Consider the following 72,089-nt stretch of genomic DNA (forward strand, 5'->3'; position numbering starts at 1 on the left):
GTGTATTGCTGCCTATGCTAAGACTGTTGGCTGGCTGGTACAGTCAGAGTCAAACCCATAAATACATGAAAACTATCAGATCTAAAGAAGATGTGTTTGCTTCTATCAAAACCCAAAGACACTGTTTGCATTTGCTGTATTTTTTGCTAATTGTATGTCTAGGACCCTTTCTTCAAGTGTAACTCACATGAACATTTGGCTTGAAAGTACTAAATGTTATGTCCAGTACTCTATGTTAAATTTGATCTCAAATGTCCAGCAGAAACCTTAAGCCCACATCAACTATGAAGACTGCTTTAGGAGACTTAGGAACAGTAATAAATTTAACAACCTACTGGCTTTGGGAAGGGAAAAACCAATTGCAGGCTGTAAGATGCCCATAAACTCTATCAGAGCTAAAGAAATAACTACTGGTCAACGGAGAATTCAACTTAAACCTTGTGGGATTTGAAACTGGGTCTCCCATATGGGAGAATCAGTGCTCTAATCACTAGACTACAGAGGATGAGTTGAAGCTGGGCCAGCAAAACCTGGTCCTGTGTATTGTTGCCTATGCCAAGACTGTTGGCTGGCTGGTACAGTCAGAGTCAAACCCACAAATACATGAAAACTATCAGATCTAAAGAAGATTTGTTTGCTTCTATCAAAACCCAAAGACACTGTTTGCATTTGCTGTATTTTTTGCTAATTGTATGTCTAGGACCCTTTCTTCAAGTGTAACTCACATGAACATTTGGCTTGAAAGTACTAAATGTTATGTCCAGTACTCTATGTTAAATTTGATCTCAAATGTCCAGCAGAAACCTTAAGCCCACATCAACTATGAAGACTGATTTAGGAGACTTAGGAACAGTAATAAAATGAACAACCTACTGGCTTTGGGAAGGGAAAAACGAATTGCAGGCTGTAAGATGCCTATAAACTCTATCAGAGCTAAAGAAGTGACTACTGGTCAATGGAGTATACCCCTTAAACCTTGTGGGATTCGAACCTGGGTCTCCCATATGGGAGAATCAGTGCTCTAACCACTAGACTACAGAGGATGAGTTGAAGCTGGGCCAGCAAAACCTGGTCCTGTGTATTGCTGCCTATGCTAAGACTGTTGGCTGGCTGGTACAGTCAGAGTCAAACCCACAAATACATGAAAACTATCAGATCTAAAGAAGATTTGTTTGCTTCTATCAAAACCCAAAGACACTGTTTGCATTTGCTGTATTTTTTGCTAATTGTATGTCTTGGTCTCTTTCTTAAATTGAAAATTACATGGATACATTTTGCTTGAAAGCACTAAATGCTATGTCCAGTACTCTATGTTAAATTTGATCTCAAATGTCCAACAGAAACCTTAAGCCCACATCAACTATGAAGACTGCTTTAGGAGACTTAGGTACAGTAATAAAATGAACAACCTACTGGCTTTGGGAAGGGAAAATAGAATTGCAGGCTATAAGATGCCCACAAACTCTATCAGAGCTAAAGCAGTGACTACTGGTCAATGGATAATACCCCTTAAACCTTGTGGAATTTGAACCTGGGTCTCCCATATGGGAGAATCAGTGCTCCAACCACTAGACTACAGAGGATGAGTTGAAGCTGGGCCAGCAAAACCTGGTCCTGTGTATTGCTGCCTATGCTAAGACTGTTGGCTGGCTGGTACAGTCAGAGTCAAACCCATAAATACATGAAAACTATCAGATCTAAAGAAGATTTGTTTGCTTCTATCAAAACCCAAAGACACTGTTGGCATCTGATGTATTTTTTGCTAATTGTATGTCTTGGTCTCTTTCTTAAATTGAAACTTACATGGATATATTTTGCTTAAAAGCACGAAATGCTATGTCCAGTACTCTATGTTAAATTTGATCTCAAATGTCCAGCAGAAACCTTAAGCCCACATCAACTATGAAGACTGATTTAGGAGACTTAAGAACAGTAATAAAATGAACAACCCACTGGCTTTGGGAAGGGAAAAACGAATTGCAGGCTGTAAGATGCCTATAAACTCTATCAGAGCTAAAGCAGTGACTACTGGTCAATGGATAATACCCCTTAAACCTTGTGGGATTTGAACCTGGGTCTCCCATATGGGAGAATCAATGCTCTAACCACTAGACTACAGAGGATGAGTTGAAGCTGGGTCAGCAAAACCTGGTCCTGTGTATTGTTGCCTATGACTGTTGGCTGGCTGGTACAGTCAGAGTCAAACCCACAAATACATGAAAACTATCAGATCTAAAGAAGATTTGTTTGCTTCTATCAAAACCCAAAGACACTGTTTGCATTTGCTGTATTTTTTGCTAATTGTATGTCTAGGACCATTTCTTCAAGTGTAACTCACATGAACATTTGGCTTGAAAGTACTAAATGTTATGTCCAGTACTCTATGTTAAATTTGATCTCAAATGTCCAGCAGAAACCTTAAGCCCACATCAACTATGAAGACTGCTTTAGGAGACTTAGGAACAGTAATAAATTTAACAACCTACTGGCTTTGGGAAGGGAAAAACGAATTGCAGGCTGTAAGATGCCAATAAACTCTATCAGAGCTAAAGAATTGACTACTGGTCAATGGAGAATACCCCTTAAACCTTGTGGGATTCGAACCTGGGTCTCCCATATGGGAGAATCAGTGCTCTAACCACTAGACTACAGAGGATGAGTTGAAGCTGGGCCAGCAAAACCTGGTCCTGTGTATTGCTGCCTATGCTAAGACTGTTGGCTGGCTGGTACAGTCAGAGTCAAACCCATAAATACATGAAAACTATCAGATCTAAAGAAGATTTGTTTGCTTCTATCAAAACCCAAAGACACTGTTGGCATCTGATGTATTTTTTGCTAATTGTATGTCTTGGTCTCTTTCTTAAATTGAAACTTACATGGATATATTTTGCCTGAAAGCACTAAATGCTATGTCCAGTACTCTATGTTAAATTTGATCTCAAATGTCCAGCAGAAACCTTAAGGCCACATCAACTATGAAGACTGCTTTAGGAGACTTAGGAACAGTAATAAAATGAACAACCTACTGGCTTTGGGAAGGGAAAATAGAATTGCAGGCTATAAGATGCCCACAAACTCTATTAGAGCTAAAGAAGTGACTACTGGTCAACAGAGATTTCCACTTAAACCTTGTGGAATTTGAACCTGGGTCTCCCATATGGGAGAATCAGTGCTCCAACCAATAGGCTACAGAGGATGAGTTGAAGCTGGGCCAGCAAAACCTGGTCCTGTGTATTGCTGCCTATGCTAAGACTGTTGGCTGGCTGGTACAGTCAGAGTCAAACCCACAAATACATGAAAACTATCAGATCTAAAGAAGATTTGTTTGCTTCTTTCAAAACCCAAAGACACTGTTGGCATCTGATGTATTTTTTGTTAATTGTATGTCTTGGTCTCTTTCTTAAATTGAAACTTACATGGATATATTTTGCTTGAAAGCACGAAATGCTATGTCCAGTACTCTATGTTAAATTTGATCTCAAATGTCCAACAGAAACATTAAGCCCACATCAACTATGAAGACTGATTTAGGAGACTTAAGAACAGTAATAAAATGAACAACCTACTGGCTTTGGGAAGGGAAAAAAGAATTGCAGGATGTAAGATGCCTATAAACTCTATCAGAGCTAAAGAATTGACTACTGGTCAAAGGAGAATACCCCTTAAACCTTGGGGTATTTGAACCTGGGTCTCCCATATGGGAGAATCAGTGCGCTAACCACTAGACTACAGAGGATAAGTTGAAGCTGGGCCAGCAAAATCTGGTTCTGTGTATTGCTGACTATGATCAGACTGTTGGCTGGCTGGTACAGTCAGAGTCAAACCCACAAATACATGAAAACTATCAGATCTAAAGAAGATTTGTTTGCTTCTTTCAAACCCCAAAGACACTGTTGGCATCTGATGTATTTTTGCTAATTGTATGTCTTGGTCTCTTTCTTAAATTGAAACTTACATGGATATATTTTGACTGAAAGCACTAAATGCTATGTCCAGTACTCTATGTTAAATTTGATCTCAAATGTCCAGCAGAAACCTTAAGCCCACATCAACTATGAAGACTGCTTTAGGAGACTTAGGTACAGTAATAAAATGAACAACCTACTGGCTTTGGGAAGGGAAAATAGAATTGCAGGCTATAAGATGCGCACAAACTCTATCAGAGCTAAAGAAGTGACTACTGGTCAACAGAGATTTCCACTTAAACCTTGTGGAATTTGAACCTGGGTCTCCCATATGGGAGAATCAGTGGTCCAACCACTAGACTACAGAGGATGAGTTGAAGCTGGGCCAGCAAAACCTGGTCCTGTGTATTGCTGCCTATGCTAAGACTGTTGGCTGGCTGGTACAGTCAGAGTCAAACCCATAAATACATGAAAACTATCAGATCTAAAGAAGATGTGTTTGCTTCTATCAAAACCCAAAGACACTGTTTGCATTTGCTGTATTTTTTGCTAATTGTATGTCTAGGACCCTTTCTTCAAGTGTAACTCACATGAACATTTGGCTTGAAAGTACTAAATGTTATGTCCAGTACTCTATGTTAAATTTGATCTCAAATGTCCAGCAGAAACCTTAAGCCCACATCAACTATGAAGACTGCTTTAGGAGACTTAGGAACAGTAATAAATTTAACAACCTACTGGCTTTGGGAAGGGAAAAACCAATTGCAGGCTGTAAGATGCCCATAAACTCTATCAGAGCTAAAGAAATAACTACTGGTCAACGGAGAATTCAACTTAAACCTTGTGGGATTTGAAACTGGGTCTCCCATATGGGAGAATCAGTGCTCTAATCACTAGACTACAGAGGATGAGTTGAAGCTGGGCCAGCAAAACCTGGTCCTGTGTATTGTTGCCTATGCCAAGACTGTTGGCTGGCTGGTACAGTCAGAGTCAAACCCACAAATACATGAAAACTATCAGATCTAAAGAAGATTTGTTTGCTTCTATCAAAACCCAAAGACACTGTTTGCATTTGCTGTATTTTTTGCTAATTGTATGTCTAGGACCCTTTCTTCAAGTGTAACTCACATGAACATTTGGCTTGAAAGTACTAAATGTTATGTCCAGTACTCTATGTTAAATTTGATCTCAAATGTCCAGCAGAAACCTTAAGCCCACATCAACTATGAAGACTGATTTAGGAGACTTAGGAACAGTAATAAAATGAACAACCTACTGGCTTTGGGAAGGGAAAAACGAATTGCAGGCTGTAAGATGCCTATAAACTCTATCAGAGCTAAAGAAGTGACTACTGGTCAATGGAGTATACCCCTTAAACCTTGTGGGATTCGAACCTGGGTCTCCCATATGGGAGAATCAGTGCTCTAACCACTAGACTACAGAGGATGAGTTGAAGCTGGGCCAGCAAAACCTGGTCCTGTGTATTGCTGCCTATGCTAAGACTGTTGGCTGGCTGGTACAGTCAGAGTCAAACCCACAAATACATGAAAACTATCAGATCTAAAGAAGATTTGTTTGCTTCTATCAAAACCCAAAGACACTGTTTGCATTTGCTGTATTTTTTGCTAATTGTATGTCTTGGTCTCTTTCTTAAATTGAAAATTACATGGATACATTTTGCTTGAAAGCACTAAATGCTATGTCCAGTACTCTATGTTAAATTTGATCTCAAATGTCCAACAGAAACCTTAAGCCCACATCAACTATGAAGACTGCTTTAGGAGACTTAGGTACAGTAATAAAATGAACAACCTACTGGCTTTGGGAAGGGAAAATAGAATTGCAGGCTGTAAGATGCCTATAAACTCTATCAGAGCTAAAGAATTGACTACTGGTCAATGGAGAATACCCCTTAAACCTTGGGGTATTTGAACCTGGGTCTCCCATATGGGAGAATCAGTGCTCTAACCACTAGACTACAGAGGATAAGTTGAAGCTGGGCCAGCAAAATCTGGTCCTGTGTATTGCTGACTATGATCAGACTGTTGGCTGGCTGGTACAGTCAGAGTCAAACCCACAAATACATGAAAACTATCAGATCTAAAGAAGATTTGTTTGCTTCTTTCAAACCCCAAAGACACTGTTGGCATCTGATGTATTTTTGCTAATTGTATGTCTTGGTCTCTTTCTTAAATTGAAACTTACATGGATATATTTTGCCTGAAAGCACTAAATGCTATGTCCAGTACTCTATGTTAAATTTGATCTCAAATGTCCAGCAGAAACCTTAAGCCCACATCAACTATGAAGACTGCTTTAGGAGACTTAGGTACAGTAATAAAATGAACAACCTACTGGCTTTGGGAAGGGAAAATAGAATTGCAGGCTATAAGATGCCCACAAACTCTATCAGAGCTAAAGAAGTGACTACTGGTCAACAGAGATTTCCACTTAAACCTTGTGGAATTTGAACCTGGGTCTCCCATATGGGAGAATCAGTGCTCCAACCACTAGACTACAGAGGATGAGTTGAAGCTGGGCCAGCAAAACCTGGTCCTGTGTATTGCTGCCTATGCTAAGACTGTTGGCTGGCTGGTACAGTCAGAGTCAAACCCATAAATACATGAAAACTATCAGATCTAAAGAAGATGTGTTTGCTTCTATCAAAACCCAAAGACACTGTTGGCATCTGATGTATTTTTTGCTAATTGTATGTCTTGGTCTCTTTCTTAAATTGAAACTTACATGGATATATTTTGCTTGAAAGCAGTAAATGTTATGTCCAGTACTCTATGTTAAATTTGATCTCAAATGTCCAGCAGAAACCTTAAGCCCACATCAACTATGAAGACTGCTTTAGGAGACTTAGGAACAGTAATAAATTTAACAACCTACTGGCTTTGGGAAGGGAAAAACCAATTGCAGGCTGTAAGATGCCCATAAACTCTATCAGAGCTAAAGAAATAACTACTGGTCAACGGAGAATTCAACTTAAACCTTGTGGGATTTGAAACTGGGTCTCCCATATGGGAGAATCAGTGCTCTAATCACTAGACTACAGAGGATGAGTTGAAGCTGGGCCAGCAAAACCTGGTCCTGTGTATTGTTGCCTATGCCAAGACTGTTGGCTGGCTGGTACAGTCAGAGTCAAACCCACAAATACATGAAAACTATCAGATCTAAAGAAGATTTGTTTGCTTCTATCAAAACCCAAAGACACTGTTTGCATTTGCTGTATTTTTTGCTAATTGTATGTCTAGGACCCTTTCTTCAAGTGTAACTCACATGAACATTTGGCTTGAAAGTACTAAATGTTATGTCCAGTACTCTATGTTAAATTTGATCTCAAATGTCCAGCAGAAACCTTAAGCCCACATCAACTATGAAGACTGATTTAGGAGACTTAGGAACAGTAATAAAATGAACAACCTACTGGCTTTGGGAAGGGAAAAACGAATTGCAGGCTGTAAGATGCCTATAAACTCTATCAGAGCTAAAGCAGTGACTACTGGTCAATGGATAATACGCCTTAAACCTTGTGGGATTTGAACCTGGGTCTCCCATATGGGAGAATCAATGCTCTAACCACTAGACTACAGAGGATGAGTTGAAGCTGGGCCAGCAAAACCTGGTCCTGTGTATTGCTGCCTATGCTAAGACTGTTGGCTGGCTGGTACAGTCAGAGTCAAACCCAAAAAAACATGAAAACTATCAGATCTAAAGAAGATTTGTTTGCTTCTATCAAAACCCAAAGACACTGTTGGCATCTGATGTATTTTTTGCTAATTGTATGTCTTGGTCTCTTTCTTAAATTGAAACTTACATGGATATATTTTGCCTGAAAGCACTAAATGTTATGTCCAGTACTCTATGTTAAATTTGATCTCAAATGTCCAGCAGAAACCTTAAGCCCACATCAACTATGAAGACTGCTTTAGGAGACTTAGGAACAGTAATACAATGAACAACCTACTGGCTTTGGGAAGGGAAAAACGAATTGCAGGCTATAAGATGCCTATAAACTCTATCAGAGCTAAAGCAGTGACTACTGGTCAATGGATAATACGCCTTAAACCTTGTGGGATTTGAACCTGGGTCTCCCATATGGGAGAATCAATGCTCTAACCACTAGACTACAGAGGATGAGTTGAAGCTGGGCCAGCAAAACCTGGTCCTGTGTATTGCTGCCTATGCTAAGACTGTTGGCTGGCTGGTACAGTCAGAGTCAAACCCACAAATACATGAAAACTATCAGAAGATTTGTTTGCTTCATTCAAAACCCAAAGACACTGTTGGCATCTGATGTATTTTTTGTTAATTGTATGTCCAGGACTCTTTCTTAAATTGAAACTTACATGGATACATTTTGCTTGAAAGCACTAAATGTTATGTCCAGTACTCTATGTTAAATTTGATCTCAAATGTCCAACAGAAACATTAAGCCCACATCAACTATGAAGACTGCTTTAGGAGACTTAGGAACAGTAATAAATTTAACAACCTACTGGCTTTGGGAAGGGAAAAACCAATTGCAGGCTGTAAGATGCCCATAAACTCTATCAGAGCTAAAGAAATAACTACTGGTCAACGGAGAATTCAACTTAAACCTTGTGGGATTTGAAACTGGGTCTCCCATATGGGAGAATCAGTGCTCTAATCACTAGACTACAGAGGATGATTTGAAGCTGGGCCAGCAAAACCTGGTCCTGTGTATTGTTGCCTATGCTAAGACTGTTGGCTGGCTGGTACAGTCAGAGTCAAACCCACAAATACATGAAAACTATCAGATCTAAAGAAGATTTGTTTGCTTCTATCAAAACCCAAAGACACTGTTTGCATTTGCTGTATTTTTTGCTAATTGTATGTCTAGGACCCTTTCTTCAAGTGTAACTCACATGAACATTTGGCTTGAAAGTACTAAATGTTATGTCCAGTACTCTATGTTAAATTTGATCTCAAATGTCCAGCAGAAACCTTAAGCCCACATCAACTATGAAGACTGCTTTAGGAGACTTAGGAACAGTAATAAATTTAACAACCTACTGGCTTTGGGAAGGGAAAAACGAAATGCAGGCTGTAAGATGCCTATAAACTCTATCAGAGCTAAAGAAGTGACTACTGGTCAATGGAGTATACCCCTTAAACCTTGTGGGATTCGAACCTGGGTCTCCCATATGGGAGAATCAGTGCTCTAACCACTAGACTACAGAGGATGAGTTGAAGCTGGGCCAGCAAAACCTGGTCCTGTGTATTGCTGCCTATGCTAAGACTGTTGGCTGGCTGGTACAGTCAGAGTCAAACCCACAAATACATGAAAACTATCAGATCTAAAGAAGATTTGTTTGCTTCTATCAAAACCCAAAGACACTGTTTGCATTTGCTGTATTTTTTGCTAATTGTATGTCTTGGTCTCTTTCTTAAATTGAAAATTACATGGATACATTTTGCTTGAAAGCACTAAATGCTATGTCCAGTACTCTATGTTAAATTTGATCTCAAATGTCCAACAGAAACCTTAAGCCCACATCAACTATGAAGACTGCTTTAGGAGACTTAGGTACAGTAATAAAATGAACAACCTACTGGCTTTGGGAAGGGAAAATAGAATTGCAGGCTATAAGATGCCCACAAACTCTATCAGAGCTAAAGCAGTGACTACTGGTCAATGGATAATACCCCTTAAACCTTGTGGAATTTGAACCTGGGTCTCCCATATGGGAGAATCAGTGCTCCAACCACTAGACTACAGAGGATGAGTTGAAGCTGGGCCAGCAAAACCTGGTCCTGTGTATTGCTGCCTATGCTAAGACTGTTGGCTGGCTGGTACAGTCAGAGTCAAACCCATAAATACATGAAAACTATCAGATCTAAAGAAGATTTGTTTGCTTCTATCAAAACCCAAAGACACTGTTGGCATCTGATGTATTTTTTGCTAATTGTATGTCTTGGTCTCTTTCTTAAATTGAAACTTACATGGATATATTTTGCTTAAAAGCACGAAATGCTATGTCCAGTACTCTATGTTAAATTTGATCTCAAATGTCCAGCAGAAACCTTAAGCCCACATCAACTATGAAGACTGATTTAGGAGACTTAAGAACAGTAATAAAATGAACAACCCACTGGCTTTGGGAAGGGAAAAACGAATTGCAGGCTGTAAGATGCCTATAAACTCTATCAGAGCTAAAGCAGTGACTACTGGTCAATGGATAATACCCCTTAAACCTTGTGGGATTTGAACCTGGGTCTCCCATATGGGAGAATCAATGCTCTAACCACTAGACTACAGAGGATGAGTTGAAGCTGGGTCAGCAAAACCTGGTCCTGTGTATTGTTGCCTATGACTGTTGGCTGGCTGGTACAGTCAGAGTCAAACCCACAAATACATGAAAACTATCAGATCTAAAGAAGATTTGTTTGCTTCTATCAAAACCCAAAGACACTGTTTGCATTTGCTGTATTTTTTGCTAATTGTATGTCTAGGACCATTTCTTCAAGTGTAACTCACATGAACATTTGGCTTGAAAGTACTAAATGTTATGTCCAGTACTCTATGTTAAATTTGATCTCAAATGTCCAGCAGAAACCTTAAGCCCACATCAACTATGAAGACTGCTTTAGGAGACTTAGGAACAGTAATAAATTTAACAACCTACTGGCTTTGGGAAGGGAAAAACGAATTGCAGGCTGTAAGATGCCAATAAACTCTATCAGAGCTAAAGAATTGACTACTGGTCAATGGAGAATACCCCTTAAACCTTGTGGGATTCGAACCTGGGTCTCCCATATGGGAGAATCAGTGCTCTAACCACTAGACTACAGAGGATGAGTTGAAGCTGGGCCAGCAAAACCTGGTCCTGTGTATTGCTGCCTATGCTAAGACTGTTGGCTGGCTGGTACAGTCAGAGTCAAACCCATAAATACATGAAAACTATCAGATCTAAAGAAGATTTGTTTGCTTCTATCAAAACCCAAAGACACTGTTGGCATCTGATGTATTTTTTGCTAATTGTATGTCTTGGTCTCTTTCTTAAATTGAAACTTACATGGATATATTTTGCCTGAAAGCACTAAATGCTATGTCCAGTACTCTATGTTAAATTTGATCTCAAATGTCCAGCAGAAACCTTAAGGCCACATCAACTATGAAGACTGCTTTAGGAGACTTAGGAACAGTAATAAAATGAACAACCTACTGGCTTTGGGAAGGGAAAATAGAATTGCAGGCTATAAGATGCCCACAAACTCTATTAGAGCTAAAGAAGTGACTACTGGTCAACAGAGATTTCCACTTAAACCTTGTGGAATTTGAACCTGGGTCTCCCATATGGGAGAATCAGTGCTCCAACCAATAGGCTACAGAGGATGAGTTGAAGCTGGGCCAGCAAAACCTGGTCCTGTGTATTGCTGCCTATGCTAAGACTGTTGGCTGGCTGGTACAGTCAGAGTCAAACCCACAAATACATGAAAACTATCAGATCTAAAGAAGATTTGTTTGCTTCTTTCAAAACCCAAAGACACTGTTGGCATCTGATGTATTTTTTGTTAATTGTATGTCTTGGTCTCTTTCTTAAATTGAAACTTACATGGATATATTTTGCTTGAAAGCACGAAATGCTATGTCCAGTACTCTATGTTAAATTTGATCTCAAATGTCCAACAGAAACATTAAGCCCACATCAACTATGAAGACTGATTTAGGAGACTTAAGAACAGTAATAAAATGAACAACCTACTGGCTTTGGGAAGGGAAAAAAGAATTGCAGGATGTAAGATGCCTATAAACTCTATCAGAGCTAAAGAATTGACTACTGGTCAAAGGAGAATACCCCTTAAACCTTGGGGTATTTGAACCTGGGTCTCCCATATGGGAGAATCAGTGCGCTAACCACTAGACTACAGAGGATAAGTTGAAGCTGGGCCAGCAAAATCTGGTTCTGTGTATTGCTGACTATGATCAGACTGTTGGCTGGCTGGTACAGTCAGAGTCAAACCCACAAATACATGAAAACTATCAGATCTAAAGAAGATTTGTTTGCTTCTTTCAAACCCCAAAGACACTGTTGGCATCTGATGTATTTTTGCTAATTGTATGTCTTGGTCTCTTTCTTAAATTGAAACTTACATGGATATATTTTGACTGAAAGCACTAAATGCTATGTCCAGTACTCTATGTTAAATTTGATCTCAAATGTCCAGCAGAAACCTTAAGCCCACATCAACTATGAAGACTGCTTTAGGAGACTTAGGTACAGTAATAAAATGAACAACCTACTGGCTTTGGGAAGGGAAAATAGAATTGCAGGCTATAAGATGCGCACAAACTCTATCAGAGCTAAAGAAGTGACTACTGGTCAACAGAGATTTCCACTTAAACCTTGTGGAATTTGAACCTGGGTCTCCCATATGGGAGAATCAGTGGTCCAACCACTAGACTACAGAGGATGAGTTGAAGCTGGGCCAGCAAAACCTGGTCCTGTGTATTGCTGCCTATGCTAAGACTGTTGGCTGGCTGGTACAGTCAGAGTCAAACCCATAAATACATGAAAACTATCAGATCTAAAGAAGATGTGTTTGCTTCTATCAAAACCCAAAGACACTGTTTGCATTTGCTGTATTTTTTGCTAATTGTATGTCTAGGACCCTTTCTTCAAGTGTAACTCACATGAACATTTGGCTTGAAAGTACTAAATGTTATGTCCAGTACTCTATGTTAAATTTGATCTCAAATGTCCAGCAGAAACCTTAAGCCCACATCAACTATGAAGACTGCTTTAGGAGACTTAGGAACAGTAATAAATTTAACAACCTACTGGCTTTGGGAAGGGAAAAACCAATTGCAGGCTGTAAGATGCCCATAAACTCTATCAGAGCTAAAGAAATAACTACTGGTCAACGGAGAATTCAACTTAAACCTTGTGGGATTTGAAACTGGGTCTCCCATATGGGAGAATCAGTGCTCTAATCACTAGACTACAGAGGATGAGTTGAAGCTGGGCCAGCAAAACCTGGTCCTGTGTATTGTTGCCTATGCCAAGACTGTTGGCTGGCTGGTACAGTCAGAGTCAAACCCACAAATACATGAAAACTATCAGATCTAAAGAAGATTTGTTTGCTTCTATCAAAACCCAAAGACACTGTTTGCATTTGCTGTATTTTTTGCTAATTGTATGTCTAGGACCCTTTCTTCAAGTGTAACTCACATGAACATTTGGCTTGAAAGTACTAAATGTTATGTCCAGTACTCTATGTTAAATTTGATCTCAAATGTCCAGCAGAAACCTTAAGCCCACATCAACTATGAAGACTGATTTAGGAGACTTAGGAACAGTAATAAAATGAACAACCTACTGGCTTTGGGAAGGGAAAAACGAATTGCAGGCTGTAAGATGCCTATAAACTCTATCAGAGCTAAAGAAGTGACTACTGGTCAATGGAGTATACCCCTTAAACCTTGTGGGATTCGAACCTGGGTCTCCCATATGGGAGAATCAGTGCTCTAACCACTAGACTACAGAGGATGAGTTGAAGCTGGGCCAGCAAAACCTGGTCCTGTGTATTGCTGCCTATGCTAAGACTGTTGGCTGGCTGGTACAGTCAGAGTCAAACCCACAAATACATGAAAACTATCAGATCTAAAGAAGATTTGTTTGCTTCTATCAAAACCCAAAGACACTGTTTGCATTTGCTGTATTTTTTGCTAATTGTATGTCTTGGTCTCTTTCTTAAATTGAAAATTACATGGATACATTTTGCTTGAAAGCACTAAATGCTATGTCCAGTACTCTATGTTAAATTTGATCTCAAATGTCCAACAGAAACCTTAAGCCCACATCAACTATGAAGACTGCTTTAGGAGACTTAGGTACAGTAATAAAATGAACAACCTACTGGCTTTGGGAAGGGAAAATAGAATTGCAGGCTGTAAGATGCCTATAAACTCTATCAGAGCTAAAGAATTGACTACTGGTCAATGGAGAATACCCCTTAAACCTTGGGGTATTTGAACCTGGGTCTCCCATATGGGAGAATCAGTGCTCTAACCACTAGACTACAGAGGATAAGTTGAAGCTGGGCCAGCAAAATCTGGTCCTGTGTATTGCTGACTATGATCAGACTGTTGGCTGGCTGGTACAGTCAGAGTCAAACCCACAAATACATGAAAACTATCAGATCTAAAGAAGATTTGTTTGCTTCTTTCAAACCCCAAAGACACTGTTGGCATCTGATGTATTTTTGCTAATTGTATGTCTTGGTCTCTTTCTTAAATTGAAACTTACATGGATATATTTTGCCTGAAAGCACTAAATGCTATGTCCAGTACTCTATGTTAAATTTGATCTCAAATGTCCAGCAGAAACCTTAAGCCCACATCAACTATGAAGACTGCTTTAGGAGACTTAGGTACAGTAATAAAATGAACAACCTACTGGCTTTGGGAAGGGAAAATAGAATTGCAGGCTATAAGATGCCCACAAACTCTATCAGAGCTAAAGAAGTGACTACTGGTCAACAGAGATTTCCACTTAAACCTTGTGGAATTTGAACCTGGGTCTCCCATATGGGAGAATCAGTGCTCCAACCACTAGACTACAGAGGATGAGTTGAAGCTGGGCCAGCAAAACCTGGTCCTGTGTATTGCTGCCTATGCTAAGACTGTTGGCTGGCTGGTACAGTCAGAGTCAAACCCATAAATACATGAAAACTATCAGATCTAAAGAAGATGTGTTTGCTTCTATCAAAACCCAAAGACACTGTTGGCATCTGATGTATTTTTTGCTAATTGTATGTCTTGGTCTCTTTCTTAAATTGAAACTTACATGGATATATTTTGCTTGAAAGCAGTAAATGTTATGTCCAGTACTCTATGTTAAATTTGATCTCAAATGTCCAGCAGAAACCTTAAGCCCACATCAACTATGAAGACTGCTTTAGGAGACTTAGGAACAGTAATAAATTTAACAACCTACTGGCTTTGGGAAGGGAAAAACCAATTGCAGGCTGTAAGATGCCCATAAACTCTATCAGAGCTAAAGAAATAACTACTGGTCAACGGAGAATTCAACTTAAACCTTGTGGGATTTGAAACTGGGTCTCCCATATGGGAGAATCAGTGCTCTAATCACTAGACTACAGAGGATGAGTTGAAGCTGGGCCAGCAAAACCTGGTCCTGTGTATTGTTGCCTATGCCAAGACTGTTGGCTGGCTGGTACAGTCAGAGTCAAACCCACAAATACATGAAAACTATCAGATCTAAAGAAGATTTGTTTGCTTCTATCAAAACCCAAAGACACTGTTTGCATTTGCTGTATTTTTTGCTAATTGTATGTCTAGGACCCTTTCTTCAAGTGTAACTCACATGAACATTTGGCTTGAAAGTACTAAATGTTATGTCCAGTACTCTATGTTAAATTTGATCTCAAATGTCCAGCAGAAACCTTAAGCCCACATCAACTATGAAGACTGATTTAGGAGACTTAGGAACAGTAATAAAATGAACAACCTACTGGCTTTGGGAAGGGAAAAACGAATTGCAGGCTGTAAGATGCCTATAAACTCTATCAGAGCTAAAGCAGTGACTACTGGTCAATGGATAATACGCCTTAAACCTTGTGGGATTTGAACCTGGGTCTCCCATATGGGAGAATCAATGCTCTAACCACTAGACTACAGAGGATGAGTTGAAGCTGGGCCAGCAAAACCTGGTCCTGTGTATTGCTGCCTATGCTAAGACTGTTGGCTGGCTGGTACAGTCAGAGTCAAACCCAAAAAAACATGAAAACTATCAGATTTAAAGAAGATTTGTTTGCTTCTATCAAAACCCAAAGACACTGTTGGCATCTGATGTATTTTTTGCTAATTGTATGTCTTGGTCTCTTTCTTAAATTGAAACTTACATGGATATATTTTGCCTGAAAGCACTAAATGTTATGTCCAGTACTCTATGTTAAATTTGATCTCAAATGTCCAGCAGAAACCTTAAGCCCACATCAACTATGAAGACTGCTTTAGGAGACTTAGGAACAGTAATACAATGAACAACCTACTGGCTTTGGGAAGGGAAAAACGAATTGCAGGCTATAAGATGCCTATAAACTCTATCAGAGCTAAAGCAGTGACTACTGGTCAATGGATAATACGCCTTAAACCTTGTGGGATTTGAACCTGGGTCTCCCATATGGGAGAATCAATGCTCTAACCACTAGACTACAGAGGATGAGTTGAAGCTGGGCCAGCAAAACCTGGTCCTGTGTATTGCTGCCTATGCTAAGACTGTTGGCTGGCTGGTACAGTCAGAGTCAAACCCACAAATACATGAAAACTATCAGAAGATTTGTTTGCTTCATTCAAAACCCAAAGACACTGTTGGCATCTGATGTATTTTTTGTTAATTGTATGTCCAGGACTCTTTCTTAAATTGAAACTTACATGGATACATTTTGCTTGAAAGCACTAAATGTTATGTCCAGTACTCTATGTTAAATTTGATCTCAAATGTCCAACAGAAACATTAAGCCCACATCAACTATGAAGACTGCTTTAGGAGACTTAGGAACAGTAATAAATTTAACAACCTACTGGCTTTGGGAAGGGAAAAACCAATTGCAGGCTGTAAGATGCCCATAAACTCTATCAGAGCTAAAGAAATAACTACTGGTCAACGGAGAATTCAACTTAAACCTTGTGGGATTTGAAACTGGGTCTCCCATATGGGAGAATCAGTGCTCTAATCACTAGACTACAGAGGATGATTTGAAGCTGGGCCAGCAAAACCTGGTCCTGTGTATTGTTGCCTATGCTAAGACTGTTGGCTGGCTGGTACAGTCAGAGTCAAACCCACAAATACATGAAAACTATCAGATCTAAAGAAGATTTGTTTGCTTCTATCAAAACCCAAAGACACTGTTTGCATTTGCTGTATTTTTTGCTAATTGTATGTCTAGGACCCTTTCTTCAAGTGTAACTCACATGAACATTTGGCTTGAAAGTACTAAATGTTATGTCCAGTACTCTATGTTAAATTTGATCTCAAATGTCCAGCAGAAACCTTAAGCCCACATCAACTATGAAGACTGCTTTAGGAGACTTAGGAACAGTAATAAATTTAACAACCTACTGGCTTTGGGAAGGGAAAAACGAAATGCAGGCTGTAAGATGCCAATAAACTCTATCAGAGCTAAAGAATTGACTACTGGTCAAAGGAGAATACCCCTTAAACCTTGGGGTATTTGAACCTGGGTCTCGCATATGGGGGAATCAGTGCGCTAACCACTAGACTACAGAGGATAAGTTGAAGCTGGGCCAGCAAAATCTGGTTCTGTGTATTGCTGACTATGATCAGACTGTTGGCTGGCTGGTACAGTCAGAGTCAAACCCACAAATACATGAAAACTATCAGATCTAAAGAAGATTTGTTTGCTTCTTTCAAACCCCAAAGACATTGTTGGCATCTGATGTATTTTTGCTAATTGTATGTCTTGGTCTCTTTCTTAAATTGAAACTTACATGGATATATTTTGCCTGAAAGCACTAAATGCTATGTCCAGTACTCTATGTTAAATTTGATCTCAAATGTCCAGCAGAAACCTTAAGCCCACATCAACTATGAAGACTGCTTTAGGAGACTTAGGTACAGTAATAAAATGAACAACCTACTGGCTTTGGGAAGGGAAAATAGAATTGCAGGCTATAAGATGCGCACAAACTCTATCAGAGCTAAAGAAGTGACTACTGGTCAACAGAGATTTCCACTTAAACCTTGTGGAATTTGAACCTGGGTCTCCCATATGGGAGAATCAGTGGTCCAACCACTAGACTACAGAGGATGAGTTGAAGCTGGGCCAGCAAAACCTGGTCCTGTGTATTGCTGCCTATGCTAAGACTGTTGGCTGGCTGGTACAGTCAGAGTCAAACCCATAAATACATGAAAACTATCAGATCTAAAGAAGATGTGTTTGCTTCTATCAAAACCCAAAGACACTGTTTGCATTTGCTGTATTTTTTGCTAATTGTATGTCTAGGACCCTTTCTTCAAGTGTAACTCACATGAACATTTGGCTTGAAAGTACTAAATGTTATGTCCAGTACTCTATGTTAAATTTGATCTCAAATGTCCAGCAGAAACCTTAAGCCCACATCAACTATGAAGACTGCTTTAGGAGACTTAGGAACAGTAATAAATTTAACAACCTACTGGCTTTGGGAAGGGAAAAACCAATTGCAGGCTGTAAGATGCCCATAAACTCTATCAGAGCTAAAGAAATAACTACTGGTCAACGGAGAATTCAACTTAAACCTTGTGGGATTTGAAACTGGGTCTCCCATATGGGAGAATCAGTGCTCTAATCACTAGACTACAGAGGATGAGTTGAAGCTGGGCCAGCAAAACCTGGTCCTGTGTATTGTTGCCTATGCCAAGACTGTTGGCTGGCTGGTACAGTCAGAGTCAAACCCACAAATACATGAAAACTATCAGATCTAAAGAAGATTTGTTTGCTTCTATCAAAACCCAAAGACACTGTTTGCATTTGCTGTATTTTTTGCTAATTGTATGTCTAGGACCCTTTCTTCAAGTGTAACTCACATGAACATTTGGCTTGAAAGTACTAAATGTTATGTCCAGTACTCTATGTTAAATTTGATCTCAAATGTCCAGCAGAAACCTTAAGCCCACATCAACTATGAAGACTGATTTAGGAGACTTAGGAACAGTAATAAAATGAACAACCTACTGGCTTTGGGAAGGGAAAAACGAATTGCAGGCTGTAAGATGCCTATAAACTCTATCAGAGCTAAAGAAGTGACTACTGGTCAATGGAGTATACCCCTTAAACCTTGTGGGATTTGAAACTGGGTCTCCCATATGGGAGAATCAGTGCTCTAATCACTAGACTACAGAGGATGAGTTGAAGCTGGGCCAGCAAAACCTGGTCCTGTGTATTGCTGCCTATGCTAAGACTGTTGGCTGGCTGGTACAGTCAGAGTCAAACCCATAAATACATGAAAACTATCAGATCTAAAGAAGATTTGTTTGCTTCTATCAAAACCCAAAGACACTGTTGGCATCTGATGTATTTTTTGCTAATTGTATGTCTTGGTCTCTTTCTTAAATTGAAACTTACATGGATATATTTTGCCTGAAAGCACTAAATGCTATGTCCAGTACTCTATGTTAAATTTGATCTCAAATGTCCAGCAGAAACCTTAAGGCCACATCAACTATGAAGACTGCTTTAGGAGACTTAGGAACAGTAATAAAATGAACAACCTACTGGCTTTGGGAAGGGAAAATAGAATTGCAGGCTATAAGATGCCCACAAACTCTATTAGAGCTAAAGAAGTGACTACTGGTCAACAGAGATTTCCACTTAAACCTTGTGGAATTTGAACCTGGGTCTCCCATATGGGAGAATCAGTGCTCCAACCAATAGGCTACAGAGGATGAGTTGAAGCTGGGCCAGCAAAACCTGGTCCTGTGTATTGCTGCCTATGCTAAGACTGTTGGCTGGCTGGTACAGTCAGAGTCAAACCCACAAATACATGAAAACTATCAGATCTAAAGAAGATTTGTTTGCTTCTTTCAAAACCCAAAGACACTGTTGGCATCTGATGTATTTTTTGTTAATTGTATGTCTTGGTCTCTTTCTTAAATTGAAACTTACATGGATACATTTTGCTTGAAAGCACTAAATGTTATGTCCAGTACTCTATGTTAAATTTGATCTCAAATGTCCAACAGAAACATTAAGCCCACATCAACTATGAAGACTGCTTTAGGAGACTTAGGAACAGTAATAAATTTAACAACCTACTGGCTTTGGGAAGGGAAAAACGAATTGCAGGCTGTAAGATGCCCACAAACTCTATCAGAGCTAAAGCAGTGACTACTGGTCAATGGATAATACCCCTTAAACCTTGTGGAATTTGAACCTGGGTCTCCCATATGGGAGAATCAGTGCTCCAACCACTAGACTACAGAGGATGAGTTGAAGCTGGGCCAGCAAAACCTGGTCCTGTGTATTGCTGCCTATGCTAAGACTGTTGGCTGGCTGGTACAGTCAGAGTCAAACCCATAAATACATGAAAACTATCAGATCTAAAGAAGATTTGTTTGCTTCTATCAAAACCCAAAGACACTGTTGGCATCTGATGTATTTTTTGCTAATTGTATGTCTTGGTCTCTTTCTTAAATTGAAACTTACATGGATATATTTTGCTTGAAAGCACTAAATGTTATGTCCAGTACTCTATGTTAAATTTGATCTCAAATGTCCAGCAGAAACCTTAAGCCCACATCAACTATGAAGACTGCTTTAGGAGACTTAGGAACAGTAATAAAATGAACAACCTACTGGCTTTGGGAAGGGAAAAACGAATTGCAGGCTGTAAGATGCCTATAAACTCTTTCAGAGCTAAAGCAGTGACTACTGGTCAATGGATAATACCCCTTAAACCTTGTGGGATTTGAACCTGGGTCTCCCATATGGGAGAATCAATGCTCTAACCACTAGACTACAGAGGATGAGTTGAAGCTGGGCCAGAAAAACCTGGTCCTGTGTATTGCTGCCTATGCTAAGACTGTTGGCTGGCTGGTACAGTCAGAGTCAAACCCATAAATACATGAAAACTATCAGATCTAAAGAAGATTTGTTTGCTTCTATCAAAACCCAAAGACACTGTTGGCATCTGATGTATTTTTTGCTAATTGTATGTCTTGGTCTCTTTCTTAAATTGAAACTTAAATGGATATATTTTGCTTGAAAGCACTAAATGTTATGTCCAGTACTCTATGTTAAATTTGATCTCAAATGTCCAGCAGAAACCTTAAGCCCACATCAACTATGAAAACTGCTTTAGGAGACTTAGGAACAGTAATAAAATGAACAACCTACTGGCTTTGGGAAGGGAAAAACGAACTGCAGGCTGTAAGATGCCTATAAACTCTATCAGAGCTAAAGCAGTGACTACTGGTCAATGGATAATACCCCTTAAACCTTGTGGGATTTGAACCTGGGTCTCCCATAAGGGAGAATCAATGCTCTAACCACTAGATCACAGAGGATGAGTTGAAGCTGGGCCAGCAAAACCTGGTCCTGTGTATTGCTGCCTATGCTAAGACTGTTGGCTGGCTGGTACAGTCAGAGTCAAACCCACAAATACATGAAAACTATCAGATCTAAAGATGATTTGTTTGCTTCTATCAAAACCCAAAGACACTGTTGGCATCTGATGTATTTTTTGCTAATTGTATGTCTTGGTCTCTTTCTTAAATTGAAACTTAAATGGATATATTTTGCTTGAAAGCACTAAATGTTATGTCCAGTACTCTATGTTAAATTTGATCTCAAATGTCCAGCAGAAACCTTAAGCCCACATCAACTATGAAGACTGCTTTAGGAGACTTAGGAACAGTAATAAAATGAACAACCTACTGGCTTTGGGAAGGGAAAAACGAATTGCAGGCTGTAAGATGCCTATAAACTCTATCAGAGCTAAAGCAGTGACTACTGGTCAATGGATAATACCCCTTAAACCTTGTGGGATTTGAACCTGGGTCTCCCATAAGGGAGAATCAATGCTCTAACCACTAGATCACAGAGGATGAGTTGAAGCTGGGCCAGCAAAACCTGGTCCTGTGTATTGCTGCCTATGCTAAGACTGTTGGCTGGCTGGTACAGTCAGAGTCAAACCCACAAATACATGAAAACTATCAGATCTAAAGATGATTTGTTTGCTTCTTTCAAAACCCAAAGACACTGTTGGCATCTGATGTATTTTTTGTTAATTGTATGTCCAGGACTCTTTCTTAAATTGAAAATTACATGGATACATTTTGCTTGAAAGCACTAAATGTTATGTCCAGTACTCTATGTTAAATTTGATCTCAAATGTCCAACAGAAACATTAAGCCCACATCAACTATGAAGACTGCTTTAGGAGACTTAGGAACAGTAATAAAATGAACAACCTACTGGCTTTGGGAAGGGAAAAACGAATTGCAGGCTGTAAGATGCCTATAAACTCTATCAGAGCTAAAGCAATGCTCTAACCACTAGATCACAGAGGATGAGTTGAAGCTGGGCCAGCAAAACCTGGTCCTGTGTATTGCTGCCTATGCTAAGACTGTTGGCTGGCTGGTACAGTCAGAGTCAAACCCACAAATACATGAAAACTATCAGATCTAAAGATGATTTGTTTGCTTCTATCAAAACCCAAAGACACTGTTGGCATCTGATGTATTTTTTGCTAATTGTATGTCTTGGTCTCTTTCTTAAATTGAAACTTAAATGGATATATTTTGCTTGAAAGCACTAAATGTTATGTCCAGTACTCTATGTTAAATTTGATCTCAAATGTCCAGCAGAAACCTTAAGCCCACATCAACTATGAAGACTGCTTTAGGAGACTTAGGAACAGTAATAAAATGAACAACCTACTGGCTTTGGGAAGTGAAAAACGAATTGCAGGCTGTAAGATGCCTATAAACTCTATCAGAGCTAAAGCAGTGACTACTGGTCAATGGATAATACCCCTTAAACCTTGTGGGATTTGAACCTGGGTCTCCCATAAGGGAGAATCAATGCTCTAACCACTAGATCACAGAGGATGAGTTGAAGCTGGGCCAGCAAAACCTGGTCCTGTGTATTGCTGCCTATGCTAAGACTGTTGGCTGGCTGGTACAGTCAGAGTCAAACCCACAAATACATGAAAACTATCAGAAGATTTGTTTGCTTCTTTCAAAACCCAAAGACACTGTTGGCATCTGATGTATTTTTTGTTAATTGTATGTCCAGGACTCTTTCTTAAATTGAAACTTACATGGATACATTTTGCTTGAAAGCACTAAATGTTATGTCCAGTACTCTATGTTAAATTTGATCTCAAATGTCCAACAGAAACATTAAGCCCACATCAACTATGAAGACTGCTTTAGGAGACTTAGGAACAGTAATAAAATGAAAAACCTACTGGCTTTGGGAAGGGAAAAACCAATTGCAGGCTGTAAGATGCCCACAAACTCTATCAGAGCTAAAGAAGTGACTACTGGTCAACAGAGATTTCCACTTAAACCTTGTGGAATTTGAACCTGGGTCTCCCATATGGGAGAATCAGTGCTCCAACCACTAGACTACAGAGGATGAGTTGAAGCTGGGCCAGCAAAACCTGGTCCTGTGTATTGCTGCCTATGCTAAGACTGTTGGCTGGCTGGTACAGTCAGAGTCAAACCCATAAATACATGAAAACTATCAGATCTAAAGAAGATGTGTTTGCTTCTATCAAAACCCAAAGACACTGTTGGCATCTGATGTATTTTTTGCTAATTGTATGTCTTGGTCTCTTTCTTAAATTGAAACTTACATGGATATATTTTGCTTGAAAGCACTAAATGTTATGTCCAGTACTCTATGTTAAATTTGATCTCAAATGTCCAGCAAAAACCTTAAGCCCACATCAACTATGAAGACTGCTTTAGGAGACTTAGGAACAGTAATAAATTTAACAACCTACTGGCTTTGGGAAGGGAAAAACCAATTGCAGGCTGTAAGATGCCTATAAACTCTATCAGAGCTAAAGAAATAACTACTGGTCAACGGAGAATTCAACTTAAACCTTGTGGGATTTGAAACTGGGTCTCCCATATGGGAGAATCAGTGCTCTAATCACTAGACTAGAGAGGATGAGTTGAAGCTGGGCCAGCAAAACCTGGTCCTGTGTATTGTTGCCTATGCCAAGACTGTTGGCTGGCTGGTACAGTCAGAGTCAAACCCACAAATACATGAAAACTATCAGATCTAAAGAAGATTTGTTTGCTTCTATCAAAACCCAAAGACACTGTTTGCATTTGCTGTATTTTTTGCTAATTGTATATCTAGGACCCTTTCTTCAAGTGTAACTCACATGAACATTTGGCTTGAAAGTACTAAATGTTATGTCCAGTACTCTATGTTAAATTTGATCTCAAATGTCCAGCAGAAACCTTAAGCCCACATCAACTATGAAGACTGATTTAGGAGACTTAGGAACAGTAATAAAATGAACAACCTACTGGCTTTGGGAAGGGAAAAACGAATTGCAGGCTGTAAGATGCCCACAAACTCTATCAGAGCTAAAGCAGTGACTACTGGTCAATGGATAATACCCCTTAAACCTTGTGGAATTTGAACCTGGGTCTCCCATATGGGAGAATCAGTGCTCCAACCACTAGACTACAGAGGATGAGTTGAAGCTGGGCCAGCAAAACCTGGTCCTGTGTATTGCTGCCTATGCTAAGACTGTTGGCTGGCTGGTACAGTCAGAGTCAAACCCACAAATACATGAAAACTATCAGATCTAAAGAAGATTTGTTTGCTTCTATCAAAACCCAAAGACACTGTTGGCATCTGATGTATTTTTTGCTAATTGTATGTCTTGGTCTCTTTCTTAAATTGAAACTTACATGGATATATTTTGCTTGAAAGCACTAAATGTTATGTCCAGTACTCTATGTTAAATTTGATCTCAAATGTCCAGCAGAAACCTTAAGCCCACATCAACTATGAAGACTGCTTTAGGAGACTTAGGAACAGTAATAAAATGAACAACCTACTGGCTTTGGGAAGGGAAAAACGAATTGCAGGCTGTAAGATGCCTATAAACTCTATCAGAGCTAAAGCAGTGACTACTGGTCAATGGATAATACCCCTTAAACCTTGTGGGATTTGAACCTGGGTCTCCCATAAGGGAGAATCAATGCTCTAACCACTAGATCACAGAGGATGAGTTGAAGCTGGGCCAGCAAAACCTGGTCCTGTGTATTGCTGCCTATGCTAAGACTGTTGGCTGGCTGGTACAGTCAGAGTCAAACCCACAAATACATGAAAACTATCAGATCTAAAGATGATTTGTTTGCTTCTTTCAAAACCCAAAGACACTGTTGGCATCTGATGTATTTTTTGTTAATTGTATGTCCAGGACTCTTTCTTAAATTGAAAATTACATGGATACATTTTGCTTGAAAGCACTAAATGTTATGTCCAGTACTCTATGTTAAATTTGATCTCAAATGTCCAACAGAAACATTAAGCCCACATCAACTATGAAGACTGCTTTAGGAGACTTAGGAACAGTAATAAAATGAACAACCTACTGGCTTTGGGAAGGGAAAAACGAATTGCAGGCTGTAAGATGCCTATAAACTCTATCAGAGCTAAAGCAATGCTCTAACCACTAGACTACAGAGGATGAGTTGAAGCTGGGCCAGCAAAACCTGCTCCTGTGTATTGCTGCCTATGCTAAGACTGTTGGCTGGCTGGTACAGTCAGAGTCAAACCCACAAATACATGAAAACTATCAGAAGATTTGTTTGCTTCTTTCAAAACCCAAAGACACTGTTGGCATCTGATGTATTTTTTGTTAATTGTATGTCCAGGACTCTTTCTTAAATTGAAACTTACATGGATACATTTTGCTTGAAAGCACTAAATGTTATGTCCAGTACTCTATGTTAAATTTGATCTCAAATGTCCAACAGAAACATTAAGCCCACATCAACTATGAAGACTGCTTTAGGAGACTTAGGAACAGTAATAAAATGAACAACCTATTGGCTTTGGGAAGGGAAAAACCAATTGCAGGCTGTAAGATGCCCATAAACTCTATCAGAGCTAAAGCAGTGACTACTGGTCAATGGATAATACCCCTTAAACCTTGTGGGATTTGAACCTGGGTCTCCCAATGGGAGAATCAATGCTCTAACCACTAGACTACAGTGGATGAGTTGAAGCTGGGCCAGCAAAACCTGGTCCTGTGTATTGCTGCCTATGCTAAGACTGTTGGCTGGCTGGTACAGTCAGAGCCAACCCACAAATACATGAAAACTATCAGATCTAAAGAAAATTTGTTTGCTTCTTTCAAACCCCAAAGACACTGTTGGCATCTGATGTATTTTTGCTAATTGTATGTCTTGGTCTCTTTCTTAAATTGAAACTTACATGGATATATTTTGCCTGAAAGCACTAAATGCTATGTCCAGTACTCTATGTTAAATTTGATCTCAAATGTCCAGCAGAAACCTTAAGCCCACATCAACTATGAAGACTGCTTTAGGAGACTTAGGTACAGTAATAAAATGAACAACCTACTGGCTTTGGGAAGGGAAAATAGAATTGCAGGCTATAAGATGCCGACAAACTCTATCAGAGCTAAAGCAGTGACTACTGGTCAATGGATAATACCCCTTAAACCTTGTGGAATTTGAACCTGGGTCTCCCATATGGGAGAATCAGTGCTCTAATCACTAGACTACAGAGGATGAGTTGAAGCTGGGCCAGCAAAACCTGGTCCTGTGTATTGTTGCCTATGCTAAGACTGTTGGCTGGCTGGTACAGTCAGAGTCAAACCCACAAATACATGAAAACTATCAGATCTAAAGAAGATTTGTTTGCTTCTTTCAAAACCCAAAGACACTGTTGGCATCTGATGTATTTTTTGTTAATTGTATGTCCAGGACTCTTTCTTAAATTGAAAATTACATGGATACATTTTGCTTGAAAGCACTAAATGTTATGTCCAGTACTCTATGTTAAATTTGATCTCAAATGTCCAACAGAAACATTAAGCCCACATCAACTATGAAGACTGCTTTAGGAGACTTAGGAACAGTAATAAAATGAACAACCTACTGGCTTTGGGAAGGGAAAAACGAATTGTAGGCTGTAAGATGCCTATAAACTCTATCAGAGCTAAAGCAATGCTCTAACCACTAGACTACAGAGGATGAGTTGAAGCTGGGCCAGCAAAACCTGGTCCTGTGTATTGCTGCCTATGCTAAGACTGTTGGCTGGCTGGTACAGTCAGAGTCAAACCCACAAATACATGAAAACTATCAGAAAATTTGTTTGCTTCTTTCAAAACCCAAAGACACTGTTGGTAACTTATGTATTTTTTGTTAATTGTATGTCCAGGACTCTTTCTTAAATTGAAACTTACATGGATACATTTTGCTTGAAAGCACTAAATGTTATGTCCAGTACTCTATGTTAAATTTGATCTCAAATGTCCAACAGAAACATTAAGCCCACATCAACTATGAAGACTGCTTTAGGAGACTTAGGAACAGTAATAAATTTAACAACCTACTGGCTTTGGGAAGGGAAAAACCAATTGCAGGCTGTAAGATGCCCATAAACTCTATCAGAGCTAAAGAAATAACTACTGGTCAACGGAGAATTCAACTTAAACCTTGTGGGATTTGAAACTGGGTCTCCCATATGGGAGAATCAGTGCTCTAATCACTAGACTACAGAGGATGAGTTGAAGCTGGGCCAGAAAAACCTGGTCCTGTGTATTGCTGCCTATGCTAAGACTGTTGGCTGGCTGGTACATTCAGAGTCAAACCCATAAATACATGAAAACTATCAGATCTAAAGAAGATTTGTTTGCTTCTATCAAAACCCAAAGACACTGTTGGCATCTGATGTATTTTTTGCTAATTGTATGTCTTGGTCTCTTTCTTAAATTGAAACTTACATGGATATATTTTGCTTGAAAGCACTAAATGTTATGTCCAGTACTCTATGTTAAATTTGATCTCAAATGTCCAGCAGAAACCTTAAGCCCACATCAACTATGAAGACTGCTTTAGGAGACTTAGGAACAGTAATAAAATGAACAACCTACTGGCTTTGGGAAGGGAAAAACGAATTGCAGGCTGTAAGATGCCTATAAACTCTATCAGAGCTAAAGCAGTGACTACTGGTCAATGGATAATACCCCTTAAACCTTGTGGGATTTGAACCTGGTTCTCCCATAAGGGAGAATCAATGCTCTAACCACTAGATCACAGAGGATGAGTTGAAGCTGGGCCAGCAAAACCTGGTCCTGTGTATTGCTGCCTATGCTAAGACTGTTGGCTGGCTGGTACAGTCAGAGTCAAACCCACAAATACATGAAAACTATCAGATCTAAAGATGATTTGTTTGCTTCTTTCAAAACCCAAAGACACTGTTGGCATCTGATGTATTTTTTGTTAATTGTATGTCCAGGACTCTTTCTTAAATTGAAAATTACATGGATACATTTTGCTTGAAAGCACTAAATGTTATGTCCAGTACTCTATGTTAAATTTGATCTCAAATGTCCAACAGAAACATTAAGCCCACATCAACTATGAAGACTGCTTTAGGAGACTTAGGAACAGGAATAAAATGAACAACCTACTGGCTTTGGGAAGGGAAAAACGAATTGCAGGCTGTAAGATGCCTATAAACTCTATCAGAGCTAAAGCAATGCTCTAACCACTAGACTACAGAGGATGAGTTGAAGCTGGGCCAGCAAAACCTGCTCCTGTGTATTGCTGCCTATGCTAAGACTGTTGGCTGGCTGGTACAGTCAGAGTCAAACACACAAATACATGAAAACTATCAGAAAATTTGTTTGCTTCTTTCAAAACCCAAAGACACTGTTGGCATCTGATGTATTTTTTTTTAATTGTATGTCCAGGACTCTTTCTTAAATTGAAACTTACATGGATACATTTTGCTTGAAAGCACTAAATGTTATGTCCAGTACTCTATGTTAAATTTGATCTCAAATGTCCAACAGAAACATTAAGCCCACATCAACTATGAAGACTGCTTTAGGAGACTTAGGAACAGTAATAAATTTAACAACCTACTGGCTTTGGGAAGGGAAAAACCAATTGCAGGCTGTAAGATGCCCATAAACTCTATCAGAGCTAAAGAAATAACTACTGGTCAACGGAGAATTCAACTTAAACATTGTGGGATTTGAAACTGGGTCTCCCATATGGGAGAATCAGTGCTCTAATCACTAGACTACAGAGGATGAGTTGAAGCTGGGCCAGCAAAACCTGGTCCTGTGTATTGTTGCCTATGCCAAGACTGTTGGCTGGCTGGTACAGTCAGAGTCAAACCCACAAATACATGAAAACTATCAGATCTAAAGAAGATTTGTTTGCTTCTATCAAAACCCAAAGACACTGTTTGCATTTGCTGTATTTTTTGCTAATTGTATGTCTAGGACCCTTTCTTCAAGTGTAACTCACATGAACATTTGGCTTGAAAGTACTAAATGTTATGTCCAGTACTCTATGTTAAATTTGATCTCAAATGTCCAGCAGAAACCTTAAGCCCACATCAACTATAAAGACTGCTTTAGGAGACTTAGGAACAGTAATAAAATGAACAACCTACTGGCTTTGGGAAGGGAAAAACGAATTGGAGGCTGTAAGATGCCTATAAACTCTATCAGAGCTAAAGCAGTGACTACTGGTCAATGGATAATACCCCTTAAACCTTGTGGGATTTGAACCTGGGTCTCCCATATGGGAGAATCAATGCTCTAACCACTAGACTACGGAGGATGAGTTAAAGCAGGGCCAGCAAAACCTGGTCCTGTGTATTGCTGCCTATGCTAAGACTGTTGGCTGGCTGGTACAGTCAGAGTCAAACCCACAAATACATGAAAACTATCAGAAGATTTGTTTGCTTCTTTCAAAACCCAAAGACACTGTTGGCATCTGATGTATTTTTTGTTAATTGTATGTCCAGGACTCTTTCTTAAATTGAAACTTACATGGATACATTTTGCTTGAAAGCACTAAATGTTATGTCCAGTACTCTATGTTAAATTTGATCTCAAATGTCCAACAGAAACATTAAGCCCACATCAACTATGAAGACTGCTTTAGGAGACTTAGGAACAGTAATAAAATGAACAACCTACTGGCTTTGGGAAGGGAAAAACCAATTGCAGGCTGTAAGATGCCCATAAACTCTATCAGAGCTAAAGCAGTGATTACTGGTCAATGGATAATACCCCTTAAACCTTGAGGGATTTGAACCTGGGTCTCCCAATGGGAGAATCAATGCTCTAACCACTAGACTACAGAGGATGAGTTGAAGCTGGGCCAGCAAAACCTGGTCCTGTGTATTGCTGCCTATGCTAAGACTGTTGGCTGGCTGGTACAGTCAGAGTCAAACCCACAAATACATGAAAACTATCAGATCTAAAGAAAATTTGTTTGCTTCTTTCAAACCCCAAAGACACTGTTGGCATCTGATGTATTTTTGCTAATTGTATGTCTTGGTCTCTTTCTTAAATTGAAACTTACATGGATATATTTTGCCTGAAAGCACTAAATGCTATGTCCAGTACTCTATGTTAAATTTGATCTCAAATGTCCAGCAGAAACCTTAAGCCCACATCAACTATGAAGACTGCTTTAGGAGACTTAGGTACAGTAATAAAATGAACAACCTACTGGCTTTGGGAAGGGAAAATAGAATTGCAGGCTATAAGATGCCCACAAACTCTATCAGAGCTAAAGCAGTGACTACTGGTCAATGGATAATACCCCTTAAACCTTGTGGAATTTGAACCTGGGTCTCCCATATGGGAGAATCAGTGCTCCAACCACTAGACTACAGAGGATGAGTTGAAGCTGGGCCAGCAAAACCTGGTCCTGTGTATTGCTGCCTATGCTAAGAATGTTGGCTGGCTGGTACAGTCAGAGTCAAACCCACAAATACATGAAAACTATCAGATCTAAAGAAGATTTGTTTGCTTCTTTCAAACCCCAAAGACACTGTTGGCATCTGATGTATTTTTGCTAATTGTATGTCTTGGTCTCTTTCTTAAATTGAAACTTACATGGATATATTTTGCCTGAAAGCACTAAATGCTATGTCCAGTACTCTATGTTAAATTTGATCTCAAATGTCCAGCAGAAACCTTAAGCCCACATCAACTATGAAGACTGCTTTAGGAGACTTAGGTACAGTAATAAAATGAACAACCTACTGGCTTTGGGAAGGGAAAATAGAATTGCAGGCTATAAGATGCCCACAAACCTGGTCCTGTGTATTGCTGCCTATGCTAAGACTGTTGGCTGGCTGGTACAGTCAGAGTCAAACCCATAAATACATGAAAACTATCAGATCTAAAGAAGATTTGTTTGCTTCTATCAAAACCCAAAGACACTGTTGGCATCTGATGTATTTTTTGCTAATTGTATGTTTTGGTCTCTTTCTTAAATTGAAACTTACATGGATATATTTTGCTTGAAAGCACTAAATGTTATGTCCAGTACTCTATGTTAAATTTGATCTCAAATGTCCAGCAGAAACCTTAAGCCCACATCAACTATGAAGACTGCTTTAGGAGACTTAGGAACAGTAATAAAATGAACAACCTACTGGCTTTGGGAAGGGAAAAACGAATTGCAGGCTGTAAGATGCCTATAAACTCTATCAGAGCTAAAGCAGTGACTACTGGTCAATGGATAATACCCCTTAAACCTTGTGGGATTTGAACCTGGGTCTCCCATATGGGAGAATCAATGCTCTAACCACTAGACTACAGAGGATGAGTTGAAGCTGGGCCAGCAAAACCTGGTCCTGTGTATTGCTGCCTATGCTAAGACTGTTGGCTGGCTGGTACAGTCAGAGTCAAACCCACAAATACATCAGATCTAAAGAAGATTTGTTTGCTTCTTTCAAAACCCAAAGACACTGTTGGCATCTGATGTATTTTTTGTTAATTGTATGTCCAGGACTCTTTCTTAAATTGAAAATTACATGGATACATTTTGCTTGAAAGCACTAAATGTTATGTCCAGTACTCTATGTTAAATTTGATCTCAAATGTCCAACAGAAACATTAAGCCCACATCAACTATGAAGACTGCTTTAGGAGACTTAGGAACAGTAATAAAATGAACAACCTACTGGCTTTGGGAAGGGAAAAACGAATTGCAGGCTGTAAGATGCCTATAAACTCTATCAGAGCTAAAACAGTGACTACTGGTCAATGGATAATACCCCTTAAACCTTGTGGGATTTGAACCTGGGTCTCCCATATGGGAGACTCAATGCTCTAACCACTAGACTACAGAGGATGAGTTGCAGCTGGGCCAGCAAAACCTGGTCCTGTGTATTGCTGCCTATGCTAAGACTGTTGGCTGGCTGGTACAGTCAGAGTCAAACCCACAAATACATGAAAACTATCAGAAGATTTGTTTGCTTCATTCAAAACCCAAAGACACTGTTGGCATCTGATGTATTTTTTGTTAATTGTATGTCCAGGACTCTTTCTTAAATTGAAACTTACATGGATATATTTTGCTTGAAAGCACGAAATGTATGTCCAGTACTCTATGTTAAATTTGATCTCAAATGTCCAGCAGAAACCTTAAGCCCACATCAACTATGAAGACTGATTTAGGAGACTTAAGAACAGTAATAAAATGAACAACCTACTGGCTTTGGGAAGGGAAAAACGAATTGCAGGCTGTAAGATGCCAATAAACTCTATCAGAGCTAAAGCGGTGACCACTGGTCAATGGATAATACCCCTTAAACCTTGTGGGATTTGAACCTGGGTCTCCCAATGGGAGAATCAATGCTCTAATCACTAGACTACAGAGGATGAGTTGAAGCTGGGCCAGCAAAACCTGGTCCTGTGTATTGCTGCCTATGCTAAGACTGTTGGCTGGCTGGTACAGTCAGAGTCAAACCCATAAATACATGAAAACTATCAGATCTAAAGAAGATTTGTTTGCTTCTTTCAAACCCCAAAGACACTGTTGGCATCTGATGTATTTTTGCTAATTGTATGTCTTGGTCTCTTTCTTAAATTGAAACTTACATGGATATATTTTGCCTGAAAGCACTAAATGCTATGTCCAGTACTCTATGTTAAATTTGATCTCAAATGTCCAGCAGAAACCTTAAGCCCACATCAACTATGAAGACTGCTTTAGGAGACTTAAGAACAGTAATAAAATGAACAACCTACTGGCTTTGGGAAGGGAAAAACGAATTGAAGGCTGTAAGATGCCTATAAACTCTATCAGAGCTAAAGAAGTGACTACTGGTCAATGGAGAATACCCCTTAAACCTTGTGGGATTTGAACCTGGGTCTCCCATATGGGAGAATCAATGCTCTAACCACTAGACTACAGAGGATGAGTTGAAGCTGGGCCAGCAAAACCTGGTCCTGTGTATTGCTGCCTATGCTAAGACTGTTGGCTGGCTGGTACAGTCAGAGTCAAACCCACAAATACATGAAAACTATCAGAAGATTTGTTTGCTTCTTTCAAAACCCAAAGACACTGTTGGCATCTGATGTATTTTTTGTTAATTGTATGTCCAGGACTCTTTCTTAAATTGAAACTTACATGGATACATTTTGCTTGAAAGCACTAAATGTTATGTCCAGTACTCTATGTTAAATTTGATCTCAAATGTCCAACAGAAACATTAAGCCCACATCAACTATGAAGACTGCTTTAGGAGACTTAGGAACAGTAATAAAATGAACAACCTATTGGCTTTGGGAAGGGAAAAACCAATTGCAGGCTGTAAGATGCCCATAAACTCTATCAGAGCTAAAGCAGTGACTACTGGTCAATGGATAATACCCCTTAAACCTTGTGGGATTTAGCCTGGGTCTCCCAATGGGAGAATCAATGCTCTAACCACTAGACTACAGAGGATGAGTTGAAGCTGGGCCAGCAAAACCTGGTCGTGTGTATTGCTGCCTATGCTAAGACTGTTGGCTGGCTGGTACAGTCAGAGTCAAACCCACAGATACATGAAAACTATCAGATCTAAAGAAGATTTGTTTGCTTCTTTCAAACCCCAAAGACACTGTTGGCATCTGATGTATTTTTGCTAATTGTATGTCTTGGTCTCTTTCTTAAATTGAAACTTACATGGATATATTTTGCCTGAAAGCACTAAATGCTATGTCCAGTACTCTATGTTAAATTTGATCTCAAATGTCCAGCAGAAACCTTAAGCCCACATCAACTATGAAGACTGCTTTAGGAGACTTGGGTACAGTAATAAAATGAACAACCTACTGGCTTTGGGAAGGGAAAATAGAATTGCAGGCTATAAGATGCCCACAAACTCTATCAGAGCTAAAGAAGTGACTACTGGTCAACAGAGACTTCCACTTAAACCTTGTGGAATTTGATCCTGGGTCTCCCATATGGGAGAATCAGTGCTCCAACCACTAGACTACAGAGGATGAGTTGAAGCTGGGCCAGCAAAACCTGGTCCTGTGTATTGCTGCCTATGCTAAGACTGTTGGCTGGCTGGTACAGTCAGAGTCAAACCCATAAATACATGAAAACTATCAGATCTAAAGAAGATTTGTTTGCTTCTATCAAAACCCAAAGACACTGTTGGCATCTGATGTATTTTTTGCTAATTGTATGTCTTGGTCTCTTTCTTAAATTGAAACTTACATGGATATATTTTGCTTGAAAGCACGAAATGCTATGTCCAGTACTCTATGTTAAATTTGATCTCAAATGTCCAGCAGAAACCTTAAGCCCACATCAACTATGAAGACTGATTTAGGAGACTTAAGAACAGTAATAAAATGAACAACCTACTGGCTTTGGGAAGGGATAAACGAATTGCAGGCTGTAAGATGCCTATAAACTCTATCAGAGCTAAAGAAGTGACCACTGGTCAATGGAGAATACCCCTTAAACCTTGTGGGATTTGAACCTGGGTCTCCCATATGGGAGAATCAATGCTCTAACCACTAGACTACAGAGGATGAGTTGAAGGTGGGCCAGCAAAACCTGGTCCTGTGTATTGCTGCCTATGCTAAGACTGTTGGCTGGCTGGTACAGTCAGAGTCAAACCCACAAATACATGAAAACTATCAGAAGATTTGTTTGCTTCTTTCAAAACCCAAAGACACTGTTGGCATCTGATGTATTTTTTGTTAATTGTATGTCCAGGACTCTTTCTTAAATTGAAACTTACATGGATACATTTTGCTTGAAAGCACTAAATGTTATGTCCAGTACTCTATGTTAAATTTGATCTCAAATGTCCAACAGAAACATTAAGCCCACATCAACTATGAAGACTGCTTTAGGAGACTTAGGAACAGTAATAAAATGAACAACCTATTGGCTTTGGGAAGGGAAAAACCAATTGCAGGCTGTAAGATGCCCATAAACTCTATCAGAGCTAAAGCAGTGACTACTGGTCAATGGATAATACCCCTTAAACCTTGTGGGATTTGAATCTGGGTCTCCCAATGGGAGAATCAATGCTCTAATCACTAGACTACAGAGGATGAGTTGAAGCTGGGCCAGCAAAACCTGGTCGTGTGTAAGGCTGCCTATGCTAAGACTGTTGGCTGGCTGGTACAGTCAGAGTCAAACCCACAGATACATGAAAACTATCAGATCTAAAGAAGATTTGTTTGCTTCTTTCAAACCCCAAAGACACTGTTGGCATCTGATGTATTTTTGCTAATTGTATGTCTTGGTCTCTTTCTTAAATTGAAACTTACATGGATATATTTTGCCTGAAAGCACTAAATGCTATGTCCAGTACTCTATGTTAAATTTGATCTCAAATGTCCAGCAGAAACCTTAAGCCCACATCAACTATGAAGACTGCTTTAGGAGACTTAGGTACAGTAATAAAATGAACAACCTACTGGCTTTGGGAAGGGAAAATAGAATTGCAGGCTATAAGATGCCCAGCAACTCTATCAGAGCTAAAGCAGTGACTACTGGTCAATGGATAATACCCCTTAAACCTTGTGGAATTTGATCCTGGGTCTCCCATATGGGAGAATCAGTGCTGCAACCACTAGACTACAGAGGATGAGTTGAAGCAGGGCCAGCAAAACCTGGTCCTGTGTATTGCTGCCTATGCTAAGACTGTTGGCTGGCTGGTACAGTCAGAGTCAAACCCACAAATACATGAAAACTATCAGAAGATTTGTTTGCTTCTTTCAAAACCCAAAGACACTGTTGGCATCTGATGTATTTTTTGTTAATTGTATGTCCAGGACTCTTTCTTAAATTGAAACTTACATGGATACATTTTGCTTGAAAGCACTAAATGTTATGTCCAGTACTCTATGTTAAATTTGATCTCAAATGTCCAACAGAAACATTAAGCCCACATCAACTATGAAGACTGCTTTAGGAGACTTAGGAACAGTAATAAAATGAACAACCTATTGGCTTTGGGAAGGGAAAAACCAATTGCAGGCTGTAAGATGCCCACAAACTCTATCAGAGCTAAAAAAGTGACTACTGGTCAACAGAGATTTCCACTTAAACCTTGTGGAATTTGAACCTGGGTCTCCCATATGGGAGAATCAGTGCTCCAACCACTAGACTACAGAGGATGAGTTGAAGCTGGGCCAGCAAAACCTGGTCATGTGTATTGCTGCCTATGCTAAGACTGTTGGCTGGCTGGTACAGTCAGAGTCAAACCCATAAATACATGAAAACTATCAGATCTAAAGAAGATTTGTTTGCTTCTATCAAAACCCAAAGACACTGTTGGCATCTGATGTATTTTTTGCTAATTGTATGTCTTGGTCTCTTTCTTAAATTGAAACTTACATGGATATATTTTGCTTGAAAGCACTAAATGTTATGTCCAGTACTCTATGTTAAATTTGATCTCAAATGTCCAGCAGAAACCTTAAGCCCACATCAACTATGAAGACTGCTTTAGGAGACTTAGGAACAGTAATAAAATGAACAACCTACTGGCTTTGGGAAGGGAAAAACGAATTGCAGGCTGTAAGATGCCTATAAACTCTATCAGAGCTAAAGCAGTGACTACTGGTCAATTGATAATACCCCTTAAACCTTGTGGGATTTGAACCTGGGTCTCCCAATGGGAGAATCAATGCTCTAACCACTAGACTACAGAGGATGAGTTGAAGCTGGGCCAGCAAAACCTGGTCCTGTGTATTGCTGCCTATGCTAAGACTGTTGGCTGGCTGGTACAGTCAGAGTCAAACCCATAAATACATGAAAACTATCAGATCTAAAGAAGATTTGTTTGCTTCTATCAAAACCCAAAGACACTGTTGGCATCTGGTGTATTTTTTGCTAATTGTATGTCCAGGACTCTTTCTTAAATCGAAAATTACATGGATACATTTTGCTTGAAAGCACTAAATGTTATGTCCAGTACTCTATGTTAAATTTGATCTCAAATGTCCAACAGAAACATTAAGCCCACATCAACTATGAAGACTGCTTTAGGAGACTTAGGAACAGTAATAAAATGAACAACCTACTGGCTTTGGGAAGGGAAAAACGAATTGCAGGCTGTAAGATGCCTATAAACTCTATCAGAGCTAAAGAAGTGAAAACTGGTCAATGGAGAATACCCCTTAAACCTTGTGGGATTTGATCCTGGGTCGCCCATATGGGAGAATCAGTGCTCTTACCACTAGACTACAGAGGATGAGTTGAAGCTGGGCCAGCAAAACCTGGTCCTGTGTATTGCTGCCTATGCTAAGACTGTTGGCTGGCTGGTACAGTCAGAGTCAAACCCACAAATACATGAAAACTATCAGATCTAAAGAAGATTTGTTTGCTTCTATCAAAACCCAAAGACACTGTTGGCATCTGATGTATTTTTTGCTAATTGTATGTCTTGGTCTCTTTCTTAAATTGAAACTTACATGGATATATTTTGCTTGAAAGCACGAAATGCTATGTCCAGTACTCTATGTTAAATTTGATCTCAAATGTCCAGCAGAAACCTTAAGCCCACATCAACTATGAAGACTGATTTAGGAGACTTAAGAACAGTAATAAAATGAACAACCTACTGGCTTTGGGAAGGGAAAAACGAATTGCAGGCTGTAAGATGCCTATAAACTCTATCAGAGCTAAAGCAGTGACTACTGGTCAATGGATAATACCCCTTAAACCTTGTGGGATTTGAACCTGGGTCTCCCATATGGGAGACTCAATGCTCTAACCACTAGACTACAGAGGATGAGTTGAAGCTGGGCCAGCAAAACCTGGTCCTGTGTATTGCTGCCTATGCTAAGACTGTTGGCTGGCTGGTACAGTCAGAGTCAAACCCATAAATACATGAAAACTATCAGATCTAAAGAAGATTTGTTTGCTTCTATCAAAACCCAAAGACACTGTTGGCATCTGGTGTATTTTTTGCTAATTGTATGTCCAGGACTCTTTCTTAAATTGAAAATTACATGGATACATTTTGCTTGAAAGCACTAAATGTTATGTCCAGTACTCTATGTTAAATTTGATCTCAAATGTCCAACAGAAACATTAAGCCCACATCAACTATGAAGACTGCTTTAGGAGACTTAGGAACAGTAATAAAATGAACAACCTACTGGCTTTGGGAAGGGAAAAACGAATTGCAGGCTGTAAGATGCCTATAAACTCTATCAGAGCTAAAGAAGTGACAACTGGTCAATGGAGAATACCCCTTAAACCTTGGTGGATTTGAACCTGGGTCGCCCATATGGGAGAATCAGTGCTCTTACCACTAGACTACAGAGGATGAGTTGAAGCTGGGCCAGCAAAACCTGGTCCTGTGTATTGCTGCCTATGCTAAGACTGTTGGCTGGCTGGTACAGTCAGAGTCAAACCCACAAATACATGAAAACTATCAGATCTAAAGAAGATTTGTTTGCTTCTTTCAAACCCCAAAGACACTGTTGGCATCTGATGTATTTTTGCTAATTGTATGTCTTGGTCTCTTTCTTAAATTGAAACTTACATGGATATATTTTGCCTGAAAGCACTAAATGCTATGTCCAGTACTCTATGTTAAATTTGATCTCAAATGTCCAGCAGAAACCTTAAGCCCACATCAACTATGAAGACTGCTTTAGGAGACTTGGGTACAGTAATAAAATGAACAACCTACTGGCTTTGGGAAGGGAAAATAGAATTGCAGGCTATAAGATGCCCACAAACTCTATCAGAGCTAAAGAAGTGACTACTGGTCAATGGATAATACCCCTTAAACCTTGTGGGATTTGAACCTGGGTCTCCCAATGGGAGAATCAATGCTCTAACCACTAGACTACAGAGGATGAGTTGAAGCTGGGCCAGCAAAACCTGGTCCTGTGTATTGCTGCCTATGCTAAGACTGTTGGCTGGCTGGTACAGTCAGAGTCAAACCCACAAATACATGAAAACTATCAGATCTAAAGAAGATTTGTTTGCTTCTTTCAAACCCCAAAGACACTGTTGGCATCTGATGTATTTTTGCTAATTGTATGTCTTGGTCTCTTTCTTAAATTGAAACTTACATGGATATATTTTGCCTGAAAGCACTAAATGCTATGTCCAGTACTCTATGTTAAATTTGATCTCAAATGTCCAGCAGAAACCTTAAGCCCACATCAACTATGAAGACTGCTTTAGGAGACTTAGGTACAGTAATAAAATGAACAACCTACTGGCTTTGGGAAGGGAAAATAGAATTGCAGGCTATAAGATGCCCACAAACTCTATCAGAGCTAAAGCAGTGACTACTGGTCAATGGATAATAACCCTTAAACATTGTGGAATTTGAACCTGGGTCTCCCATATGGGAGAATCAGTGCTCCAACCACTAGACTACAGAGGATGAGTTGAAGCTGGGCCAGCAAAACCTGGTCCTGTGTATTGCTGCCTATGCTAAGACTGTTGGCTGGCTGGTACAGTCAGAGTCAAACCCACAAATACATGAAAACTATCAGAAGATTTGTTTGCTTCATTCAAAACCCAAAGACACTGTTGGCATCTGATGTATTTTTTGTTAATTGTATGTCCAGGACTCTTTCTTAAATTGAAACTTACATGGATACATTTTGCTTGAAAGCACTAAATGTTATGTCCAGTACTCTATGTTAAATTTGATCTCAAATGTCCAACAGAAACATTAAGCCCACATCAACTATGAAGACTGCTTTAGGAGACTTAGGAACAGTAATAAATTTAACAACCTACTGGCTTTGGGAAGGGAAAAACCAATTGCAGGCTGTAAGATGCCCATAAACTCTATCAGAGCTAAAGAAGTGACAACTGGTCAATGGAGAATACCCCTTAAACCTTGTGGGATTTGAACCTGGGTCGCCCATATGGGAGAATCAGTGCTCTTACCACTAGACTACAGAGGATGAGTTGAAGCTGGGCCAGCAAAACCTGGTCCTGTGTATTGCTGCCTATGCTAAGACTGTTGGCTGGCTGGTACAGTCAGAGTCAAACCCATAAATACATGAAAACTATCAGATCTAAAGAAGATTTGTTTGCTTCTATCAAAACCCAAAGACACTGTTGGCATCTGGTGTATTTTTTGCTAATTGTATGTCCAGGACTCTTTCTTAAATTGAAAATTACATGGATACATTTTGCTTGAAAGCACTAAATGTTATGTCCAGTACTCTATGTTAAATTTGATCTCAAATGTCCAACAGAAACATTAAGCCCACATCAACTATGAAGACTGCTTTAGGAGACTTAGGAACAGTAATAAAATGAACAACCTACTGGCTTTGGGAAGGGAAAAACGAATTGCAGGCTGTAAGATGCCTATAAACTCTATCAGAGCTAAAGAAGTGACAACTGGTCAATGGAGAATACCCCTTAAACCTTGTGGGATTTGAACCTGGGTCGCCCATATGGGAGAATCAGTGCTCTTACCACTAGACTACAGAGGATGAGTTGAAGCTGGGCCAGCAAAACCTGGTCCTGTGTATTGCTGCCTATGCTAAGACTGTTGGCTGGCTGGTACAGTCAGAGTCAAACCCACAAATACATGAAAACTATCAGATCTAAAGAAGATTTGTTTGCTTCTTTCAAACCCCAAAGACACTGTTGGCATCTGATGTATTTTTGCTAATTGTATGTCTTGGTCTCTTTCTTAAATTGAAACTTACATGGATATATTTTGCCTGAAAGCACTAAATGCTATGTCCAGTACTCTATGTTAAATTTGATCTCAAATGTCCAGCAGAAACCTTAAGCCCACATCAACTATGAAGACTGCTTTAGGAGACTTGGGTACAGTAATAAAATGAACAACCTACTGGCTTTGGGAAGGGAAAATAGAATTGCAGGCTATAAGATGCCCACAAACTCTATCAGAGCTAAAGAAGTGACTACTGGTCAACAGAGATTTCCACATAAACCTTGTGGAATTTGATCCTGGGTCTCCCATATGGGAGAATCAGTGCTCCAACCACTAGACTACAGAGGATGAGTTGAAGGTGGGCCAGCAAAACCTGGTCCTGTGTATTGCTGCCTATGCTAAGACTGTTGGCTGGCTGGTACAGTCAGAGTCAAACCCACAAATACATGAAAACTATCAGAAGATTTGTTTGCTTCTTTCAAAACCCAAAGACACTGTTGGCATCTGATGTATTTTTTGCTAATTGTATGTCTTGGTCTCTTTCTTAAATTGAAACTTACATGGATATATTTTGCTTGAAAGCACGAAATGCTATGTCCAGTACTCTATGTTAAATTTGATCTCAAATGTCCAGCAGAAACCTTAAGCCCACATCAACTATGAAGACTGATTTAGGAGACTTAAGAACAGTAATAAAATGAACAACCTACTGGCTTTGGGAAGGGAAAAACGAATTGCAGGCTGTAAGATGCCTATAAACTCTATCAGAGCTATAGCAGTGACTACTGGTCAATGGATAATACCCCTTAAACCTTGTGGGATTTGAACCTGGGTCTCCCATATGGGAGACTCAATGCTCTAACCACTAGACTACAGAGGATGAGTTGAAGCTGGGCCAGCAAAACCTGGTCCTGTGTATTGCTGCCTATGCTAAGACTGTTGGCTGGCTGGTACAGTCAGAGTCAAACCCATAAATACATGAAAACTATCAGATCTAAAGAAGATTTGTTTGCTTCTATCAAAACCCAAAGACACTGTTGGCATCTGGTGTATTTTTTGCTAATTGTATGTCCAGGACTCTTTCTTAAATTGAAAATTACATGGATACATTTTGCTTGAAAGCACTAAATGTTATGTCCAGTACTCTATGTTAAATTTGATCTCAAATGTCCAACAGAAACATTAAGCCCACATCAACTATGAAGACTGCTTTAGGAGACTTAGGAACAGTAATAAAATGAACAACCTACTGGCTTTGGGAAGGGAAAAACCAATTGCAGGCTGTAAGATGCCCATAAACTCTATCAGAGCTAAAGAAGTGACAACTGGTCAATGGAGAATACCCCTTAAACCTTGTGGGATTTGAACCTGGGTCGCCCATATGGGAGAATCAGTGCTCTTACCACTAGACTACAGAGGATGAGTTGAAGATGGGCCAGCAAAACCTGGTCCTGTGTATTGCTGCCTATGCTAAGACTGTTGGCTGGCTGGTACAGTCAGAGTCAAACCCATAAATACATGAAAACTATCAGATCTAAAGAAGATTTGTTTGCTTCTATCAAAACCCAAAGACACTGTTGGCATCTGGTGTATTTTTTGCTAATTGTATGTCCAGGACTCTTTCTTAAATTGAAAATTACATGGATACATTTTGCTTGAAAGCACTAAATGTTATGTCCAGTACTCTATGTTAAATTTGATCTCAAATGTCCAACAGAAACATTAAGCCCACATCAACTATGAAGACTGCTTTAGGAGACTTAGGAACAGTAATAAAATGAACAACCTACTGGCTTTGGGAAGGGAAAAACGAATTGCAGGCTGTAAGATGCCTATAAACTCTATCAGAGCTAAAGAAGTGACAACTGGTCAATGGAGAATACCCCTTAAACCTTGTGGGATTTGAACCTGGGTCGCCCATATGGGAGAATCAGTGCTCTTACCACTAGACTACAGAGGATGAGTTGAAGCTGGGCCAGCAAAACCTGGTCCTGTGTATTGCTGCCTATGCTAAGACTGTTGGCTGGCTGGTACAGTCAGAGTCAAACCCACAAATACATGAAAACTATCAGATCTAAAGAAGATTTGTTTGCTTCTTTCAAACCCCAAAGACACTGTTGGCATCTGATGTATTTTTGCTAATTGTATGTCTTGGTCTCTTTCTTAAATTGAAACTTACATGGATATATTTTGCCTGAAAGCACTAAATGCTATGTCCAGTACTCTATGTTAAATTTGATCTCAAATGTCCAGCAGAAACCTTAAGCCCACATCAACTATGAAGACTGCTTTAGGAGACTTGGGTACAGTAATAAAATGAACAACCTACTGGCTTTGGGAAGGGAAAATAGAATTGCAGGCTATAAGATGCCCACAAACTCTATCAGAGCTAAAGAAGTGACTACTGGTCAACAGAGATTTCCACTTAAACCTTGTGGAATTTGATCCTGGGTCTCCCATATGGGAGAATCAGTGCTCCAACCACTAGACTACAGAGGATGAGTTGAAGGTGGGCCAGCAAAACCTGGTCCTGTGTATTGCTGCCTATGCTAAGACTGTTGGCTGGCTGGTACAGTCAGAGTCAAACCCACAAATACATGAAAACTATCAGAAGATTTGTTTGCTTCTTTCAAAACCCAAAGACACTGTTGGCATCTGATGTATTTTTTGTTAATTGTATGTCCAGGACTCTTTCTTAAATTGAAACTTACATGGATACATTTTGCTTGAAAGCACTAAATGTTATGTCCAGTACTCTATGTTAAATTTGATCTCAAATGTCCAACAGAAACATTAAGCCCACATCAACTATGAAGACTGCTTTAGGAGACTTAGGAACAGTAATAAAATGAACAACCTATTGGCTTTGGGAAGGGAAAAACCAATTGCAGGCTGTAAGATGCCCATAAACTCTATCAGAGCTAAAGCAGTGACTACTGGTCAATGGATAATACCCCTTAAACCTTGTGGGATTTGAACCTGGGTCTCCCAATGGGAGAATCAATGCTCTAATCACTAGACTACAGAGGATGAGTTGAAGCTGGGCCAGCAAAACCTGGTCGTGTGTATTGCTGCCTATGCTAAGACTGTTGGCTGGCTGGTACAGTCAGAGTCAAACCCACAGATACATGAAAACTATCAGATCTAAAGAAGATTTGTTTGCTTCTTTCAAACCCCAAAGACACTGTTGGCATCTGATGTATTTTTGCTAATTGTATGTCTTGGTCTCTTTCTTAAATTGAAACTTACATGGATATATTTTGCCTGAAAGCACTAAATGCTATGTCCAGTACTCTATGTTAAATTTGATCTCAAATGTCCAGCAGAAACCTTAAGCCCACATCAACTATGAAGACTGCTTTAGGAGACTTAGGTACAGTAATAAAATGAACAACCTACTGGCTTTGGGAAGGGAAAATAGAATTGCAGGCTATAAGATGCCCAGCAACTCTATCAGAGCTAAAGCAGTGACTACTGGTCAATGGATAATACCCCTTAAACCTTGTGGAATTTGAACCTGGGTCTCCCATATGGGAGAATCAGTGCTGCAACCACTAGACTACAGAGGATGAGTTGAAGCAGGGCCAGCAAAACCTGGTCCTGTGTATTGCTGCCTATGCTAAGACTGTTGGCTGGCTGGTACAGTCAGAGTCAAACCCACAAATACATGAAAACTATCAGAAGATTTGTTTGCTTCTTTCAAAACCCAAAGACACTGTTGGCATCTGATGTATTTTTTGTTAATTGTATGTCCAGGACTCTTTCTTAAATTGAAACTTACATGGATACATTTTGCTTGAAAGCACTAAATGTTATGTCCAGTACTCTATGTTAAATTTGATCTCAAATGTCCAACAGAAACATTAAGCCCACATCAACTATGAAGACTGCTTTAGGAGACTTAGGAACAGTAATAAAATGAACAACCTATTGGCTTTGGGAAGGGAAAAACCAATTGCAGGCTGTAAGATGCCCACAAACTCTATCAGAGCTAAAAAAGTGACTACTGGTCAACAGAGATTTCCACTTAAACCTTGTGGAATTTGAACCTGGGTCTCCCATATGGGAGAATCAGTGCTCCAACCACTAGACTACAGAGGATGAGTTGAAGCTGGGCCAGCAAAACCTGGTCCTGTGTATTGCTGCCTATGCTAAGACTGTTGGCTGGCTGGTACAGTCAGAGTCAAACCCATAAATACATGAAAACTATCAGATCTAAAGAAGATTTGTTTGCTTCTATCAAAACCCAAAGACACTGTTGGCATCTGGTGTATTTTTTGCTAATTGTATGTCCAGGACTCTTTCTTAAATCGAAAATTACATGGATACATTTTGCTTGAAAGCACTAAATGTTATGTCCAGTACTCTATGTTAAATTTGATCTCAAATGTCCAACAGAAACATTAAGCCCACATCAACTATGAAGACTGCTTTAGGAGACTTAGGAACAGTAATAAAATGAACAACCTACTGGCTTTGGGAAGGGAAAAACGAATTGCAGGCTGTAAGATGCCTATAAACTCTATCAGAGCTAAAGAAGTGAAAACTGGTCAATGGAGAATACCCCTTAAACCTTGTGGGATTTGATCCTGGGTCGCCCATATGGGAGAATCAGTGCTCTTACCACTAGACTACAGAGGATGAGTTGAAGCTGGGCCAGCAAAACCTGGTCCTGTGTATTGCTGCCTATGCTAAGACTGTTGGCTGGCTGGTACAGTCAGAGTCAAACCCACAAATACATGAAAACTATCAGATCTAAAGAAGATTTGTTTGCTTCTATCAAAACCCAAAGACACTGTTGGCATCTGATGTATTTTTTGCTAATTGTATGTCTTGGTCTCTTTCTTAAATTGAAACTTACATGGATATATTTTGCTTGAAAGCACGAAATGCTATGTCCAGTACTCTATGTTAAATTTGATCTCAAATGTCCAGCAGAAACCTTAAGCCCACATCAACTATGAAGACTGATTTAGGAGACTTAAGAACAGTAATAAAATGAACAACCTACTGGCTTTGGGAAGGGAAAAACGAATTGCAGGCTGTAAGATGCCTATAAACTCTATCAGAGCTAAAGCAGTGACTACTGGTCAATGGATAATACCCCTTAAACCTTGTGGGATTTGAACCTGGGTCTCCCATATGGGAGACTCAATGCTCTAACCACTAGACTACAGAGGATGAGTTGAAGCTGGGCCAGCAAAACCTGGTCCTGTGTATTGCTGCCTATGCTAAGACTGTTGGCTGGCTGGTACAGTCAGAGTCAAACCCATAAATACATGAAAACTATCAGATCTAAAGAAGATTTGTTTGCTTCTATCAAAACCCAAAGACACTGTTGGCATCTGGTGTATTTTTTGCTAATTGTATGTCCAGGACTCTTTCTTAAATTGAAAATTACATGGATACATTTTGCTTGAAAGCACTAAATGTTATGTCCAGTACTCTATGTTAAATTTGATCTCAAATGTCCAACAGAAACATTAAGCCCACATCAACTATGAAGACTGCTTTAGGAGACTTAGGAACAGTAATAAAATGAACAACCTACTGGCTTTGGGAAGGGAAAAACCAATTGCAGGCTGTAAGATGCCCATAAACTCTATCAGAGCTAAAGAAGTGACAACTGGTCAATGGAGAATACCCCTTAAACCTTGTGGGATTTGAACCTGGGTCGCCCATATGGGAGAATCAGTGCTCTTACCACTAGACTACAGAGGATGAGTTGAAGCTGGGCCAGCAAAACCTGGTCCTGTGTATTGCTGCCTATGCTAAGACTGTTGGCTGGCTGGTACAGTCAGAGTCAAACCCATAAATACATGAAAACTATCAGATCTAAAGAAGATTTGTTTGCTTCTATCAAAACCCAAAGACACTGTTGGCATCTGGTGTATTTTTTGCTAATTGTATGTCCAGGACTCTTTCTTAAATTGAAAATTACATGGATACATTTTGCTTGAAAGCACTAAATGTTATGTCCAGTACTCTATGTTAAATTTGATCTCAAATGTCCAACAGAAACATTAAGCCCACATCAACTATGAAGACTGCTTTAGGAGACTTAGGAACAGTAATAAAATGAACAACCTACTGGCTTTGGGAAGGGAAAAACGAATTGCAGGCTGTAAGATGCCTATAAACTCTATTAGAGCTAAAGAAGTGACAACTGGTCAATGGAGAATACCCCTTAAACCTTGTGGGATTTGAACCTGGGTCGCCCATATGGGAGAATCAGTGCTCTTACCACTAGACTACAGAGGATGAGTTGAAGCTGGGCCAGCAAAACCTGGTCCTGTGTATTGCTGCCTATGCTAAGACTGTTGGCTGGCTGGTACAGTCAGAGTCAAACCCACAAATACATGAAAACTATCAGATCTAAAGAAGATTTGTTTGCTTCTTTCAAACCCCAAAGACACTGTTGGCATCTGATGTATTTTTGCTAATTGTATGTCTTGGTCTCTTTCTTAAATTGAAACTTACATGGATATATTTTGCCTGAAAGCACTAAATGCTATGTCCAGTACTCTATGTTAAATTTGATCTCAAATGTCCAGCAGAAACCTTAAGCCCACATCAACTATGAAGACTGCTTTAGGAGACTTGGGTACAGTAATAAAATGAACAACCTACTGGCTTTGGGAAGGGAAAATAGAATTGCAGGCTATAAGATGCCCACAAACTCTATCAGAGCTAAAGAAGTGACTACTGGTCAACAGAGATTTCCACTTAAACCTTGTGGAATTTGATCCTGGGTCTCCCATATGGGAGAATCAGTGCTCCAACCACTAGACTACAGAGGATGAGTTGAAGGTGGGCCAGCAAAACCTGGTCCTGTGTATTGCTGCCTATGCTAAGACTGTTGGCTGGCTGGTACAGTCAGAGTCAAACCCACAAATACATGAAAACTATCAGAAGATTTGTTTGCTTCTTTCAAAACCCAAAGACACTGTTGGCATCTGATGTATTTTTTGTTAATTGTATGTCCAGGACTCTTTCTTAAATTGAAACTTACATGGATACATTTTGCTTGAAAGCACTAAATGTTATGTCCAGTACTCTATGTTAAATTTGATCTCAAATGTCCAACAGAAACATTAAGCCCACATCAACTATGAAGACTGCTTTAGGAGACTTAGGAACAGTAATAAAATGAACAACCTATTGGCTTTGGGAAGGGAAAAACCAATTGCAGGCTGTAAGATGCCCATAAACTCTATCAGAGCTAAAGCAGTGACTACTGGTCAATGGATAATACCCCTTAAACCTTGTGGGATTTGAACCTGGGTCTCCCAATGGGAGAATCAATGCTCTAATCACTAGACTACAGAGGATGAGTTGAAGCTGGGCCAGCAAAACCTGGTCGTGTGTATTGCTGCCTATGCTAAGACTGTTGGCTGGCTGGTACAGTCAGAGTCAAACCCACAGATACATGAAAACTATCAGATCTAAAGAAGATTTGTTTGCTTCTTTCAAACCCCAAAGACACTGTTGGCATCTGATGTATTTTTGCTAATTGTATGTCTTGGTCTCTTTCTTAAATTGAAACTTACATGGATATATTTTGCCTGAAAGCACTAAATGCTATGTCCAGTACTCTATGTTAAATTTGATCTCAAATGTCCAGCAGAAACCTTAAGCCCACATCAACTATGAAGACTGCTTTAGGAGACTTAGGTACAGTAATAAAATGAACAACCTACTGGCTTTGGGAAGGGAAAATAGAATTGCAGGCTATAAGATGCCCAGCAACTCTATCAGAGCTAAAGCAGTGACTACTGGTCAATGGATAATACCCCTTAAACCTTGTGGAATTTGAACCTGGGTCTCCCATATGGGAGAATCAGTGCTGCAACCACTAGACTACAGAGGATGAGTTGAAGCAGGGCCAGCAAAACCTGGTCCTGTGTATTGCTGCCTATGCTAAGACTGTTGGCTGGCTGGTACAGTCAGAGTCAAACCCACAAATACATGAAAACTATCAGAAGATTTGTTTGCTTCTTTCAAAACCCAAAGACACTGTTGGCATCTGATGTATTTTTTGTTAATTGTATGTCCAGGACTCTTTCTTAAATTGAAACTTACATGGATACATTTTGCTTGAAAGCACTAAATGTTATGTCCAGTACTCTATGTTAAATTTGATCTCAAATGTCCAACAGAAACATTAAGCCCACATCAACTATGAAGACTGCTTTAGGAGACTTAGGAACAGTAATAAAATGAACAACCTATTGGCTTTGGGAAGGGAAAAACCAATTGCAGGCTGTAAGATGCCCACAAACTCTATCAGAGCTAAAAAAGTGACTACTGGTCAACAGAGATTTCCACTTAAACCTTGTGGGATTTGAACCTGGGTCTCCCATAAGGGAGAATCAATGCTCTAACCACTAGATCACAGAGGATGAGTTGAAGCTGGGCCAGCAAAACCTGGTCCTGTGTATTGCTGCCTATGCTAAGACTGTTGGCTGGCTGGTACAGTCAGAGTCAAACCCACAAATACATGAAAACTATCAGATCTAAAGATGATTTGTTTGCTTCTTTCAAAACCCAAAGACACTGTTGGCATCTGATGTATTTTTTGTTAATTGTATGTCCAGGACTCTTTCTTAAATTGAAAATTACATGGATACATTTTGCTTGAAAGCACTAAATGTTATGTCCAGTACTCTATGTTAAATTTGATCTCAAATGTCCAACAGAAACATTAAGCCCACATCAACTATGAAGACTGCTTTAGGAGACTTAGGAACAGTAATAAAATGAACAACCTACTGGCTTTGGGAAGGGAAAAACGAATTGCAGGCTGTAAGATGCCTATAAACTCTATCAGAGCTAAAGCAATGCTCTAACCACTAGACTACAGAGGATGAGTTGAAGCTGGGCCAGCAAAACCTGCTCCTGTGTATTGCTGCCTATGCTAAGACTGTTGGCTGGCTGGTACAGTCAGAGTCAAACCCACAAATACATGAAAACTATCAGAAGATTTGTTTGCTTCTTTCAAAACCCAAAGACACTGTTGGCATCTGATGTATTTTTTGTTAATTGTATGTCCAGGACTCTTTCTTAAATTGAAACTTACATGGATACATTTTGCTTGAAAGCACTAAATGTTATGTCCAGTACTCTATGTTAAATTTGATCTCAAATGTCCAACAGAAACATTAAGCCCACATCAACTATGAAGACTGCTTTAGGAGACTTAGGAACAGTAATAAAATGAAAAACCTACTGGCTTTGGGAAGGGAAAAACCAATTGCAGGCTGTAAGATGCCCACAAACTCTATCAGAGCTAAAGAAGTGACTACTGGTCAACAGAGATTTCCACTTAAACCTTGTGGAATTTGAACCTGGGTCTCCCATATGGGAGAATCAGTGCTCCAACCACTAGACTACAGAGGATGAGTTGAAGCTGGGCCAGCAAAACCTGGTCCTGTGTATTGCTGCCTATGCTAAGACTGTTGGCTGGCTGGTACAGTCAGAGTCAAACCCATAAATACATGAAAACTATCAGATCTAAAGAAGATGTGTTTGCTTCTATCAAAACCCAAAGACACTGTTGGCATCTGATGTATTTTTTGCTAATTGTATGTCTTGGTCTCTTTCTTAAATTGAAACTTACATGGATATATTTTGCTTGAAAGCACTAAATGTTATGTCCAGTACTCTATGTTAAATTTGATCTCAAATGTCCAGCAAAAACCTTAAGCCCACATCAACTATGAAGACTGCTTTAGGAGACTTAGGAACAGTAATAAATTTAACAACCTACTGGCTTTGGGAAGGGAAAAACCAATTGCAGGCTGTAAGATGCCTATAAACTCTATCAGAGCTAAAGAAATAACTACTGGTCAACGGAGAATTCAACTTAAACCTTGTGGGATTTGAAACTGGGTCTCCCATATGGGAGAATCAGTGCTCTAATCACTAGACTAGAGAGGATGAGTTGAAGCTGGGCCAGCAAAACCTGGTCCTGTGTATTGTTGCCTATGCCAAGACTGTTGGCTGGCTGGTACAGTCAGAGTCAAACCCACAAATACATGAAAACTATCAGATCTAAAGAAGATTTGTTTGCTTCTATCAAAACCCAAAGACACTGTTTGCATTTGCTGTATTTTTTGCTAATTGTATATCTAGGACCCTTTCTTCAAGTGTAACTCACATGAACATTTGGCTTGAAAGTACTAAATGTTATGTCCAGTACTCTATGTTAAATTTGATCTCAAATGTCCAGCAGAAACCTTAAGCCCACATCAACTATGAAGACTGATTTAGGAGACTTAGGAACAGTAATAAAATGAACAACCTACTGGCTTTGGGAAGGGAAAAACGAATTGCAGGCTGTAAGATGCCCACAAACTCTATCAGAGCTAAAGCAGTGACTACTGGTCAATGGATAATACCCCTTAAACCTTGTGGAATTTGAACCTGGGTCTCCCATATGGGAGAATCAGTGCTCCAACCACTAGACTACAGAGGATGAGTTGAAGCTGGGCCAGCAAAACCTGGTCCTGTGTATTGCTGCCTATGCTAAGACTGTTGGCTGGCTGGTACAGTCAGAGTCAAACCCATAAATACATGAAAACTATCAGATCTAAAGAAGATTTGTTTGCTTCTATCAAAACCCAAAGACACTGTTGGCATCTGATGTATTTTTTGCTAATTGTATGTCTTGGTCTCTTTCTTAAATTGAAACTTACATGGATATATTTTGCTTGAAAGCACTAAATGTTATGTCCAGTACTCTATGTTAAATTTGATCTCAAATGTCCAGCAGAAACCTTAAGCCCACATCAACTATGAAGACTGCTTTAGGAGACTTAGGAACAGTAATAAAATGAACAACCTACTGGCTTTGGGAAGGGAAAAACGAATTGCAGGCTGTAAGATGCCTATAAACTCTTTCAGAGCTAAAGCAGTGACTACTGGTCAATGGATAATACCCCTTAAACCTTGTGGGATTTGAACCTGGGTCTCCCATATGGGAGAATCAATGCTCTAACCACTAGACTACAGAGGATGAGTTGAAGCTGGGCCAGAAAAACCTGGTCCTGTGTATTGCTGCCTATGCTAAGACTGTTGGCTGGCTGGTACAGTCAGAGTCAAACCCATAAATACATGAAAACTATCAGATCTAAAGAAGATTTGTTTGCTTCTATCAAAACCCAAAGACACTGTTGGCATCTGATGTATTTTTTGCTAATTGTATGTCTTGGTCTCTTTCTTAAATTGAAACTTAAATGGATATATTTTGCTTGAAAGCATTAAATGTTATGTCCAGTACTCTATGTTAAATTTGATCTCAAATGTCCAGCAGAAACCTTAAGCCCACATCAACTATGAAGACTGCTTTAGGAGACTTAGGAACAGTAATAAAATGAACAACCTACTGGCTTTGGGAAGGGAAAAACGAATTGCAGGCTGTAAGATGCCTATAAACTCTATCAGAGCTAAAGCAGTGACTACTGGTCAATGGATAATACCCCTTAAACCTTGTGGGATTTGAACCTGGGTCTCCCATAAGGGAGAATCAATGCTCTAACCACTAGATCACAGAGGATGAGTTGAAGCTGGGCCAGCAAAACCTGGTCCTGTGTATTGCTGCCTATGCTAAGACTGTTGGCTGGCTGGTACAGTCAGAGTCAAACCCACAAATACATGAAAACTATCAGATCTAAAGATGATTTGTTTGCTTCTATCAAAACCCAAAGACACTGTTGGCATCTGATGTATTTTTTGCTAATTGTATGTCTTGGTCTCTTTTTTAAATTGAAACTTAAATGGATATATTTTGCTTGAAAGCACTAAATGTTATGTCCAGTACTCTATGTTAAATTTGATCTCAAATGTCCAGCAGAAACCTTAAGCCCACATCAACTATGAAGACTGCTTTAGGAGACTTAGGAACAGTAATAAAATGAACAACCTACTGGCTTTGGGAAGGGAAAAACGAATTGCAGGCTGTAAGATGCCTATAAACTCTATCAGAGCTAAAGCAGTGACTACTGGTCAATGGATAATACCCCTTAAACCTTGTGGGATTTGAACCTGGGTCTCCCATAAGGGAGAATCAATGCTCTAACCACTAGATCACAGAGGATGAGTTGAAGCTGGGCCAGCAAAACCTGGTCCTGTGTATTGCTGCCTATGCTAAGACTGTTGGCTGGCTGGTACAGTCAGAGTCAAACCCACAAATACATGAAAACTATCAGATCTAAAGATGATTTGTTTGCTTCTTTCAAAACCCAAAGACACTGTTGGCATCTGATGTATTTTTTGTTAATTGTATGTCCAGGACTCTTTCTTAAATTGAAAATTACATGGATACATTTTGCTTGAAAGCACTAAATGTTATGTCCAGTACTCTATGTTAAATTTGATCTCAAATGTCCAACAGAAACATTAAGCCCACATCAACTATGAAGACTGCTTTAGGAGACTTAGGAACAGTAATAAAATGAACAACCTACTGGCTTTGGGAAGGGAAAAACGAATTGCAGGCTGTAAGATGCCTATAAACTCTATCAGAGCTAAAGCAATGCTCTAACCACTAGACTACAGAGGATGAGTTGAAGCTGGGCCAGCAAAACCTGCTCCTGTGTATTGCTGCCTATGCTAAGACTGTTGGCTGGCTGGTACAGTCAGAGTCAAACCCACAAATACATGAAAACTATCAGAAGATTTGTTTGCTTCTTTCAAAACCCAAAGACACTGTTGGCATCTGATGTATTTTTTGTTAATTGTATGTCCAGGACTCTTTCTTAAATTGAAACTTACATGGATACATTTTGCTTGAAAGCACTAAATGTTATGTCCAGTACTCTATGTTAAATTTGATCTCAAATGTCCAACAGAAACATTAAGCCCACATCAACTATGAAGACTGCTTTAGGAGACTTAGGAACAGTAATAAAATGAACAACCTACTGGCTTTGGGAAGGGAAAAACCAATTGCAGGCTGTAAGATGCCCATAAACTCTATCAGAGCTAAAGCAGTGACTACTGGTCAATGGATAATACCCCTTAAACCTTGTGGGATTTGAACCTGGGTCTCCCAATGGGAGAATCAATGCTCTAACCACTAGACTACAGTGGATGAGTTGAAGCTGGGCCAGCAAAACCTGGTCCTGTGTATTGCTGCCTATGCTAAGACTGTTGGGTGGCTGGTACAGTCAGAGCAAACCCACAAATACATGAAAACTATCAGATCTAAAGAAAATTTGTTTGCTTCTTTCAAACCCCAAAGACACTGTTGGCATCTGATGTATTTTTTGTTAATTGTATGTCCAGGACTCTTTCTTAAATTGAAAATTACATGGATACATTTTGCTTGAAAGCACTAAATGCTATGTCCAGTACTCTATGTTAAATTTGATCTCAAATGTCCAGCAGAAACCTTAAGCCCACATCAACTATGAAGACTGCTTTAGGAGACTTAGGAACAGTAATAAAATGAACAACCTACTGGCTTTGGGAAGGGAAAAACGAATTGCAGGCTGTAAGATGCCTATAAACTCTATCAGAGCTAAAGCAATGCTCTAACCACTAGACTACAGAGGATGAGTTGAAGCTGGGCCAGCAAAACCTGCTCCTGTGTATTGCTGCCTATGCTAAGACTGTTGGCTGGCTGGTACAGTCAGAGTCAAACCCACAAATACATGAAAACTATCAGATCTAAAGAAGATTTGTTTGCTTCTATCAAAACCCAAAGACACTGTTTGCATTTGCTGTATTTTTTGCTAATTGTATGTCTAGGACCCTTTCTTCAAGTGTAACTCACATGAACATTTGGCTTGAAAGTACTAAATGTTATGTCCAGTACTCTATGTTAAATTTGATCTCAAATGTCCAGCAGAAACCTTAAGCCCACATCAACTATAAAGACTGCTTTAGGAGACTTAGGAACAGTAATAAAATGAACAACCTACTGGCTTTGGGAAGGGAAAAACGAATTGCAGGCTGTAAGATGCCTATAAACTCTATCAGAGCTAAAGAAGTGACTACTGGTCAATGGATAATACCCCTTAAACCTTGTGGGATTTGAACCTGGGTCCCCCAATGGGAGAATCAATGCTCTAACCACTAGACTACAGAGGATGAGTTGAAGCTGGGCCAGCAAAACCTGGTCCTGTGTATTGCTGCCTATGCTAAGACTGTTGGCTGGCTGGTACAGTCAGTCTCAAACCCACAAATACATGAAAACTATCAGATCTAAAGAAGATTTGTTTGCTTCTTTCAAACCCCAAAGACACTGTTGGCATCTGATGTATTTTTGCTAATTGTATGTCTTGGTCTCTTTCTTAAATTGAAACTTACATGGATATATTTTGCCTGAAAGCACTAAATGCTATGTCCAGTACTCTATGTTAAATTTGATCTCAAATGTCCAGCAGAAACCTTAAGCCCACATCAACTATGAAAACTGCTTTAGGAGACTTAGGTACAGTAATAAAATGAACAGCCTACTGGCTTTGGGAAGGGAAAATAGAATTGCAGGCTATAAGATGCCCACAAACTCTATCAGAGCTAAAGCAGTGACTACTGGTCAATGGATAATACCCCTTAAACCTTGTGGAATTTGAACCTGGGTCTCCCATATGGGAGAATCAGTGCTCCAACCACTAGACTACAGAGGATGAGTTGAAGCTGGGCCAGCAAAACCTGGTCCTGTGTATTGCTGCCTATGCTAAGACTGTTGGCTGGCTGGTACAGTCAGAGTCAAACCCATAAATACATGAAAACTATCAGATCTAAAGAAGATTTGTTTGCTTCTATCAAAACCCAAAGACACTGTTGGCATCTGATGTATTTTTTGCTAATTGTATGTCTTGGTCTCTTTCTTAAATTGAAACTTACATGGATATATTTTGCTTGAAAGCACTAAATGTTATGTCCAGTACTCTATGTTAAATTTGATCTCAAATGTCCAGCAGAAACCTTAAGCCCACATCAACTATGAAGACTGCTTTAGGAGACTTAGGAACAGTAATAAAATGAACAACCTACTGGCTTTGGGAAGGGAAAAACGAATTGCAGGCTGTAAGATGCCTATAAACTCTATCAGAGCTAATGCAGTGACTACTGGTCAATGGATAATACCCCTTAAACCTTGTGGGATTTGAACCTGGGTCTCCCATATGGGAGAATCAATGCTCTAACCACTAGACTACGGAGGATGAGTTGAAGGAGGGCCAGCAAAACCTGGTCCTGTGTATTTCTGCCTATGCTAAGACTGTTGGCTGGCTGGTACAGTCAGAGTCAAACCCACAAATACATGAAAACTATCAGAAGATTTGTTTGCTTCTTTCAAAACCCAAAGACACTGTTGGCATCTGATGTATTTTTTGTTAATTGTATGTCCAGGACTCTTTCTTAAATTGAAACTTACATGGATACATTTTGCTTGAAAGCACTAAATGTTATGTCCAGTACTCTATGTTAAATTTGATCTCAAATGTCCAACAGAAACATTAAGCCCACATCAACTATGAAGACTGCTTTAGGAGACTTAGGAACAGTAATAAAATGAACAACCTACTGGCTTTGGGAAGGGAAAAACCAATTGCAGGCTGTAAGATGCCCATAAACTCTATCAGAGCTAAAGCAGTGATTACTGGTCAATGGATAATACCCCTTAAACCTTGTGGGATTTGAACCTGGGTCTCCCAATGGGAGAATCAATGCTCTAACCACTAGACTACAGAGGATGAGTTGAAGCTGGGCCAGCAAAACCTGGTCCTGTGTCTTGCTGCCTATGCTAAGACTGTTGGGTGGCTGGTACAGTCAGAGCCAACCCACAAATACATGAAAACTATCAGATCTAAAGAAAATTTGTTTGCTTCTTTCAAACCCCAAAGACACTGTTGGCATCTGATGTATTTTTGCTAATTGTATGTCTTGGTCTCTTTCTTAAATTGAAACTTACATGGATACATTTTGCTTGAAAGCACTAAATGTTATGTCCAGTACTCTATGTTAAATTTGATCTCAAATGTCCAACAGAAACATTAAGCCCACATCAACTATGAAGACTGCTTTAGGAGACTTAGGAACAGTAATAAAATGAACAACCTACTGGCTTTGGGAAGGGAAAAACGAATTGCAGGCTGTAAGATGCCTATGAACTCTATCAGAGCTAAAGCAATGCTCTAACCACTAGACTACAGAGGATGAGTTGAAGCTGGGCCAGCAAAACCTGCTCCTGTGTATTGCTGCCTATGCTAAGACTGTTGGCTGGCTGGTAAAGTCAGAGTCAAACCCACAAATACATGAAAACTATCAGATCTAAAGAAGATTTGTTTGCTTCTATCAAAACCCAAAGACACTGTTTGCATTTGCTGTATTTTTTGCTAATTTTATGTCTAGGACCCTTTCTTCAAGTGTAACTCACATGAACATTTGGCTTGAAAGTACTAAATGTTATGTCCAGTACTCTATGTTAAATTTGATCTCAAATGTCCAGCAGAAACCTTAAGCCCACATCAACTATAAAGACTGCTTTAGGAGACTTAGGAACAGTAATAAAATGAACAACCTACTGGCTTTGGGAAGGGAAAAACGAATTGCAGGCTGTAAGATGCCTATAAACTCTATCAGAGCTAAAGAAGTGACTACTGGTCAATGGATAATACCCCTTAAACCTTGTGGGATTTGAACCTGGGTCCCCCAATGGGAGAATCAATGCTCTAACCACTAGACTACAGAGGATGAGTTGAAGCTGGGCCAGCAAAACCTGGTCCTGTGTATTGCTGCCTATGCTAAGACTGTTGGCTGGCTGGTACAGTCAGAGTCAAACCCACAAATACATGAAAACTATCAGATCTAAAGAAAATTTGTTTGCTTCTTTCAAACCCCAAAGACACTGTTGGCATCTGATGTATTTTTGCTAATTGTATGTCTTGGTCTCTTTCTTAAATTGAAACTTACATGGATATATTTTGCCTGAAAGCACTAAATGCTATGTCCAGTACTCTATGTTAAATTTGATCTCAAATGTCCAGCAGAAACCTTAAGCCCACATCAACTATGAAGACTGCTTTAGGAGACTTAGGTACAGTAATAAAATGAACAACCTACTGGCTTTGGGAAGGGAAAATAGAATTGCAGGCTATAAGATGCCCACAAACTCTATCAGAGCTAAAGCAGTGACTACTGGTCAATGGATAATACCCCTTAAACCTTGTGGAATTTGAACCTGGGTCTCCCATATGGGAGAATCAGTGCTCCAACCACTAGACTACAGAGGATGAGTTGAAGCTGGGCCAGCAAAACCTGGTCCTGTGTATTGCTGCCTATGCTAAGACTGTTGGCTGGCTGGTACAGTCAGAGTCAAACCCACAAATACATGAAAACTATCAGATCTAAAGAAGATTTGTTTGCTTCTTTCAAACCCCAAAGACACTGTTGGCATCTGATGTATTTTTGCTAATTGTATGTCTTGGTCTCTTTCTTAAATTGAAACTTACATGGATATATTTTGCCTGAAAGCACTAAATGCTATGTCCAGTACTCTATGTTAAATTTGATCTCAAATGTCCAGCAGAAACCTTAAGCCCACATCAACTATGAAGACTGCTTTAGGAGACTTAGGTACAGTAATAAAATGAACAACCTACTGGCTTTGGGAAGGGAAAATAGAATTGCAGGCTATAAGATGCCCACAAACTCTATCAGAGCTAAAGCAGTGACTACTGGTCAATGGATAATACCCCTTAAACCTTGTGGAATTTAAACCTGGGTCTCCCATATGGGAGAATCAGTGCTCCAACCACTAGACTACAGAGGATGAGTTGAAGCTGGGCCAGCAAAACCTGGTCCTGTGTATTGCTGCCTATGCTAAGACTGTTGGCTGGCTGGTACAGTCAGAGTCAAACCCACAAATACATGAAAACTATCAGATCTAAAGAAGATTTGTTTGCTTATTTCAAACCCCAAAGACACTGTTGGCATCTGATGTATTTTTGCTAATTGTATATCTTGGTCTCTTTCTTAAATTGAAACTTACATGGATATATTTTGCCTGAAAGCACTAAATGCTATGTCCAGTACTCTATGTTAAATTTGATCTCAAATGTCCAGCAGAAACCTTAAGCCCACATCAACTATGAAAACTACTTTAGGAGACTTAGGTACAGTAATAAAATGAACAACCTACTGGCTTTGGGAAGGGAAAATAGATTTGCAGACTATAAGATGCCTATAAACTCTATCAGAGCTAAAGCAGTGACTACTGGTCAATGGATAATACCCCTTAAACCTTGTGGAATTTGAACCTGGGTCTCCCATACGGGAGAATCAATGCTCTAACCACTAGACTACAGAGGATGAGTTGAAGCTGGGCCAGCAAAACCTGGTCCTGTGTATTGCTGCCTATGCTAAGACTGTTGGCTGGCTGGTACAGTCAGAGTTAAACCCACAAATACATGAAAACTATCAGATCTAAAGAAGATTTGTTTGCTTCTTTCAAAACCCAAAGACACTGTTGGCATCTGATGTATTTTTTGTTAATTGTATGTCCAGGACTCTTTCTTAAATTGAAACTTACATGGATACATTTTGCTTGAAAGCACTAAATGTTATGTTCAGTACTCTATGTTAAATTTGATCTCAAATGTCCAACAGAAACATTAAGCCCACATCAACTATGAAGACTGCTTTAGGAGACTTAGGAACAGTAATAAAATGAACAACCTATTGGCTTTGGGAAGGGAAAAACCAATTGCAGGCTGCAAGATGCCCATAAACTCTATCAGAGCTAAAGCAGTGACTACTGGTCAATGGATAATACCCCTTAAACCTTGTGGGATTTGAACCAGGGTCTCCCAATGGGAGAATCAATGCTCTAACCACTAGACTACAGAGGATGAGTTGAAGCTGGGCCAGCAAAACCTGGTCCTGTGTATTGCTGCCTATGCTAAGACTGTTGGCTGGCTGGTACAGTCAGAGTCAAACCCACAAATACATGAAAACTATCAGATCTAAAGAAGATTTGTTTGCTTCTTTCAAACCCCAAAGACACTGTTGGCATCTGATGTATTTTTGCTAATTGTATATCTTGGTCTCTTTCTTAAATTGAAACTTACATGGATATATTTTGCCTGAAAGCACTAAATGCTATGTCCAGTACTCTATGTTAAATTTGATCTCAAATGTCCAGCAGAAACCTTAAGCCCACATCAACTATGAAAACTGCTTTAGGAGACTTAGGTACAGTAATAAAATGAACAACCTACTGGCTTTGGGAAGGGAAAATAGATTTGCAGACTATAAGATGCCTATAAACTCTATCAGAGCTAAAGCAGTGACTACTGGTCAATGGATAATACCCCTTAAACCTTGTGGAATTTGAACCTGGGTCTCCCATACGGGAGAATCAATGCTCTAACCACTAGACTACAGAGGATGAGTTGAAGCTGGGCCAGCAAAACCTGGTCCTGTGTATTGCTGCCTATGCTAAGACTGTTGGCTGGCTGGTACAGTCAGAGTTAAACCCACAAATACATGAAAACTATCAGATCTAAAGAAGATTTGTTTGCTTCTTTCAAAACCCAAAGACACTGTTGGCATCTGATGTATTTTTTGTTAATTGTATGTCCAGGACTCTTTCTTAAATTGAAACTTACATGGATACATTTTGCTTGAAAGCACTAAATGTTATGTTCAGTACTCTATGTTAAATTTGATCTCAAATGTCCAACAGAAACATTAAGCCCACATCAACTATGAAGACTGCTTTAGGAGACTTAGGAACAGTAATAAAATGAACAACCTATTGGCTTTGGGAAGGGAAAAACCAATTGCAGGCTGTAAGATGCCCATAAACTCTATCAGAGCTAAAGCAGTGACTACTGGTCAATGGATAATACCCCTTAAACCTTGTGGGATTTGAACCAGGGTCTCCCAATGGGAGAATCAATGCTCTAACCACTAGACTACAGAGGATGAGTTGAAGCTGGGCCAGCAAAACCTGGTCCTGTGTATTGCTGCCTATGCTAAGACTGTTGGCTGGCTGGTACAGTCAGAGTCAAACCCACAAATACATGAAAACTATCAGATCTAAAGAAAATTTGTTTGCTTCTTTCAAACCCCAAAGACACTGTTGGCATCTGATGTATTTTTGCTAATTGTATGTCTTGGTCTCTTTCTTAAATTGAAACTTACATGGATATATTTTGCCTGAAAGCACTAAATGCTATGTCCAGTACTCTATGTTAAATTTGATCTCAAATGTCCAGCAGAAACCTTAAGCCCACATCAACTATGAAGACTGCTTTAGGAGACTTAGGTACAGTAATAAAATGAACAACCTACTGGCTTTGGGAAGGGAAAATAGAATTGCAGGCTATAAGATGCCCACAAACTCTATCAGAGCTAAAGCAGTGACTACTGGTCAATGGATAATACCCCTTAAACCTTGTGGAATTTGAACCTGGGTCTCCCATATGGGAGAATCAGTGCTCCAACCACTAGACTACAGAGGATGAGTTGAAGCTGGGCCAGCAAAACCTGGTCCTGTGTATTGCTGCCTATGCTAAGACTGTTGGCTGGCTGGTACAGTCAGAGTCAAACCCACAAATACATGAAAACTATCAGATCTAAAGAAGATTTGTTTGCTTCTTTCAAACCCCAAAGACACTGTTGGCATCTGATGTATTTTTGCTAATTGTGTGTCTTGGTCTCTTTCTTAAATTGAAACTTACATGGATATATTTTGCCTGAAAGCACTAAATGCTATGTCCAGTACTCTATGTTAAATTTGATCTCAAATGTCCAGCAGAAACCTTAAGCCCACATCAACTATGAAGACTGCTTTAGGAGACTTAGGTACAGTAATAAAATGAACAACCTACTGGCTTTGGGAAGGGAAAATAGAATTGCAGGCTATAAGATGCCCACAAACCTGGTCCTGTGTATTGCTGCCTATGCTAAGACTGTTGGCTGGCTGGTACAGTCAGAGTCAAACCCATAAATACATGAAAACTATCAGATCTAAAGAAGATTTGTTTGCTTCTATCAAAACCCAAAGACACTGTTGGCATCTGATGTATTTTTTGCTAATTGTATGTATTGGTCTCTTTCTTAAATTGAAACTTACATGGATATATTTTGCTTGAAAGCACTAAATGTTATGTCCAGTACTCTATGTTAAATTTGATCTCAAATGTCCAGCAGAAACCTTAAGCCCACATCAACTATGAAGACTGCTTTAGGAGACTTAGGAACAGTAATAAAATGAACAACCTACTGGCTTTGGGAAGGGAAAAACGAATTGGAGGCTGTAAGATGCCTATAAACTCTATCAGAGCTAAAGCAGTGATTACTGGTCAATGGATAATACCCCTTAAACCTTGTGGGATTTGAACCTGGGTCTCCCATATGGGAGAATCAATGCTCTAACCACTAGACTACAGAGGATGAGTTGAAGCCTGGCCAGCAAAACCTGGTCCTGTGTATTGCTGCCTATGCTAAGACTGTTGGCTGGCTGGTACAGTCAGAGTCAAACCCACAAATACATGAAAACTATCAGAAGATTTGTTTGCTTCTTTCAAAACCCAAAGACACTGTTGGCATCTGATGTATTTTTTGTTAATTGTATGTCCAGGACTCTTTCTTAAATTGAAACTTACATGGATATATTTTGCTTGAAAGCACTAAATGTTATGTCCAGTACTCTATGTTAAATTTGATCTCAAATGTCCAGCAGAAACCTTAAGCCCACATCAACTATGAAGACTGCTTTAGGAGACTTAGGAACAGTAATAAAATGAACAACCTACTGGCTTTGGGAAGGGAAAAACGAATTGCAGGCTGTAAGATGCCTATAAACTTTATCAGAGCTAAAGCAGTGACTACTGGTCAATGGATAATACCCCTTAAACCTTGTGGGATTTGAACCTGGGTCTCCCATATGGGAGAATCAATGCTCTAACCACTAGACTACGGAGGATGAGTTGAAGCAGGGCCAGCAAAACCTGGTCCTGTGTATTGCTGCCTATGCTAAGACTGTTGGCTGGCTGGTACAGTCAGAGTCAAACCCACAAATACATGAAAACTATCAGAAGATTTGTTTGCTTCTTTCAAAACCCAAAGACACTGTTGGCATCTGATGTATTTTTTGTTAATTGTATGTCCAGGACTCTTTCTTAAATTGAAACTTACATGGATACATTTTGCTTGAAAGCACTAAATGTTATGTCCAGTACTCTATGTTAAATTTGATCTCAAATGTCCAACAGAAACATTAAGCCCACATCAACTATGAAGACTGCTTTAGGAGACTTAGGAACAGTAATAAAATGAACAACCTACTGGCTTTGGGAAGGGAAAAACCAATTGCAGGCTGTAAGATGCCCATAAACTCTATCAGAGCTAAAGCAGTGATTACTGGTCAATGGATAATACCCCTTAAACCTTGTGGAATTTAAACCTGGGTCTCCCATATGGGAGAATCAGTGCTCCAACCACTAGACTACAGAGGATGAGTTGAAGCTGGGCCAGCAAAACCTGGTCCTGTGTATTGCTGCCTATGCTAAGACTGTTGGCTGGCTGGTACAGTCAGAGTCAAACCCACAAATACATGAAAACTATCAGATCTAAAGAAGATTTGTTTGCTTCTTTCAAACCCCAAAGACACTGTTGGCATCTGATGTATTTTTGCTAATTGTATATCTTGGTCTCTTTCTTAAATTGAAACTTACATGGATATATTTTGCCTGAAAGCACTAAATGCTATGTCCAGTACTCTATGTTAAATTTGATCTCAAATGTCCAGCAGAAACCTTAAGCCCACATCAACTATGAAAACTACTTTAGGAGACTTAGGTACAGTAATAAAATGAACAACCTACTGGCTTTGGGAAGGGAAAATAGATTTGCAGACTATAAGATGCCTATAAACTCTATCAGAGCTAAAGCAGTGACTACTGGTCAATGGATAATACCCCTTAAACCTTGTGGAATTTGAACCTGGGTCTCCCATACGGGAGAATCAATGCTCTAACCACTAGACTACAGAGGATGAGTTGAAGCTGGGCCAGCAAAACCTGGTCCTGTGTATTGCTGCCTATGCTAAGACTGTTGGCTGGCTGGTACAGTCAGAGTTAAACCCACAAATACATGAAAACTATCAGATCTAAAGAAGATTTGTTTGCTTCTTTCAAAACCCAAAGACACTGTTGGCATCTGATGTATTTTTTGTTAATTGTATGTCCAGGACTCTTTCTTAAATTGAAACTTACATGGATACATTTTGCTTGAAAGCACTAAATGTTATGTTCAGTACTCTATGTTAAATTTGATCTCAAATGTCCAACAGAAACATTAAGCCCACATCAACTATGAAGACTGCTTTAGGAGACTTAGGAACAGTAATAAAATGAACAACCTATTGGCTTTGGGAAGGGAAAAACCAATTGCAGGCTGCAAGATGCCCATAAACTCTATCAGAGCTAAAGCAGTGACTACTGGTCAATGGATAATACCCCTTAAACCTTGTGGGATTTGAACCAGGGTCTCCCAATGGGAGAATCAATGCTCTAACCACTAGACTACAGAGGATGAGTTGAAGCTGGGCCAGCAAAACCTGGTCCTGTGTATTGCTGCCTATGCTAAGACTGTTGGCTGGCTGGTACAGTCAGAGTCAAACCCACAAATACATGAAAACTATCAGATCTAAAGAAGATTTGTTTGCTTCTTTCAAACCCCAAAGACACTGTTGGCATCTGATGTATTTTTGCTAATTGTATATCTTGGTCTCTTTCTTAAATTGAAACTTACATGGATATATTTTGCCTGAAAGCACTAAATGCTATGTCCAGTACTCTATGTTAAATTTGATCTCAAATGTCCAGCAGAAACCTTAAGCCCACATCAACTATGAAAACTGCTTTAGGAGACTTAGGTACAGTAATAAAATGAACAACCTACTGGCTTTGGGAAGGGAAAATAGATTTGCAGACTATAAGATGCCTATAAACTCTATCAGAGCTAAAGCAGTGACTACTGGTCAATGGATAATACCCCTTAAACCTTGTGGAATTTGAACCTGGGTCTCCCATACGGGAGAATCAATGCTCTAACCACTAGACTACAGAGGATGAGTTGAAGCTGGGCCAGCAAAACCTGGTCCTGTGTATTGCTGCCTATGCTAAGACTGTTGGCTGGCTGGTACAGTCAGAGTTAAACCCACAAATACATGAAAACTATCAGATCTAAAGAAGATTTGTTTGCTTCTTTCAAAACCCAAAGACACTGTTGGCATCTGATGTATTTTTTGTTAATTGTATGTCCAGGACTCTTTCTTAAATTGAAACTTACATGGATACATTTTGCTTGAAAGCACTAAATGTTATGTTCAGTACTCTATGTTAAATTTGATCTCAAATGTCCAACAGAAACATTAAGCCCACATCAACTATGAAGACTGCTTTAGGAGACTTAGGAACAGTAATAAAATGAACAACCTATTGGCTTTGGGAAGGGAAAAACCAATTGCAGGCTGTAAGATGCCCATAAACTCTATCAGAGCTAAAGCAGTGACTACTGGTCAATGGATAATACCCCTTAAACCTTGTGGGATTTGAACCAGGGTCTCCCAATGGGAGAATCAATGCTCTAACCACTAGACTACAGAGGATGAGTTGAAGCTGGGCCAGCAAAACCTGGTCCTGTGTATTGCTGCCTATGCTAAGACTGTTGGCTGGCTGGTACAGTCAGAGTCAAACCCACAAATACATGAAAACTATCAGATCTAAAGAAAATTTGTTTGCTTCTTTCAAACCCCAAAGACACTGTTGGCATCTGATGTATTTTTGCTAATTGTATGTCTTGGTCTCTTTCTTAAATTGAAACTTACATGGATATATTTTGCCTGAAAGCACTAAATGCTATGTCCAGTACTCTATGTTAAATTTGATCTCAAATGTCCAGCAGAAACCTTAAGCCCACATCAACTATGAAGACTGCTTTAGGAGACTTAGGTACAGTAATAAAATGAACAACCTACTGGCTTTGGGAAGGGAAAATAGAATTGCAGGCTATAAGATGCCCACAAACTCTATCAGAGCTAAAGCAGTGACTACTGGTCAATGGATAATACCCCTTAAACCTTGTGGAATTTGAACCTGGGTCTCCCATATGGGAGAATCAGTGCTCCAACCACTAGACTACAGAGGATGAGTTGAAGCTGGGCCAGCAAAACCTGGTCCTGTGTATTGCTGCCTATGCTAAGACTGTTGGCTGGCTGGTACAGTCAGAGTCAAACCCACAAATACATGAAAACTATCAGATCTAAAGAAGATTTGTTTGCTTCTTTCAAACCCCAAAGACACTGTTGGCATCTGATGTATTTTTGCTAATTGTGTGTCTTGGTCTCTTTCTTAAATTGAAACTTACATGGATATATTTTGCCTGAAAGCACTAAATGCTATGTCCAGTACTCTATGTTAAATTTGATCTCAAATGTCCAGCAGAAACCTTAAGCCCACATCAACTATGAAGACTGCTTTAGGAGACTTAGGTACAGTAATAAAATGAACAACCTACTGGCTTTGGGAAGGGAAAATAGAATTGCAGGCTATAAGATGCCCACAAACCTGGTCCTGTGTATTGCTGCCTATGCTAAGACTGTTGGCTGGCTGGTACAGTCAGAGTCAAACCCATAAATACATGAAAACTATCAGATCTAAAGAAGATTTGTTTGCTTCTATCAAAACCCAAAGACACTGTTGGCATCTGATGTATTTTTTGCTAATTGTATGTATTGGTCTCTTTCTTAAATTGAAACTTACATGGATATATTTTGCTTGAAAGCACTAAATGTTATGTCCAGTACTCTATGTTAAATTTGATCTCAAATGTCCAGCAGAAACCTTAAGCCCACATCAACTATGAAGACTGCTTTAGGAGACTTAGGAACAGTAATAAAATGAACAACCTACTGGCTTTGGGAAGGGAAAAACGAATTGGAGGCTGTAAGATGCCTATAAACTCTATCAGAGCTAAAGCAGTGATTACTGGTCAATGGATAATACCCCTTAAACCTTGTGGGATTTGAACCTGGGTCTCCCATATGGGAGAATCAATGCTCTAACCACTAGACTACAGAGGATGAGTTGAAGCCTGGCCAGCAAAACCTGGTCCTGTGTATTGCTGCCTATGCTAAGACTGTTGGCTGGCTGGTACAGTCAGAGTCAAACCCACAAATACATGAAAACTATCAGAAGATTTGTTTGCTTCTTTCAAAACCCAAAGACACTGTTGGCATCTGATGTATTTTTTGTTAATTGTATGTCCAGGACTCTTTCTTAAATTGAAACTTACATGGATATATTTTGCTTGAAAGCACTAAATGTTATGTCCAGTACTCTATGTTAAATTTGATCTCAAATGTCCAGCAGAAACCTTAAGCCCACATCAACTATGAAGACTGCTTTAGGAGACTTAGGAACAGTAATAAAATGAACAACCTACTGGCTTTGGGAAGGGAAAAACGAATTGCAGGCTGTAAGATGCCTATAAACTTTATCAGAGCTAAAGCAGTGACTACTGGTCAATGGATAATACCCCTTAAACCTTGTGGGATTTGAACCTGGGTCTCCCATATGGGAGAATCAATGCTCTAACCACTAGACTACGGAGGATGAGTTGAAGCAGGGCCAGCAAAACCTGGTCCTGTGTATTGCTGCCTATGCTAAGACTGTTGGCTGGCTGGTACAGTCAGAGTCAAACCCACAAATACATGAAAACTATCAGAAGATTTGTTTGCTTCTTTCAAAACCCAAAGACACTGTTGGCATCTGATGTATTTTTTGTTAATTGTATGTCCAGGACTCTTTCTTAAATTGAAACTTACATGGATACATTTTGCTTGAAAGCACTAAATGTTATGTCCAGTACTCTATGTTAAATTTGATCTCAAATGTCCAACAGAAACATTAAGCCCACATCAACTATGAAGACTGCTTTAGGAGACTTAGGAACAGTAATAAAATGAACAACCTACTGGCTTTGGGAAGGGAAAAACCAATTGCAGGCTGTAAGATGCCCATAAACTCTATCAGAGCTAAAGCAGTGATTACTGGTCAATGGATAATACCCCTTAAACCTTGTGGGATTTGAACCTGGGTCTCCCAATGGGAGAATCAATGCTCTAACCACTAGACTACAGAGGATGAGTCGAAGCTGGGCCAGCAAAACCTGGTCCTGTGTATTGCTGCCTATGCTAAGACTGTTGGCTGGCTGGTACAGTCAGAGTCAAACCCACAAATACATGAAAACTATCAGATCTAAAGAAAATTTGTTTGCTTCTTTCAAACCCCAAAGACACTGTTGGCATCTGATGTATTTTGCTAATTGTATGTCTTGGTCTCTTTCTTAAATTGAAACTTACATGGATATATTTTGCCTGAAAGCACTAAATGCTATGTCCAGTACTCTATGTTAAATTTGATCTCAAATGTCCAGCAGAAACCTTAAGCCCACATCAACTATGAAGACTGCTTTAGGAGACTTAGGTACAGTAATAAAATGAACAACCTACTGGCTTTGGGAAGGGAAAATAGAATTGCAGGCTATAAGATGCCCACAAACTCTATCAGAGCTAAAGCAGTGACTACTGGTCAATGGATAATACCCCTTAAACCTTGTGGAATTTGAACCTGGGTCTCCCATATGGGAGAATCAGTGCTCCAACCACTAGACTACAGAGGATGAGTTGAAGCTGGGCCAGCAAAACCTGGTCCTGTGTATTGCTGCCTATGCTAAGACTGTTGGCTGGCTGGTACAGTCAGAGTCAAACCCACAAATACATGAAAACTATCAGATCTAAAGAAGATTTGTTTGCTTCTTTCAAACCCCAAAGACACTGTTGGCATCTGATGTATTTTTGCTAATTGTATGTCTTGGTCTCTTTCTTAAATTGAAACTTACATGGATATATTTTGCCTGAAAGCACTAAATGCTATGTCCAGTACTCTATGTTAAATTTGATCTCAAATGTCCAGCAGAAACCTTAAGCCCACATCAACTATGAAGACTGCTTTAGGAGACTTAGGTACAGTAATAAAATGAACAACCTACTGGCTTTGGGAAGGGAAAATAGAATTGCAGGCTATAAGATGCCCACAAACTCTATCAGAGCTAAAGCAGTGACTACTGGTCAATGGATAATACCCCTTTAACCTTGTGGAATTTGAACCTGGGTCTCCCATATGGGAGAATCAGTGCTCCAACCACTAGACTACAGAGGATGAGTTGAAGCTGGGCCAGCAAAACCTGGTCCTGTGTATTGCTGCCTATGCTAAGACTGTTGGCTGGCTGTTACAGTCAGAGTCAAACCCATAAATACATGAAAACTATCAGATCTAAAGAAGATTTGTTTGCTTCTATCAAAACCCAAAGACACTGTTGGCATCTGATGTATTTTTTGCTAATTGTATGTCTTGGTCTCTTTCTTAAATTGAAACTTACATGGATATATTTTGCTTGAAAGCACTAAATGCTATGTCCAGTACTCTATGTTAAATTTGATCTCAAATGTCCAACAGAAACATTAAGCCCACATCAACTATGAAGACTGCTTTAGGAGACTTAGGTACAGTAATAAAATGAACAACCTACTGGCTTTGGGAAGGGAAAATAGAATTGCAGGCTGTAAGATGCCCATAAACTCTATCAGAGCTAAAGCAGTGACTACTGGTCAATGGATAATACCCCTTAAACCTTGTGGAATTTAAACCTGGGTCTCCCATATGGGAGAATCAGTGCTCCAACCACTAGACTACAGAGGATGAGTTGAAGCTGGGCCAGCAAAACCTGGTCCTGTGTATTGCTGCCTATGCTAAGACTGTTGGCTGGCTGGTACAGTCAGAGTCAAACCCACAAATACATGAAAACTATCAGATCTAAAGAAGATTTGTTTGCTTCTTTCAAACCCCAAAGACACTGTTGGCATCTGATGTATTTTTGCTAATTGTATATCTTGGTCTCTTTCTTAAATTGAAACTTACATGGATATATTTTGCCTGAAAGCACTAAATGCTATGTCCAGTACTCTATGTTAAATTTGATCTCAAATGTCCAGCAGAAACCTTAAGCCCACATCAACTATGAAAACTGCTTTAGGAGACTTAGGTACAGTAATAAAATGAACAACCTACTGGCTTTGGGAAGGGAAAATAGAATTGCAGGCTATAAGATGCCCACAAACTCTATCAGAGCTAAAGCAGTGACTACTGGTCAATGGATAATACCCCTTAAACCTTGTGGAATTTGAACCTGGGTCTCCCATATGGGAGAATCAGTGCTCCAACCACTAGACTACAGAGGATGAGTTGAAGCTGGGCCAGCAAAACCTGGTCCTGTGTATTGCTGCCTATGCTAAGACTGTTGGCTGGCTGGTACAGTCAGAGTCAAACCCACAAATACATGAAAACTATCAGATCTAAAGAAGATTTGTTTGCTTCTTTCAAACCCCAAAGACACTGTTGGCATCTGATGTATTTTTGCTAATTGTGTGTCTTGGTCTCTTTCTTAAATTGAAACTTACATGGATATATTTTGCCTGAAAGCACTAAATGCTATGTCCAGTACTCTATGTTAAATTTGATCTCAAATGTCCAGCAGAAACCTTAAGCCCACATCAACTATGAAGACTGCTTTAGGAGACTTAGGTACAGTAATAAAATGAACAACCTACTGGCTTTGGGAAGGGAAAATAGAATTGCAGGCTATAAGATGCCCACAAACCTGGTCCTGTGTATTGCTGCCTATGCTAAGACTGTTGGCTGGCTGGTACAGTCAGAGTCAAACCCATAAATACATGAAAACTATCAGATCTAAAGAAGATTTGTTTGCTTCTATCAAAACCCAAAGACACTGTTGGCATCTGATGTATTTTTTGCTAATTGTATGTATTGGTCTCTTTCTTAAATTGGAACTTACATGGATATATTTTGCTTGAAAGCACTAAATGTTATGTCCAGTACTCTATGTTAAATTTGATCTCAAATGTCCAGCAGAAACCTTAAGCCCACATCAACTATGAAGACTGCTTTAGGAGACTTAGGAACAGTAATAAAATGAACAACCTACTGGCTTTGGGAAGGGAAAAACGAATTGGAGGCTGTAAGATGCCTATAAACTCTATCAGAGCTAAAGCAGTGACTACTGGTTAATGGATAATACCCCTTAAACCTTGTGGGATTTGAACCAGGGTCTTCCAATGGGAGAATCAATGCTCTAACCACTAGACTACAGAGGATGAGTTGAAGCTTGGCCAGCAAAACCTGGTCCTGTGTATTGCTGCCTATGCTAAGACTGTTGGCTGGCTGGTACAGTCAGAGTCAACCCACAAATACATGAAAACTATCAGAAGATTTGTTTGCTTCTTTCAAAACCCAAAGACACTGTTGGCATCTGATGTATTTTTTGTTAATTGTATGTCCAGGACTCTTTCTTAAATTGAAACTTACATGGATACATTTTGCTTGAAAGCACTAAATGTTATGTCCAGTACTCTATGTTAAATTTGATCTCAAATGTCCAACAGAAACATTAAGCCCACATCAACTATGAAGACTGCTTTAGGAGACTTAGGAACAGTAATAAAATGAACAACCTACTGGCTTTGGGAAGGGAAAAACCAATTGCAGGCTGTAAGATGCCCATAAACTCTATCAGAGCTAAAGCAGTGACTACTGGTCAATGGATAATACCCCTTAAACCTTGTGGGATTTGAACCAGGGTCTTCCAATGGGAGAATCAATGCTCTAACCACTAGACTACAGTGGATGAGTTGAAGCTGGGCCAGCAAAACCTGGTTCTGTGTATTGCTGCCTATGCTAAGACTGTTGGCTGGCTGGTACAGTCAGAGCCAACCCACAAATACATGAAAACTATCAGATCTAAAGAAAATTTGTTTGCTTCTTTCAAACCCCAAAGACACTGTTGGCATCTGATGTATTTTTGCTAATTGTATGTCTTGGACTCTTTCTTGAATTGAAACTTACATGGATATATTTTGCCTGAAAGCACTAAATGCTATGTCCAGTACTCTATGTTAAATTTGATCTCAAATGTCCAGCAGAAACCTTAAGCCCACATCAACTATGAAGACTGCTTTAGGAGACTTAGGTACAGTAATAAAATGAACAACCTACTGGCTTTGGGAAGGGAAAATAGAATTGCAGGCTATAAGATGCCCACAAACTCTATCAGAGCTAAAGCAGTGACTACTGGTCAATGGATAATACCCCTTTAACCTTGTGGAATTTGAACCTATGTCTCCCATATGGGAGAATCAGTGCTCCAACCACTAGACTACAGAGGATGAGTTGAAGCTGGGCCAGCAAAACCTGGTCCTGTGTATTGCTGCCTATGCTAAGACTGTTGACTGGCTGTTACAGTCAGAGTCAAACCCATAAATACATGAAAACTATCAGATCTAAAGAAGATTTGTTTGCTTCTATCAAAACCCAAAGATACTGTTGGCATCTGATGTATTTTTTGCTA

This window comes from Misgurnus anguillicaudatus, chromosome 5 (assembly GCF_027580225.2).
Source record: "Misgurnus anguillicaudatus chromosome 5, ASM2758022v2, whole genome shotgun sequence".
In the NCBI taxonomy this organism is placed as follows: domain Eukaryota; kingdom Metazoa; phylum Chordata; class Actinopteri; order Cypriniformes; family Cobitidae; genus Misgurnus; species Misgurnus anguillicaudatus.